Here is a 59408-nt window from a genome sequence, read left to right as displayed (position 1 = left end):
AACAAATTCCAGAAGAAATTGAAAACACCCAGACGCAGATTGAAAGCAAACGAGCGGCGATGGACGATGGCAAACAGAGAGACCTGCGAAAAGGCACGAACCTCGGAAAGCTGCAGCGGCGGCAGTCTGGGAAATACCGCCCGAGGGATTGGCCAAATGTCACGCAACTTTCTGCCATATCTCGGGATTCCCGCATCTCGATTCCCGTTTCCCAGCTCCAAACTACCGCCGAATGGCGTTCAAACGGAAAGGCAAACCAAACCCTGAGCCCCTACCAACAATTGATTTATAAATACGGGCACCAGAAAGGACGACCGGAAGTGGGCCAACAAAAGCCCTTTTGGCGGATTTGCTCAATTAGCCAGCTCAGACATGAAACCGAAACCGAGACTGAGATTGAGTTTCCCAACTGGAAGCTACACTCGGAAAATAGTCAAAAAAAAATTTAAATAGTAAGATTTATGGTTTATGTTTTATAAACATAAAACGTTTGAAATATCTATCCAAAAATATGACTTTCAAAATATTTAAGTTGGGTTTTAGAATTACACACTCGTAGAATTAGTCGCATTTATATTACATATCATTGTAAATTAATAAAAATATTTTTAGTGCCTTTTTCGGTATGCGTAATATTCGCCAATATCACAGCCTGTTTTTTTCCTTTTAATGTAGCTGCGCCTTCTTTTGTTTTCCACGTTCCCTTCAACCTGTGGCACACGCGGCGTATGAGTGACCAGATATCCTGTTTTCCAAAAAATCTCCGACGGCCCTTCCACTATGTAAAATATATGCAAATTGGTTTATTTTCATATGGCAGGCAAGCCTAAGGCTCATTGGTCCTGGGCACGTGTGTACCCAGCATCGGCTTCAGTCTGAAAAATAAAAACACAGGAAGGTAAAACAAAATATGCTGATGCATTGGACGGGGGGGAAGGGGAGGAGGTGTGTTGGCCATTGTCTAGACATAATTGGAAACCAGCTATAACAAAGGAGGTATTTACTTTCCAAAAATTCTTCGAAATTTTATGAAAATTACCGCCTTTTCATAAATTTTGAAAGCATTATTGCGAGTACCTAGTATTTTTTAGAAAATCAGATTTTAAGTTTGTATCAGTATTAAAGACTTTACTAAATTCATAAAGTTAACGCTTTAATTCGGTACCCGAATTTCCAAAAATTGTAATTAAACCTTTGAAAAAACACTGATTTGGAAAAAAAGGAAACATTTTACATTGCAACAAGATTTTAAAAAATATTACGAGTTCTTCCACTTTAAAGTCTTTTATATTCAGATCAAGTACATGTCCTGAATCTTTATTCGTTGAGGTCTTTAAACAGTAACATGATTTGTTTGAATAAATACTTCACCCCTTCCGCTTAGATATCCTTTATATTCACATCAAGTATACGCACTGATTTCCGATTTGGGGCATGATTCGCAGATTATTAAAGAATCATAAGCGAATTCACTTGAAATATGTAAGCGAAACACAAAAACCGAGTAAGAGAGGGTTATATCCTGACAGCGAACCAAACTCCTTTCCAAAATCCCCTGAATAATTAAAATGTCTAGGGCAACGCACATCGCCACATTTGAGGAGAGACACACATCCATGATGATCCGATTGAAATGCGGATGGGGCCAAGAAAGCTGCAAATCGAACACGCAGGTTTACATGCGCCTAATCCCGTTGTCAGCCGGATGCCCCAAGGCTGACTGAGTCAGCCCGCACATTCCACCCCCTTTTCCCACCTTGAAGGTCCTGCCGATAGGCCTCAAGCATGTCCGTTATTTTGTTTACAAGAAAACATAAATCTCGGCTCCTGCGGCCGGAGTATGTGGCGTTATGTCTGTGTGCGGTCGAAAGGATTGCCGCTGCCGTGTGAAATGGAACATATCATCACATCCCCGACCCACACACCCACATATGTGTGGCTGTTGGCCCGGGTTACGGGTTAGGCCGGGGTTCCTCCGGCTCTGGCCACCCGAAAAAGGAGAAAAAAGGACCCGGCATGAGTGCCTTGGGTCTGCAATTGGGTGGGTTGGTTGGGTTTGGTGGCAAAAGCTTTGGTTTGCACGCGTCAACTGTAAAATCCTTTTGACATGCAGCCGGCTACTCTTTGGTCCGAAACTGGCCATAAAAAATGGGCTTTGGAAGCTGGGAATCCAATTATAAAGAATTTTAAACTATGTAGCGTGAACAGGACACTTAAAGTGGGCAAAAAGGAAAGCCGAGCAGAAGCCAGGTTATTAGCGGATGTAGCCGTGTGTCCTGGAGTGGGCAAATGTGTGAGTGGTGTGTGGTGAGTGTGTGTGGGCAAGTTATTAAAAGGAAGCAAGTTCTGACAGGTTACAATCAGTCAAGGGCTCACCCAGCTGAGCTCCCCTACGCCCCACTGTATAAAAATTGACGTGAAATTTATACGCCATTCCCGGGTTTTCGGGTTGCCAGTTGAAGAAAAAATATAGCAACAATCCATAAAGTAAATGTAGCATTTAAACAAACAAACCGGGCGACATCAGAGTTAGATGGGGAGTTGTGGGACGGGGGAGGGGGGATCAGAATCCAAGCCAGGAACTGTGACAAAACACTGGAAGGGAAGCCAAAACTGACAGTGACAACTGGCTGGAGTGACGGGGAGCACAAGGAGCAGCGTTGATGATGCTGCCCCAAACTCCGAGTGGTAGGAAAAAATTGACATAAGCGGATATGTTACCCAGCGCCTTTCCGGAGCGTGTTGGGGCGGAGGGGCGAATGGGCGTGGCACTGGCCCACATAGGCGGCGGCTGCATGAGCAGTGAGCAGATAAATTAATGCGATTTTTCATGTTGCATGCTTGAGTTTGATTTATGCAATTATATGTCTCTATATGGGTGCCGGAGCATGTGTATCCGACTGCGTGAGTGCGGGTGACAGACAACTTTTGTCAAATACGTCTAAAAGCAGTCATTTTTTATATTTGATATAAAGCGGAAATGCTAAGAACATTTCCGGTTCGTTACCTACGCGCAATGAGAGCTTAGTAAAATAAGTTGCCGTATCGGGAATACCCTTAGCAAATTACAAATTGCTTGGGGAAATTGCTTAAAAGTAGTACAAAAGATTTAGATAAACAAAAAAAATTAGGAAAAATAATAAGAAATATGTAATTTAAAGGTTTTCTAGTCAATAATTAAATACGTTTTAAATTTGTTATAATATGTCTGTATATTACTATTACAAATTTTATTAAATTTACTAAGTAGATTAAAAAAAACAAACATTCAGAATGAAAGAACTTAAAAAACACCAAAAAATATCTTCCTTTTTATATATTCTATTTTAAAAAGAATACTTTTCATTAATTTCCTTAATTAAATAAATCAATCTTCACAAATTACAAAATTTTTAGTGAATTTTATGGAGGTTTATTTTTTTACACATTTTCCTTTAATGGAGCAACTGTCAGGGGAAGTGCATCAACAATCGAGCCCGGATTCCAGAGTACAGAATACAGCCGGCTGGCCCATGTTAATTTGTCATGATGCCACTTGCTTACTAGTTCTGCTTGTGGTCCACTCATCCGCCGGCCAGCCAGGAATACTCGTGCTGCATGCGGAAATTACACAACAAATGGACTTTCGAAGCTGGCTCCTCCTCGTTTTGCTGGAATCAGGAGAACAACCTGAAATCTGGCCAAATCCGATTAAATGCAAATGGCCCCGCAACCCCCGATGCACATATGACTGTATGTATGTGCACACATCCATAGCGCAGATTAGTTGCGTAAGTTATCAGTGTGGAGTTAAAGGAGTGCAGGTGGAGCAGGAGCAGGAGGAGGACGAGGCGGGTCAGGTGGCTCTGGTGGTTCGGGTGGCACCAGATTTGAGTGGTTGCACTGCAGCAATCGTCAGTCAGGCAAACACTGCAGCAATTCCCAGTGACCAAGCGGTTATACGACTAATTAATATTTCAATGGCCGATCCGGTTGCATGTCTCTGCGAGACTTTAAGCCACGGCCAGTAGAAGTTTGAAAACTGCTGCTGCCAAATAGCTGAATAGCTGAGCATGAAAACTCATTTCGGTCATTAATGGCCGATGGCTGGGCGGAGTAACAGGACGAGAGTCGGCAGTCGGGAGTCGTGAGTCGCCGTTTCAAAGGAAATGACAGCCATTTCCATTTTTAGCTTCGCTTGGGAAAGCCAGCAACTGGCGCGCCAGCGAGGACTCTTTAAACTGGAGCTACACAAATTGCTTGCTTAAAATATGCGCTAAAAAAAATTCCCAGCCAACATCCACGCATCCCCAGTATCTGAACATTGTCGCAAGGCATCAGCATCAGCATCAGGATTTTATGTAGCGCATATTCCTGCTCCTGCGCCACATCCCCCAATCCCGAAAAAATAAAAGGACACTAGACGACGGGGAAAATAAAAACGCCACTTCCGTTTTATTTGCGCAAAATTAAATAAACCGAAATATGGCTGACCATATTGGCGCATAATGGGCAAAAATATTTTTTTCATTAATGTCCCATTCCCCAACGGAGTAGATGGCAAAATAAATAAATAAGCGGAGCCAAAAAGGAAAGCCGAAAAGTAAAAGCTCCGCTCCGACTGCTACCGGCTTATTGTGTGTCAATATTTGGTTGACCGGGCCAACGGATCCAGTTTGGTGGCTAAGTGAGTGGCTGGCCGACATGCGGAGGTGGAATAATAAAATCATTTTAATAGTTTCACTGCCTGCAGTTTGATCGGGCTTTATGGGGCTCAATGAAATTAAAATGAAGAGTGGCTCCTTTAATGTTTTCCACAATTTTATTGCATCAAAAATGCATTTAAATTCCCTTGATCTGATGTGATACGTGTTTGTATAAAGCTTTTTACGAAAATTTTAAAATAAAATGTTGATTCTTTATATTTGTACTATTAACCTTTTAAAAATTTTAAACAAACTTAAATGCATTCATATGTACATTCACAAATAATTAAATTAAATTAAATGTAAAAATTTAATAAATAGTTTTAATTACAAATTATGGGGTTTTTTACATTTAAATCGATTTAAAATTTTTAATTTTAAAAGCTTAACGAATTTTAGATTTTTAGTTAAAGCTGTCTTTTAGTGTACGTCCAAAAATAAATGACGGATTTAATCTGAAAGTACCATTTTCTTACTATTAGGAATTTAAACAAACTTAAATGCATACATATGTAGATTCGCAAAGCCCAAAAGTCAAAAAACTTTAAATTAATTTTTTTGCGAGATTCCACATAATAATGATTATACACAAATTTATTGAATAGTTTTAATAACATATAATGGATATTTTTAGTAAAATAGTAGTAAAATGTTCGGAACTAACAAAATGCTAAAGTCATTGAATTTTTCACACCTTCCGTCACTTTTCCCTTCATTAACCGACAAGTGTTCCACTTAGAAGTCCCCCATAGACCGTCTATCGCCATCATTCCACGCCCCGAGACGTCCTCATCTCAAGGATAGTTAAGCTGCTTCAAAGCGATATTAGATGAAAATTTGTGTAAGCCGTAAAGAAAGAGTGTGAGACGATTGCCAATCGAATTTAATGCGCATTTCTTTTTAAAGTGCCAACAGCTGGGGACACACAATCCCCCCAGCCATCCGAGAAGGCTTCTTTTGTCAACGGCGGGGCATTAGGAGGAGAATCCAGCCAAAACCCAGCAACCACCCACTCGAGAGCTACCCAGCGAGCCGCACTAATCAACACAATTACGGAGCAGTCGAAGGAAAACTTTTCTAATTGGATATGAAGACGCGCACATGCGTTTCTTTAAAGGAATTTCACTCCATCAGCCGAGGGTCCAAATATTGTGACAAGAAAATGGCTCGAGACAAGCAGCCCGGCTCCGCGCTCCAAGTTCCAACTCCAATTCCCATTTTAGGCATCGCATCTCCGCCGGCTGAAATGCTTTGACAAATTATTTTTAAGCCAATTTACAACTTGGGAAAAAGTATCAGGAAAACATATCACACCACACACACAGGGCGTTAAGTTGGGTGGCGGTGTAGGTAAAGCAAATATAATGCGAGGGGATAAAAGTGTAAAGTTGACAACCCAGGCACATTACTCACCCGAGGTGCCAGCCATATCCAACCATCCGGGAGCGGGGGTAGCATTAAAATAACCAGCCAACCGATTCAACGTCAAGCCAGAGCCCAGAAATGAGCATGGCCAAGAGAAATGGTAATGCGGCTGGTCGAGAGGGCCCATCCTGCTGCTCCTTGCGACTCCTTCATTTCGCACTACTTTGGAGCATTTTCTCAATGTCTCTCACTCGACAAAATGTCGACAGCGTCGGCGGAAACCATTAATTTTGTCACTTTCGGAAGTGTGAAGTGGCGAGCATGTGGGAGTTGCAGGCCGGGCCATTGACCAGGTCACCAAACTGGCTGGGCAATAGTGAGAATCATGAAAGGGCAATTAAAGTGGGGCACCTGTGTCCACGAGTATATCTTGCCGCCTGACTTCCAAACCAGTTAATTGCACAGACCGCAGGCACACGACACCTGATAACCGCGAAACCACAACAGTCGTATGTCAACTTAATAATTACAAATGCATAATTTAATAGTAACGAATGATGGGGAATAGTCGAGTCCGGGACATATGCTTAGAAGTAACGAGTGTGTTTTTAGAGTTATAGTTATAAGTAGTCATAGCCAGGTATCCCGATTAGCGGCCAGCTCAGTCTTCGATGACGCACATAATGTTGATGCCGCTCTTGCCCAGATTGACGCACTCCAGCGCCGATTCCTGCTGCTGGCGCATGTAGATCAGGAACTGAATGATCACGTAGAACAGGTTGTTCCTGTCGTACACGCAATTGTGCAGCTCCTTGTCGCTGATAAAGTTGAACTTGGGGTTCAGCTGGTTGCTGGTGGTCAGAATGGCGCAGTGGGCCTTGTTGTGCACGGCGTTCACCACGTCCTTTGTGGAGCGCTTCTCGTCGCGGATCAGAACGTAGCGGGAATGGAAGGGTCGCCCGCCGCCCTGCGGCAACGGCATCAGTTGGCTATCCAAGTAGACGCAAAACAAGTGGAACAATATCTGGAAAAAAGGCATAAATGTAATCAGAAATTTGCATACTTTATCAAGAAGAACTTCTTACAGCTGCATCGGTGGGCAAGTGCTCGCCCCACTCCTGACCATTGTGCGTCTTGCCCGAGTTCCAGCGGTAGTCGGCTATGCAGGAGCCCTGCGACAGCTCCTTGATGCGCTGCACCAGGTACTCCTGATTATTAAAGGTGTCCAGGAAGGGCAAGAGCATAGGCAGCATGGGGGCACAGGTCTGCACAAATTGCTGGTTCTCCGCCGTCTTGCGTAGCCTCTCCAGACTCACAGCACCGATCTTTAGGTCAATCAGACCCCGCTGGCGGAACACATCGTCCACATAGTTGATCTCCTTGACCAAACGCTGCAGAATGGTGGTTGAAATCCACTGCAGAAAGTATAACATTTATTATTTTGCAGAGGAAACTCAAGCAGGCTGCTTACAAATCTCAGGTTGGCCACGTATTGCGACAGTTTGTCGGTGGAGATGCGCTTGATGACCTCCGAATTGCTGTCCCTGAACTGGAAGCCACCGAACTCCTCAATCGATGTTGGAGCATTCTCGGTGGAAACGGCAGGCGCGGGCGACAGCTGGTAAATGGTGGTTTTCAGCATGTAGGCCGCATTGTTGCAGTAGTTCCAGAACGAGTTGGCCGAGCCCATGTTCTGGACATTGGGAGCTTCAGAGCTGTCGACCATGCTGCGCTCGCGTTCCGCCTGCTTCATCAGAGCGGGCAACTTGCGGATGTCGGTGATGAAGTCATCCCGCCGGACCTCCGCATACGGCGACATGTAGTTGGACTCGTTGCTCAGGTTGCTGGCATTCAGCGAGTTGTTCTGCACCATCGATGAGTTGTAGGAGGCGTTCGTCTGGTTGGTCTGCTGGGGAGTTCTCGTGGGACTGGGACTGCGGCGCATGGACTGCGAGCCCCAGCAGGAGTCCTCGAACGATGAGTGCCAGTTGATAATGGGTATGTCGTCCTCCACATCGGTGTCGGGCTCATAGCTGCGGGGTTTCATCACGGCCCGGGCGCAGACGGTCCTAAAGGAGTTGTCTGTGGGAAGAGCATATATTAGATATGTTTAGGTTGAACTACCTCAGGCATCCTCACCTTCCTTGCCGTCCAGCAGGCACTTCTGGGTATCGGTTCCCATCACCTGGTCCCCGCCAAACCATAACCACAAATACTTGCCGAAACAGGCCAGCGCACTCAGGGCTATCAGGCTGGTGATGGTGCACTCGGCCAGGAACCAGTAGGTCCTGTACACTGATCGACATGCCTGCCAGATGTCGAAGAGGAGCAGCGACAGGAGCAGCACGTTTATGGAGCACCACTTGAGGTAATGCCGCGCCTGGGCGCCCCGCAATCGCAAGTCCAGGCTGCGCTGCACCACCGGATTTTTGCTCAGCGGCGAGCTGTGGGAGTTGCATGGTTAGTTTTATGAATTTCGGGTTTGTTTCGCCCACTCACCAATTACTCCTGGTGAAATTCATGGTCTGCTGGCGAGTGTACTATGAGAAAATGTCTGGAAATGGCGAAAATGCCGGGAAATTGGCGGTGGTTCTGTTGCTACTGCACAAAGCGCCCTGTGGAACCGTTTTGTGATTGCGGCCCGAACCACCCTGTGTCACAAGAAATACCGAAAATATACCAAACGGATTCTATCGATAATATCTCTGTTAACACTTCCCTGCTAATTTAATGTTAACTTTACCACAATAAATTAAATTAAATATCATGTTTGTAAAAAAGCTTAAAAATAGAAGAACAGCTACAAAGGCACTCCCTCCAACATGCAAACCATTAATTATTCAAAGCTCCTTACAAATTTAAAGCAAAAGTTTTTTTTGATATGCCTACTAAATTCTTAAATAATTGCCTATGTAAATATTACAGCGAATATAATGCACGTACTAGGAGTAGGAGTTAGTACTGTAATTTCCAAAGAAATGTCAAAACGCCAAATACATTTAAAATACTAAAATACCGCATTTAAGGTTAGGTTAACCTTTTCGCTAAAGCTAGTTCTATACGTCTCTTTCTAGCACATGTACTTCTTATGAGTACTGTATGCTGGAACTTAAAATACCACAAAATCGGCGTGCTTTTTCACAATCTGTTTTGTGATAGAAGCTGGACGATTGGAAGCCTAAACTTAAAAAAAGGATTTATTAATCCACTAAAAAAATAAAGTCGTAAAATGGCTGGTCCAAGATATTCCCCGAATTTTGAAGAGTACATTGTTTGTCCCTTCGATAGCGCTCACCGCATTATGCCGGTGAGGCTATCTTACCATCTCACACGGTGTGCTAAGAATTTCCAAGCATCAAAGATGGTTCGATGCCCATTTAATTCTTGCCATTTGCACTCTGTGGGCGACATGCAGGTGAGTATTTAACAAAACTATTATCGGAAGCTAACAAAGGTACTTAGTTACCCGATTTTGCAGACTCATGTCATCGACTGTCCCGATCGGTCTGCGCTAGAGCGCTATAAGCTGCCGGACAAGTTGCCCCCCGTGGAGCCGCAACCATGTAATTTTACTGTGGAATGCTCAGAGGACTGGGACTCTGAGCCGCCAGCTCCAACATATAATCCGAGCACATACTGCGAGAAGGCTTTCATAATTCGTAATCCTCAAGGTGCTCCGCCGGCAGCACGACGCGAATTTCGCGAAAGCGAAAAAAAGCGTTTTCAGGAAAACAAGGAGTTTTAACAAGAGTCATCCGTCCATCGTAATGTAATACAATCGATGATACAAATTAAAAAAAACAAAAAAAAAATTCTTTGTTTTTATTTGCACGTTTTGTTTTTTAATTTTCTTTGTTGTTGCTTTTTATTTATTTATTTTATTTAGCGGTCAAATATGAAGCTTAAGTGATAAACGAATACGAGATATTTCCGGCGAGTTCTGGAATGTTTTGGTAAAAGACTAGTAGATTTTCTTAGCATGTATTTCTTGCTAATGAAAACGCTGCACTGTCGGGCGCCTAAAACAAAAAGCTTGCCAAAATGGTTTTTTTTTTAAGATTTTCCAAAATGTTGCAATGCAACTTTAAAAACAATTGAATTCTCTATACAAATCAAAAGGAAAGAGTGATCTGTGATGAATGGTTCTCCCACTACAGATTTATAAAGTGGATTTTTCGAAACATAATTTTAGCCAATAAGAAAAAAAGGTATTTTTACACATCTTTGAAATTTTTCTGAAAGCGCCCAAGGGCCCAAGTTGTATATGTAACGATTGAAATTTTAAGAGCAACCAATTCTTAAAATATTAAAAAAAACAATAAAAATTTTAGATACATAATTACTATTTTTTTTTAATTTTTTAAAAGAGGTTTAAAAAAATTGGGATTTTTTGGATATTTTTGGACGCAAAGTAGTGTTACACCCTAGATCCCCGTTTAATTCTTTTTTTTTAATAAAAGTTTAGATATTTAACTACATTTTATGAAAAATTAGCCTGCCCTTTTGCGCCTCTTCTGAGAAAACCGCAGTTTAAGTTAGCAAGAAATGTTCATAATTTGAAATATCGTCAGCCAAGGTAAGCATAGAGCTAAAATGATAAATAATGCCTTAATCCCAATTTATATGAACCAATATTGAAATAGAACCGAGACATTCTCCTTTGTAATAAGCGTTTATATGGCAGCTATAAGTTATAGTTGACCGATTTGAATAATTTTTTTTTTCAAAAATCAAGTTAAATTTAAAAAAAATATTGGGAAACTTAGAACCCTATAACTAATTTGTTTATATTTATTTTCTTAAAAAAACTATTTTTTTTCTTAAACATTTTCTACAACAAAAAAATTGCACTAAAAAAATGCACCTTATGATGTTTTTTTACATATTTAATTGCCTTTAAGAATGTCCCATCAAAAATATTCGCTATAGGGCTCCGCTGATTTAAGGCAGACTTTTGGCTTTTTCGCCCCACTGTGCGCTGTCTGAACAGGCTATAATCAAATTCGTTAAATAGATGGCGCTATTCGGTGGCGTGTAGAGAAGTCGTGTAAAATGCACGACAAGTGGTGTAGATATTTAATTTGACCAGTGTTGCAGTTTTAGGTAGCTTTATGGCTATTTGTTGCGTTGCTGCAGTCAAAAATAGCTGTTTTCTAAATTGATTTGACAACCGAAAAATCCAAATAAATAAGACACTAATACTAGCAATCAAAATGCTAAATTTATAGACAATATTAGTAGATGAAAAAAACCATTAACTTCAGAGTTATTAAAAAAATTAATTTATATTGTTCATGTTAATGAAAATATAATTTTTGTTTACATTTTTATATAAGTTTAAACAAAAAAAAAATTTTTTTTTCACTTGGGCTCGTCCGGGAATTGAACCCGGGACCTCTCGCACCCGAAGCGAGAATCATACCTCTAGACCAACGAGCCGGGTTGAACCGCGGTCGACTAATCACTCACTGTAAGGTTATTGCAAAAACAACTCATCCCCCCATCCATTCAAACCAAGTTCCCCTCGAAAACTTCGCTTGCGTCCACTTATGATGGAATTGTAGTTGGATTGAAATATTTGAAAAAGAGATTGATATTAAACAAAAAACATTGAAATAATTCATGAACCGTCAGCGTTCTTTTGTATTGATCAATGATCATTAATCACCAAGAAAAACTTCCTCTCCCTGGCCTGGTCGTCACTGAGTAGATAGTTCGCATTTGGAGGTCAGTGCCCTAAGTTGCAGGGCTGTGTGTAAACTATCTGAGGTTTTCTATAAATTAACTGTTTTCCTAATTGATGGCTTTGTTTGACTTTGGACAAGAATTACATGCAATGATGATAATTATTAAGCGCTAAAGTAAAGGTGATATGCCATTGGTTCCCTGTATAGGTATATAAACAGTTTCGTTTCGTTTGCACATAAATCGTAATTTTAATAGTGTGTTAGTGGATTATCTTATTAAGTTAATAAAAAAAAATCATTATTTAATTATTTTTCGATTGTGTCATAAAAACCATTCTATCAATATATTGTTGCTGTCTCGGCAAAACATTTGCTGATGAAAGTAAAAGCTCGATAATAAATGAATTTTCTTTTACTATGTGAACTTGCTAAATAATACGTAATACTTATTTAAACCGTTCTGTAAGGAGTGAATAATTAATATTCATATTTTTACAATAATAATACAAAAACTGATATTAGATCGTTTGATAACATATTAGCTACAATGTTTTAATTTCACTTAACCAACAGCCTCGCAAATAAAATATTCGGTTTCAGTACACTCGCTATCGTACATTTCGCTATTATACATATCCACACAGTGATCATTGCCATTCAAGTTGTTGGGTTGTCCCCTCTTCCACCTGAAAAAGGTTGCGGGTTTGCCAGAGGCTACGGACACAAACTCCCCCTCCTTGGCGATGTCGGAGATGCCCAGCCAGTAGCTGGTACTCCTCTCCAGCTGTTCTCCGATAGCATTTAGCTCCAAACTGTCCTGGATGGTCGCTAGGTGACCGCCCATCTGAAGGCAGGTTTCTTCGGCGCCTTGCCAGCTTCGACGAATTCTTTTTTCGACGTAAATTAACCTTTGTCCTATCCGCACAAATAGGGGAGATACTTTAGTGTTGTTAGGTTTCGACAGTGTCTCCTGCAGGGCTGACAATTGTTGTTCAATGCGATCAAGTTTCGTCTCCAAGGAAGCCTCCTTTTGCTCTAGTCTTGATAGGTAATCCTTCAGCGCCTTTTGTTGATCCTTGATTGAGTCCAATTTTTCCAGAGTCTCATTAAGTTTCTGGGGACCGCAGGTGCTCCACTCCTTCTGGTGAAAAGCTATGTGATCGAGCATTGGCTTCAATGCCTCAAGGCAGAATTCTCCACACTGATTTGGCGGGTCGTGAAGTAGGCATACGGATCGGCCTTCTCCCTGACCTTTCGCGTAGGACCCGCAGAGATTAAACGAAAGGAATGTCAAGAGAATAAAACTCAAAGACTTGAACATATTGACAACGAACAGCCGAGACAAAGGCTTGTGATGCACTGATTCTGGATTTATTTTCCGATTCTTGAAGAGCCCTGTAGAACTGCTGATATTGCTGGAAGCTATATGTATCGCTTTTGCAAAATAACAAGTACAAGTACTATATTAGGGTGTTTCAACAATGAGGTACGCAATTAAATCTGTACTTACAAGTGCATTACATTAAATTTAAAAAACAAAACTTAGGAACGTGTTTACCGTTTGATGTTCGTGATGTTAAAGTTTGCAAATATCTTTAATATCATTAAATATCTATCTTTGATCTTAATTAATTAACTCGAGCACTTTTAAATAAAAACATGTTTAAAACTTTATTTAAATATTTCCTGATTTATAAACATTTAGGAATGAAAGAACTCGGCGATAAAGAGTTCAGTTCGGTACTTGGGTTTCCCCCGATCTCAGAACCCGCTTCCCAGCTTGTCTTCTCCTTCTCCGCTTGCCGACGACTGAAGGTCCGACTCCCACTCCCACTCCAATTCCGGGAACGGGAGCCAGTTGCAGCAGGAGAGGATTACTGATCAGGGCAGCGGCGATGCCCAGAACGGTGGCACTGGCCAGCGGGATGAGGAAGCTCTTGGCCAGCAGGGCTTTGGGCGAGAGCTCCGGCGATCCCTTGTGGGAGACGATCTCGTGAGAATCTATGGGATACGAGCTGTAGGAGTAGTCCACAGGTGGCCCAGGGTAGTGACCCGGCTCCGGTCGGGGTCTATAAACGTGGTAGGGCACTCCCGCCTCGCCGCTGGAGGAGTAACCATGTCCAGGAGCAGGTCCCTGGTCGTAGCCATGTCCGTTAGAGGATCCGTAGTCGTACGGATATGGATGACTTTCATAGCCGTAGCTCTTGCCACCACTTCCACTGCTGGCATAATGACCTGCATAAAGAATTTATTATAAAATAGAGATTACAATATATCAGTTCTACACAAAAAAAAAAAACATTTTTCAGTAAATTTCAGGTCATGGAAAACCCATATAGTTTTTACATTAAATACTCTTTTCGACCAGGTCAAATTTACCTGGCCACATATCAAACTAAAATTGATCTTAAATAATGTAAAATCGATCTAAGTTTCATATCGATTTTTTTTTGGGTGTACGTATTTTCTCATTAACTTGATATCGAGCTTTAGTCATAAATGTACTTGTGAACTCACCCACGCTGATCCGATCGTGAATATTTCCACCCAACCTCCATTTGTCGTAGGCCTCGCTGAGATTCTCATTTAGGCTGCTGGTTTGGGCACCACCATAACCTATATGACCTCCTCCTCCTGCTGGAGGCAGCGAACTAATCGGTTTTGATATAAAGCCAGCTGCTGTGCTGTCCAACTTGGAGGTCGATGAACCCGGTCCCCGGTAAAATTCCGGCGGAGGATCGTAGCTCTTGGCTGCTGCAGAGCCCAGGGGATCCAATTTCACGATAGCCTGCCGTTTCTGCGGTTGCATGGGCTTCCAGGATTCCGATTCCTTTGAGGAATTTTGTGCTTGAGCGGCTGTGAGGGTTATAAAAAGACCGAGGCAAAGGCCAAAGGCCGGGAGTAGCTTCCCTTTGATCGCGAACATTTCAACTGAGTGCGCCGCCTGCAGATCGGGCGGTTTTATAAGGGTCCCAGACCCAGACTTGTGTGTCGTCACCTGGAGTGGGTGGTATTACAAGTGGTGGCGACAAATTGCAGTCAGACAATTTCAAATTTCAAACCGCGATTGCCGTCGCCGCTTGGTTGCTGGCATTGAGACGTCTGCTGTGCGTTTCGGGAGCGATTAGTTTCGCCAGCTTGGGAGCTCTTCAATATATTTGCTCGCAGAGTTCTTTCCACACTCTTTCGTCAGGCATTTCATTTCATCAGGTGGATCAGCAGGCATGTAGTTGCCAATTTGTCCCTCTCTGGGCTTATTGAAATAAAGCGTGCGTACCCAAAAATTTGTAACCTCCGGCCAGGTGAGCAAACCGAAATTAGTGGAGTTATTCACGCCCCCGGGAAAAAAGACACAATCTGCGTTTAATTAAATCATTTATCGCTGCTTATTTCAGACGTGGGTGCGCTCAGCCAAGGGGAATGATCGGAGGTGAGGTGGTGAGGGTATGGAAAAGTTCACTTTGGTTTAAAAGAAAGTTCAGTCTAAGGAAAATGCTTTAAAGAACTGGTGGAATACTGGAATGACGCAATCTAACAGTATCTTGAAGATAATTTATTTTTATACCCTTGTAGAGGGTATTATAATTTCAGTCAGATGTTTGCAACGCAGTGAAGGAGACGTTTCCGACCACATAAAGTATATATATTCTTGATCAGCACCAATAGCCGAGTCCATCTAGCCATGTCCGTCTGTCCGTCTGTCCGTCTGTCCGTTTTTATGCGAACTAGTCTCTCAGTTTTAAAGCTATCGCGATGAAACTTTCCCGAAAGTCTTCTTTCTATTGCAGGTAGTACATGTGTCGGAGCGAGCCGGATCAGACCACTATATCTTAAGGCTCCCATAGGAATATTCAAACAAATATAAGAAAATTCATTGTAACTTTGTAGGAAGCAGGCGTTTTGATTCTTGACTACTTAAAAATAAAATTTAAATAAATAGAAACGCTGAATCTGGAATCTCTGGAACTGCACCGAGTGAGCATTACTTTATCTGCAAGGGTATATAAGCTTCGGCTGGCCGAAGGTACCTTCCTTTCTTGTTTTAAACAAATAAAGACTACTGGAAGCAGTGCTGCCATCACTCAGCTTGAAAAACAGGACAGATAAGCCAAAAAAAACAGGGAAAAAAAGGACAAAAAATTTTAAAAAAGGACAAAAAAAGGGACAAAAGTAAATGCGCCTCCATTTTTCTGTTTTACCAATGGGTTATATAATTACTTAACTTAAATGGATTTTATATTAAATTCAATTATGTAATGACCTACTGCGCCCGACTCACATCCTTCTTTGTTTGATCATTTTACCATGGTTAATTTTTGTGCGTATACGTAATAATCTAAAATTATTAAAATAATAAAAGCATTTCAAGTAACTATATTGGTAATACAAAAAAATGCCATATCTGCGTCAAACCCGAATAAGAGTCGTTAAAATCTGAAATTTTTTTCTGACAAAAAAGCAGAGAGTAAAAATTGAGAAATTTTTAAAGTGTTTTCCTCTTTATTTGCTACAGAAAAAATCGTACTATATAGAAAATCCATCGACTGCTTTACGTCTCTTTGATAATTTGTAAAAATAATTATTTTTTAAGTGCCGAGCTGTAAGATTGATGGTTAAAAAGGCGTTTTAGCATATAAAAACAGGTTTACACACTTTCGACTGGCAAAAATAACACTCAAGACCTTATTTTTGAAAAAAGGACAGATTTCCGGATAGGGGAAGTTTGAAATTTTTTCCGGATAAACCCGTTAAAAAAAGGACAGATCTGTCCGGAAAGAGGACAAAATGGCAGCACTGACTGGAAGAACACAGAAATATTTAAATCATCGTTTCTTGTTTTATGGATCTTATCTATAGGAATCTTTAACATAAGGTTCAACGACATATGTTGGATATTCCATAATTGAAAATTTCTTAACTAAAAATAAAACGTAAAATAAATAACAGTAATAAATCTAAATACATTTTCATTGTTACTGTATTTTGTTTGTTGCATAATTTGAAGAAAACTAGAAAAAACTGCAAAACAAGAAAATAATAATAGTACAAAGCTATTTCTTGAAAAAAGATCCGTTTAACTAGGTAACTATATGCTTGGCCTCAGTTTAACAGGTTGCTTGCGATACATTTCAGGCATATCCTCGGGATCAGAATCGGATACATCAGGTGAGGGCAGATTACCATCCGCATCGCCCAGCACCAAACGCTCCAGGATCTCCACCTGGACGTCCAGAATGGCCATGAGCTTGAACATTCGCTTGCCGCGTCTCAGGTAATCTCCATGCTTATCCTCTTCGGGGATGATGGGCTCTTGGAAATTGCGTTTTTGCAACCTAGCTTCCTCCTGTCTCGTGAGCTCCAGTTCCACATTCTGTGCAACTGTGCGACCATGCGGCCTGTATTTTTTTGTCATGCAACGGAAGTATCGGGCAAATCCTGCCGTGGAATCCGAGTACTCGACGCGTAGGAACTCCCAAAAGGAGATTTGCGACTTGCCCGCCTGCTCCTTCAAGTCGCGTCCCGTCTCATTAAAGTAGTCGTAAATAACGGATGCGAACACATTCATCAGGACGATCGCGAGCAGAAAGACTAGCACCATGTAAAGAAGAATCCCTAGTATGCGTCCTCCGTGGAAGAAATCGTTAGGCTTAATGCCCGCACTAAAGCCGACTGAGTACCTGGATTAAATATTTTAGATTTATTTACTTATTAAAGGTGATAGTGATGATTCGTATTTAGGTTTTTAATGAACAGAAAATAATATTAAATTATTATTTTAATCACAAAATAACTTTCAAGAATATATATGTTATCTACTTATTACTATATCGCTATTATCTACTTGTTTCTAATTTATCACCAATATTAAGGTATTCTTTTATGAAGTACTTTTTTTTTTAAAGAAAAGTCGATAAAGTTGCAGAAGATATTATTGATAAGTATATAAGAAAATAAATTTGATTGGGGATAAGTACTTCCGCCAACACTATTAGTTTTTAAGGTCTACAACTAATCGTAAGTTTCGGAGAGTATTAGTGCTGATTGGACCTTATGTTAGGACTTACCACAAACAGGTTACAACAGCCTGGATGATGTGATGGAAGACCTCAGCATTGTTGCCATTTGGCACGGCCAGTGCGATGCCCATGCCCATCAGGAGAACTAGGATGATCAGACCCAGACTGGCCACGGCTCGCCAGGCGGAGAAGAGGGTATGCGTGAAGTGCTGAAAAACGGCGGCAAACTGCAGTACCTTCCACAGTCGCAGGGTGGTGATGGCGACCAGGAAGCCCTTGACGATGGCCAACATTTGGTGGAGGCGCAACGGACGCTGGAAGTCGAGGTACTGGTCCCTGGTATTCGTCTCGATCATTTCTGATAGTTCGTCCGTCTCCAAGTCGCGTATTATCGTCAGGCTCAACAGGAGGAAATTCAGCGCGCAAATGATGAGGTCCACCATGGTCCAGACCGCACGGATGCTGGCCGGATCGTGCCAGAGCTTCGAAAAAACTCCGCGGACGAACTGGATGACTAGGATGGCGTACACGCCCAGGACGAGAAGCTCTAAATTGCTCCTGGTATCCACAGAGCCCAGCATCTGGACAGTGTCCACATGCACCCGGTGCATCTGGGTGCCAAACGGAGAGTTCTCCAGACGCAAAGTGATCACCGTAAACGCATTCACATCCGCATTGTACATCGCGAAGTCAATGAACAGAGCCGAGGTGTTTTTATTCAGCCAACTGTACGCGTTCAGGTAATCGACCTGCTTCAGGCAGTTTACCTAGTGGAAATTCCATTTTAAAATATTTATACTACATTTTAATATATTCCCTACCTTTGTACTCATCAGCATTACCACGTAACCAGCGGTTTCCGGGTAATGAAACATATAGCCCCAGTGATCAAAATTTAGCAGCAGGCCATTTAAAAAACTGACCTTGAAGTCGAACGGTCGGAAGGGGTCGTAGATGCGCCAGAACTTGTCCGTATAATGCAGGCGATGGTAGGGAAGGCGCCACTCGGGCGCATACGTAGCCGTGTCCCATTTGGGCCGACCCAGTCCGTAGTGGCAGTTCACTGGACGAACCTGCCGCAATCGTATCACCCCGATCTTCTGCCACTGCTCCATGGCCCACCAGCCCTCGTAACCGTAAAGGTTCGGCGAAAAAAAGGTCTCGATCATAGTAATCTTGAGATAATTGTGGATCTAATGGATAGATTACATTGAGGATTTTCTTGAAGAAGGCGAAAAAGCTTTAAGTATAGTTTGCAGCTCCTAACTTCAACTAATATAATATGGGTACATTTTGATTTTATGATTTGTATTATTATGTTACATCTACAATTACCTCGTTGGATGCGATAAATTTGAATTCGTTACGACATGTCAAAATAAACTGCCTTCTTCAAAAAATTCCCCGACGCAAGGATTTTGAGAAATGATAGAAATGGCTAGGTTTCCAGTGGCTAACATGCAATCGGATTCTCGGTTTGTTGTGGGGACACCATTTTAAAAGTTCAACTTTTTATCTTTGAAGTCCCATACTCAACATAGTTTTAAGATTTCTTTTAAGGGGGAAACATACAGTTGCGGTCAAAATAAAAGTAATTTTCCCGCCCTTTTTTTTAATTTTTTGTAATTTAGCTTCTTCTGGTAATATTTTATTGAATAGAAACTGTTCTATTGTACTTTTGGATAAGAAAAACTACAACAACAAACTTTTAAAAACGAAGGGCTTTTACTACTTTTTTTTTTTAAAGTGCCACTCCTTATCTTTCTAACCTTTCTAACCTAATCTTTCTAAAATTGGATGGGGTCAAAGTAGTAGTAGTGTTTTCGCCCTTCGTTTTTATTATCTTAAGAAGTTTTCGTAAACGTTCTGCAATGTTTTATGTTGACCGTTTTATTGTCATTAAATTTTCTTGCTAAGAGGTATTTTGGTTTGAAGGGTATTTAAAATAAAAATCCCAATATCCTACCTGGTATAAGAAATATACTTGCGACAGGCCGTAGGTGAACGAGGTATTTTCCATGAAGAGCCGCTGCATGTTGTTGGTATTGTAGTAAAGACACTGGTCCTCCTGCATCACCACCACAAACATGAGGGCCACGAAATACGTTCCGTAGAGCAAAAGGTCCCCGGTAATATGTTTGTATCTGCGATTCAGAGGCTCGTTTTGGTGTTCCTCGGTGATCAGAAGCTCGGAGCGCAGACTTCGTAGCCTGATCTTTAGATAGGCGATGCGGTTCGGCTTTTGCATTCCCGTCTCCGCTTTGTAGGGCTGATCCTCCTCCGGCCAAGTGGCATAATCGATGGCCATCACCAAGAACCGGATGGGTTCGTAGACGAGGTACTGGACAAAGAACACCAGGATGATGGTCACCATCATCGTCTTGTATCGCTTGGGCTCGTGCTCGAATCCCGAAAAGATTGAGATCAGGGTGAAGCACACCAACAGCACGAAAAAGGTCACGCCGAAACATGCCAAATCCTTGCGGCTGATAGTTTTGAAGATCATTTCAATTGGTTTTACTTTAGTCGTTTAATACGCCCTTGACTTTTCAAGCACCGGTGACTGCCGCTAAAGAATTACAATTTAATACAAATCATTGTTAATATATCTTCGTACAATTGAATAAGGGCTCTAAAAAAAAATATTTAATATATGAATAACTTGGTCTTTTAAAAATTTACCTTCACATCAATCTAATCTTTTGACAATTTGTTTTCTGTGTAGTTAATTTTAAACTTAATCCAAGGTTCTGGAACTTTTATCAAAAACTGTAAATATCATCTTTATTTCATTAAATTAATCCGACCCAACCCAATCAAACCGAAACTCACTTTTAATACTTTCAACGTATTTGTATTTAATATTGATAGTTGCCATTTCGTAGGTATTGATGTATATTTAAGTATAAAGGTATATGCACAATTCATTAACTTAGTTAACGTTTCTAAATTAAAGCGGAATTCCTCGGAAAGGTCCTCTTGTATACTTGGAAACTAGGTGCTAGGGGTGAATAGTTGACTAGACATACTGATATAATGCGTATAATACTGGCTGATCGAGACGGCGATCCGGATCGCTTGTCATCAGGATCCCTTCATCCTGGCGAGCGCTTTCATACATTTTCGGAATTGACTTTCAGTGGCTTTCGGGGGACCGGGAGAATTTCCGGGCAACCTAATGCGACATGGACACTGAGAACGGAACGCCTCCGGAGGAGGAAACACACATGCTAAATACGGTTAGATACAGGTGGATTATTAAGTCTGGTTAATTGTTCCTGTTCCGATTTTGATTCTGGTTCTGTGCGGGCTTAATTGCTGGGCAACTGGGAGCGTTTGCCCCATCCGCCGTGGAGCTTCTGCCACTGGTCGCGCTTGCCCCACATGCCCTTCAGGTTGTTCCAGGTGGGTTCGCGCTTGCCCCAGGCGCCCCTGAACTTGTTCCAGCCCTGCGCCTGCCTCCTCTTTCCCCAGGCCACGTTCATGCTCTTCCAGGCCCGCTTCTCCACATCCCGTTCGCCTCCAAGCTCGTCCAAATCCTCGCCAGACTGCGATTGCTGCTGGACCTGTTGCTGCTGCTGTTGCTGCGGTGATGTTTGTCCACTGGCCAGCCTCTCGAAAGTATCCCAATCGATGGTGTTGGTGCCATCGGTAATCACCAGTGGCACAAAGTGTCCGGTCATGTAGATGTCCGGATCCCCCGAATCTCCGCCGGACGACCGCTTGCCCCACGAACTCTGCAGCGACTGCCAGGCGCGCTTGTTGTTGCCGTACAGGTCGCTTTCGCTAAGTTGATCCAGTATTACCTGTTCGGAGAGGCCGCCGCCTCCTGGTTCATTGGAGGCTGCACTGGCGGCACTGCCACTGGCCACCAAACTGCCGCAGGCGCTGCCCAGGATCAGGAGCACCAGCAGAAATCCGTAGGTTCTACGCGTCTTCGTGTGAGCCATCACTGCGGAAGTAGGAAAATTAAAGGCGGAAAACTTGGTCAATAAAGGTCGAAATTAAGGCACACTCAAGAAAACTCAGAATGTTAAAAGAATTTGTACTTTTAATTTTATTTTTAAATTTCTTAATAAGGATTATAGTTCTATAGAACTCCTAATTTAAATGAAGTTCAGAACCTATCCCAATAAATTAACTTCCTTTGTTGGTTTGAATTTTTTACTGCTCTTATTACTGCCTAATAACAGTATTTCATATTATTTTACCTTCTATTTTCTATTGAAAATTGATATTTTGAATGCGAGAAATCAAAGTAAGATATATTAAAAAGGTTATTATACATGTATATAAAATATTGTAGTAAATGTAGTGTAATGTATAGTTTTCAAACATTATAAATCAAGAGAAATTTAATTCGAAACTTTATACAAACATTCAAATAAAAAGAAAATTGTTCAAAAACACGGAAAAAATTGCTTTCAGTGCAAAGGTGCAAATATGAATGAATAAACGCCCGACGAATGACTGATCCTGAGGAGGAAGCACAACCGCACTCGCGGAATGCTCAATTAAGCCGCTGCCGACGCCACTCGACTGCTCCCTGGGGGTCCTGGAGAGTCCTGCGGTCCTGCGGCAATCATTTCCGCCCGCGCCTCGGAATTACTGGAACACGCGCCAGAACAGCGGTGCGGGAAACAAGCGTAGCGATTTAGCTAAATAACCTCTCTAATTGAAAGCGGTGGGGGCCGCCGAGGGGGCGCGAATGGGTGGCCCACCTCCACGCGGAGAACTGAGGTCATGCCGTCTGTCGACCGCTGCGTTAAAAGGCAGCAGCGCATAACAGTTACAATTTATGGCCTATTAATGTCCCTTCTGGAGGTAGCAACCAGCGGGGTTGCCGGGCCGTAGGCATTCCAGGGGGCTCCGTGGAATGTGAGTAGGCCAAACCATGGGGAGTGGGGGCAAAAAGCCAACGCAGCGGATGATTGGCAACTAGAGCCGGAATCCCAGTCGATAATGATGCCTTAAAACGTTAATATGCTGCCCCACAGTCAAGATTATGGCTGTGTTTACGCATTGGCTTAAGTGCCTTGCGATTGCACTTGCGGCCACTCGAGAGACTAGACAAAAGCCGGAGGAAAATTCACTCAGTGTGGATGGTGAAGCATCCCTTGTTTGCATTTCCTGCCAAAGTAGTTTTTCCTATGCGTTCGCATGAGCATCCCAACCCATATTGATTTGCATACATACCAGCATTAGCTGTCAATAAAGCCACATCCTGCTTAAAGGACACTCCAAGGAAGCGGAAATTATGTTTTCATTATTGCCAATTTTCTTACAGACAACAGAGCGCTGAAAACCCACACGAATAATGCGATTATATAAGCATCGAATCAGTTATTACTAATCTTGGTATGGCCATGATGGTAACAGATAATTACTAATGAGTAAAAATGTAGCATCGGAAAATTACACTGTGCAGCATTTTTAGTGCTTTTTAAATTTACCTCGATGGATGCTATATTTTTGGATTCGTTACGAATTCCCAAGTTAAACTGCGTTTTCCAAAAAGTTCCCCGACGCAAGGATTCTTAGCAAAAGGACCTCAAAGTTCGAAAAATGCTGAAATTGGCCAACTTTGCGGAGCTCTCAGAGGCAAATGGATGCATGGTTTGATTCGATGTTAAAGTTTTTTAAAATATACACCCTTTATCTTTTAAACCCCATACTTAAAAAATTTTTAAGATATTTTTAAGGCAGAAACAAATTCTAGAAAACATAGTCAAAAAACATAAAAGTATACAGCTGCGGTCAAAATGGTAGTAGTGTTGCCGCCCTGTGTATTTAAAAGTTTGTTGTTGTAATTGATCTTTTCCTGGTAATATTGTATTGATTATAATTTTACTATTAGACTAATTTGATAAGAAAAAATTACATCAAACTTTTAAAAACACAAGGCGGCAACACTGCTACTATTTTGACCGCAGCTGTATGTTTTTCAGTTTTTTAACTATGTTTTTTGGAATTTATTTCTGCCTTAAAAAAAATCCTAAAATTATTTTATGTATGGGGTTTGTAAGATAAAGGGTGTATCTTTTAAAAAACTTTAACTTCGAACCAAGCCATGCATCCATATGCCTCTGAGAGCTCCGCAAAGTTGGTCAATTTCAGCATTTTTCGAACTTTGAGGTCCTTTTGCTAAGAATCCTTGCGTCGGGGAACTCTTTGGAAAACGCAGTTTAACTTGGGAATTCGTAACGAATCCAAAAATATAGCATTCATCGAGGTTAATTTTTGATGCTGCATAGTGTTATTAAACAAACGGTGAAAGCGTTGGCGGCCGTGTACTTTTTAGTGGACTTATTTGCAGCACTAACATATTTTAAATAACAACACTGATACAATACTCATCATTGCCGAGTAGTAATCGAGTATATTTTTTCTTACTCGTGCAGGTCTCTATTGCGCACACACAAAATTTGATGGGTAAAATTTACCTATACGGATAGTTACCTAACTGTAAAAAAGGTATTAATAGTAAAAATTCTGTTAAATGGTCAGTTGTGTGCATTTTGTTGTTGTTAGAGTAACTATTTGATTGGTAAAATAAACAATTCAATGGTTGGGAATCGTTTTATTATTATATTGGTTAGATTTACCAATCGATTTTTTGTGTGTTGGTAATAATTATAAATAATTTATTATGTAAAACATTATTTTTTAGAAAAATTAAACTAATTTTATGTTTATTTATTTATTCTGTAGTAAATGACAAAGATAACACACTTTTCAGACAAAGCCAAGTTTTTATAAAACTTTAACTGTTTTTATTGAATAAGTAGGCATATATGTATTTAGCTAACTTAATACAGTTAAACTGCCTATTAACTGCCTCACTTCCATTTGAATTAGCACATTTGGGTAATCCCAGTCAGATTTTTCGGCATTGCAAATCAGCAGCAGCTGGTAGGCGCCGCCAACATGGAAAGTCATCAGCCGGCAATAAAGTATTCAAAGCCCAGCAAAATCTCAAAATGGTATCTTATCTGCTAGGTCGCCTGATTAAATGATGTTGCTGGCCGCCCGCTTGGATTGGCCGACTAATTGAGAGGCGTCGGCGGCGGTGGCTTCGGATCCAACCCGTTTCTGGATACGGAAATGTCCCCTAACTCCTGCTGACTCCTGACTGATTGTCCGAGTGCGGAATTGGCCGCTTCTCGGCCGGCTTAGCTTGGACTTAATTTGTGCGCTTGTCGTTGATTGATTGACACCGCCCAGATGAAAGTTTTAGCGGCTTTGCGCCAAATTATAATATATAGCCACCGCGATGATAGAGCACGCATCGAATTTTATGACCCCCGCGTGGAGAGGATGGAGAGAGCGGGACAAAGGCCAGGCAAACGTGCCGGGTCAAGTTGTAATTGAAATTAACTGAAAATATTTATGGCCCTTGTGGCTGACATTCCTTCGAATTTGTTACTTGACTCGCCATGCTCCATTATTAATTTGCCAGCCAGTTGCAGAATAATTCATGTGGTGTCAGGACAGCACATCCGGCGTCCTTGTAGCGGCTCCCTCAAGTGTGGCAAACAAATTTTCGCGCCAAAATTAAACAGCTCACTGCAAATCGAATTTGCCTGCTCTCCTATTTTTTGCTATGTCTCGATAAATAGCTTAGGCAAATATTTGCCAAAGGATGGCATTTGCCAATAAGTATTTTGTTTAAATAGGTTTCCTGCCGGCACCCACGCTCGAGGACTCGTCGCCGGTTGCCGCTGAGTGTGAATCGAAATCTTCCCGGGGACATGGACATTAACGAAAATTCGTAAATAAACAAAATATCCGCAAAAGTGTAAATATACTGCTCGTCTCAAGCAGGTTAGCCGTGGGTCTCGCCTCTCTCTTACTTAAATATTGTGGGTTTGTTTGGCAAAGGAGTTGTGCATAATTTGGCCATGGCAAATAAATTTACGCTGATGAACCATCTCAATTTTTTACCAGCAGACTATTTTTAAAAATTTTGTTTTTCATATAAAGGGAAAAATGTTCGCTATTCCTGGCAGAAACCGCGTCGTTGGGTTTTAATGAATAGTTAAAATGGTCTAGTTGAATTTTTCCACAAAAACGAAGTTTAGCATTGTGTGTGGACATATTTGTATGCACAAAATAATTAGCTCATTAATGAACTTTGATTCATAGAATTAAATTTAGGCTAATCCATTTACATCCTTCTCTTACTCTCAGTAGTTTTGAAAGAAAACTTGGTTATTATAAATAATTTAAGCCTTATGAAAAAAATTAATAAAAGAAAAATAATGAAAAAATACAAAATTTGGTCACCAAAAAGTGGACTCACAGATTTTTTTATCGTCTAATTATCCTTTCTTATTGGTCTAAAAAATTGTATTTTATTTTTTAGTTTAAATGTACTTATCAACTACTTGAGATAATTTTATTAAAAAATGTAATAACTAAAAAGTTAAGAATTCCAAGGAAAAAATTGTGTGCTACCAACCTTCAAATTCAGATGTCTTTTTAGTTAATTTCAATTTTACAAATTATGTGCACACTTAAGTAATAAGGGTAAACTCTTACAAAGATTACTGAAAAATATACTTTGAGTTAAATAACCTACAGACCAGCGGAATTTATAGCGTTTGAAAAGCGATGGTATTTTAGTTCACCACAATTGACTTTGGAAATTCATATCCTATGGCACATAATCAAATTACGAGCTTATTGAATATTGAACCGACCACTAACCTGCCAATATTTCTGCGCGATTTTTTGGTGTATGTTTTTTTGCGGCAAGCGAAAACTGTGGCCAAGGTTTTTGAATTTTATTGCGGTCACTCTTTTATGCAATTTTTTTCCACATGAAATAGCGCTTGTAATTAAATTTATGGGCACGATTGGAATTCAATTAGCGCCTTTACTTGGCCCGTGTGAAACTGGTTTCGTGGAGCGAGTTGCTGGTCGTCCTGGTTGTGCGCAAACCTGTTGATCGAATGCTAATGATACGCAGACCGGCGCGGCGGTCGCTTATAAATCAAAACGGAAACGAACCGCCGCCCGAACGGGAATCCATGTGTCCACGAACGGTACTTCGTGTGTGTGTGTGAGTGAGTTTGTGTGAACAGGACTGCCCAGCGGGAACATTCCTCTGGAAAATAACATATTTTCAAGAGGTTTCTCCATACAAGCGGAAGGGACAAAACCTCATTCACCCCTTACATTTCTTCCGTCTCTGGTTTCAAAATACACGGGGGTGACACAAAAAGTAAGGGGGAAATGAGGTTTCTATGTGGTTTTCCTAGGGAATTTACATTTTCCCTACACCGTCGCCTGCTGAAAGAAACAGGATTTCCAACACTTTCTGCTAAAAGGAACAGGATTTTCAGCACACAAAGAACCACCTTCTCACTTTCCCGGTGGGTGCCGGCTGCGCACGCACACAATGGCAGGGGGGATATGGATATCCGCTTGTCGCCGTTTGTGCAACGGAAGTGGCCGAAAAGTGTGTTGCCTACTTAGCGGGGCGAGCTTGTGTGTGCGTGTGAGTGTGGTAGAGTGTGGGTGAGTGGGGGGAAGCCCCCGAGCTTAGGGCACACATGCGCGATTGTTTATTTTAGCGCCCACCGAATCGTCCTTCCCCCAATCCCCGACTAGCCATTGTCGATCCCCTGGGAATAGCGAGCCTTGGACTCATTCAAATTCAGGTACACGCTCTCCTTGGGGCATTTAAAATTAAACACTCCACACTTACAGTGGAGCAAATGGAACGACCGACGACAGCATATTGCATATTGCATTTCTATGTCGCCGGGTGGCAATTGACCAAACACAAATACGATTCCCGCCACTTACCATCCACTTACCTTCACATGCTCAATGCTCGATGCTCAATGCGACACCCCAGCAGGACCTAAGCATCCGGACGAGAACCCTTTTAGTGCTTCATGAATATTTATGGCGACACAGCGCCTCCTCTGTTTTGTTGCTCCTCTAAAAAATGAAGGAAAAAAGAGCTTCTTCAATTACAAGAGTCGCCAAGAAGATGCCAACTGGCAGTGGAAGTGGGTGAGGGCTGTATGTGTATCGCCTTCTGTGGGGGACATCAACAGGTTTTCATTTGCGGCCATTTGATGGCGAGCCGAATAAACGATGATGGGAATATTTATGACACTCCTCTGCCGGTGCGTATAATGAATGGGCTATGAGACCCCCTTGCATTTTGCAGCCCTCACCCAACAACATGGCGATAAGCTACGTAGTTACTAATTGATTTGGCCACTGATAAATCGCTGTCGACTCTCAACGCCGATGACAGCTACATGTGTCCGTTCCTCCGCAACACGGAAAAAAGGTTTGATCGATTATGGAATTCCTAATATTAATATTTTATTAATACAAAGTGGAATAAAATACAAAACTTCACTTTTTAAGGTAAGTAATGCAATTTTGTCCTCCATATAATTTGTACATACATTTTTTAATTAAATGCTAAGTATTCAAAATTTATGCTAAACATTTTTTATTATTCCAACGAATATTCATATTTTTAATAAAAATCTATTTTATAAACGGAAATACTAAACTAATAAACAAATAATTTTTCTCAGTGCACTTTAATGGCCGAGGACTGCAGCAGCAGCAGCAAACAGTAGCAGCAAACGATTGTAAATCATTTCCATTTACGTGTCTGGCCTAATTGCAGGCATCCGACGGAGACCTTTGAGCGATCCATTTGGGTACGTCACCACTAATGTTTCATTTGCATGGTGACAAAGTGAATTAAATGGGTCTTAAAGGCGGAACAATGCTGCCGGCCAATGGAAAAATGCACCGAAGCCCCGCCTTGGCCAAATGCCTTCTGCTTTCTACTGAAGGCCACATTTGTATGGGAATCCCTTGGCGCTTTCATTGTGAAGATGATGTAGCTGGCACTGTTGGCAGCTAATAATAATTTGTTTGCACTTTGCATATGCCATCTGGCCAACAAAGGGCAGCCGCAGGATGTACGAAAGTCATGGGGTACACAATATCCTGGGGGTCAAGGCAAATCGTTCTAGAACTTTAATATCCAGGAAATCTTTGTTTGTAAGGTAATACATTTGCAATGTGTTTAGAATCGGCATTACTAATTTATTATACCATTGCAGGGTATTATGATTTCAGTCAGAAGTTTGCAACGCAGTGAAGGAGATGTTTCCGACCCCATAAAGTATATATATTCTTGATCAGCACCAATAGCCGAGTCTATCTAGCCATGTCCGTCTGTCCGTCTGTCTGTCTGTTTCTACGCAAACTAGTCTCTTAGTTTTTGAGCTGTCGGGATGAAACTTTCCCAAAAGTCTTCTTTCTATTGCAGGTAGTATATATGTCGGAATGACCGGATCGGACAACTATATCTTATAGCTCCCATAGGAAAGATAAAAAAAAACAAGAAAGGAAGCTAGCTTCGGCAAGCCGAAGCTTATATACCCTTGCAGATTATTCCTATTAATTTACAAATCGCAAAAATGTTAAATTTCCTATTATTTTATATTAATTTTTCGATCGTTTCTATGGCAGTTATATGATATAGTAGTTCGATCTTTTTAAAATTAAAATCGAAATTCGGAAATATTTAAAAATAGTCGTATCCCAGAGTAGAAGAGAATGTAATAAAAATCAACAAAGATATAATTTGTTTTCCTATTAATTTCCATTTAATTTTTCGACCGTTCCTATGGCAGCTATATGATATAGTGATCCGATTTTTAAAATATTTAATTCGAAATTCAGAAATATATAAAAAATAATATTCCCAAGAGTAGAAGGTAATACTTGAAAAAACACCGAAGCTAGAATTTTTTAAAGTTTTTTTTCCGATCGTTCCTATGGGAGCTATAAGATATAATTGTCCGATCCGGTCGGTTCCGACATATATACTACCTGCAATAGAAAGAAGATATTTGGGAAAGTTTCATCCCGATAGCTCAAAAACTGAGAGACTAGTTTGCGTAGAAACAGACAGACGGACAGACGGACGGACAGACGGACAGACGGACATGGCTAGATCGACTCGTCTTGTGATGCTGATCAAGAATATATATACTTTATGGGGTCGGAAACGTCTCCTTCACTGCGTTGCAAACTTCTGACTGAAATCATAATACCCTCTGCAAGGGTATAAAAATGGATGGGTAGAAAAAGTCGCTTGAAAATGCAATTTTTGTATGTAATTAAGCAGCAAAACGCTTCTTCTGAGCGACTTTGTTTTTCTACCCATCAATTTTTTTGGCAGAATGATAGGATTGTGCTGAAACGGATGTCTAGTGGTACACTCATAGAAATTTTTACCCTAAATCGCCCTAAAAAACTGACTTTTCGCCCGTGGATTTAGAAAATCGCCCATAAATCGTATCCGCTGGCGATTCGCCCGTGTATTTAGAAAAATTTTCTAAAAAATCCCGATGGAAATTTGGTTTAATTTAGGGTGATTTTTCTTGAAATAAGAAATATTTTCCTGTTTTTAGGGTGATTTGCCCTAATTTTAAGGTGTATTTTTCTAAAATTAAGGGCGAATTTTCTGTTTTTATAGGCAAATGCCCTAAAAAATTAGACAAATTAAAAAAAAATCGTGTTTGAGCATGCTTAACTGAATTTGGGAAGCATGTTTTTTTTTAATCGTCTATATTCTGGGAACTGGGACTGCTTTAATTAAACAACACCGGCGGAGGACACCGTTTCATATTATTGTATTGGTGTGTAGTTTATATGGGAGCCGGGTTAAGAGGGGGGCCCGATCTATACAGCACAGCCGTTAGAACTGAAAAATCATGTTTGTAAATGAATTAGGGAAATAAATATGAGGAGAAAAAACAACTTACTTTTTTTGGCCATGGCGAGAATCGAACCCACGACATCTCGGTTTAGAGTCTAACGTCCTACCGCTGCACCACAGACCCATCGCGCAAGACGACGAACAAACTCTGCACACATCTTATTTTCTTGAGGTCTACGTTATAATATGACTAAAGGCAACTAAACCGTATATTTTTTTCCTGACGACTGTGACAATTAGTCCCGTTTTCTTGCCCGCAAACACAAAGTATGCTTTTAACTCAGAACTCCCATACGTTTTTAAGGTTTAAAGACTACTTTAATTTAAAATTCGGACGAAAAAATGTCCTCAGTATTATAATGTTTACAAAAAAAAAAAAAAACATAAAAATCAAGTTGAATCACACAGGGTTCGAACCCACAACCCCACGACCTTAGTCCTCATAAAGCTAAGTTGAAAGCGCAAGTGATTAGACCGCTGGGCTACCGAATTTCACACTTTTGGAGTGATTTTTAAGGCGAATCGCCCTTGTATTTAGAAAAATTTTAGAAAAAAAATTAGGGCAATTCGCCGTTGGATTTAGAAAAGGTCAAAACGAAGCAAATCGAAAAAAATCGCCCTAAATATTAGAAAAATAGAAAAATTAACCCTAAAAATATTTTTTTATGGTATCCTGCCTTAAATTTATGGCAAATTTGTCGTGAAAATAGAAAATTTTTCTCAGTTCAAAGGCGAAAAATTTTTTAGGGCGATTTTCTAAAATGTAGAAAATTATTTTTATGAGTGTAGGCTAAGGGTTTAGCCGTCCATTCTACAAAAAATTAGAGAATTTTTTGTACCCTTGCTAATTTTTATACCCTTGCAGAGGGTATTATGATTTCAGTCAGAAGTTTGCAACGCAGTGAAGGAGACGTTTCCGACCCCATAAAGTATATATATTCTTGATCAGCATCACAAGACGAGTCGATCTAGCCATGTCCGTCTTTCCGTCTGTCCGTCCGTCTGTCCGTCCGTTTCTACGCAAACTAGTCTCTCAGTTTTCAAGCTATCGGGATGAAACTTTCCCAAAAGTCTTCTTTCTATTGCAGGTAGTATATATGTCGGAACCGACCGGATCGGACAATTATATCTTATAGCTCCCATAGAAACGATCGGAAAAAAAAACTTTAAAAAATTCTAGCTTCGGTGTTTTTTCAAGTATTACCTTCTACTCTTGGGAATATTATTTTTTATATATTTCTGAATTTCGAATTAAATATTTTAAAAATCGGATCACTATATCATATAGCTGCCATAGGAACGGTCGAAAAATTAAATGGAAATTAATAGGAAAACAAATTATATCTTTGTTGATTTTTATTACATTCCCTTCTACTCTGGGATATGACTATTTTTAAATATTTCCGAATTTCGATTTTAATTTTAAAAAGATCGAACTACTATATCATATAACTGCCATAGAAACGATCGAAAAATTAATATAAAATAATAGAAAATTTAACATTTTTGCGATTTGTAAATTAATAGGAATAATCTGCAAGGGTATATAAGCTTCGGCTTGCCGAAGCTAGCTTCCTTTCTTGTTTTTTAAATATTTATGAATTTCGAATTAAATTGGAAAAAATCGGGACACTATATCATATAGTTGCCATAGGAACGGTCGGAAAATTAAATGCAAATTAATAGGAAAAAAATTATTGCTTCGTTGGTTTTTATTGTATTCCTTCAACTCTGGGATATGGCTCTTTTTAAAAATTTCCGAATTTCGGTTTTAATTTTATTAAAATTGAACTACTATATCATATAGCTGCCATAGGAACGATCGGAAAATTAATGAGAAATAACAGGAAATTTAACAATTTTGCGATTTGTAAATTAATAGGAATGATCTGCAAGGGTATATAAGCTTCGGCTGGCCGAAGCTAGCTTCCTTTCTTGTTTATTTATTTATTTATAATTTAATTTAATTTTCTTATTTAATTTTTAATTTTGTAGTCATTGAAATTTAAAAGCTGCACAGTTGCAGGGGGTCGTTGGTTACACAAGTTTACAAAATACAATTTACAACATCCTCATCGAAGACAACCTTGGTTTTACGGTAAAGTACATCTCCCTGATTAAGAAATCACATCGTTGAGTTCCAGTCGTTAGTTTAAAGCTACACCTCGTCAAAGTTTTAAAATTTTAATTATTAATTATATTTTAGTTATTATTCCGGAATGTTGGGCATGAAAGGAAAAGATGTAACGAGTATTTGAAAAGTCCATTTGAAATACTGGCTCCCCTCACTTTACGGTATTTCCCTATCCCGATTCGTAGAAAGTGTTTCACAAAGCACTCCAGAACTAGGAACACTTGGCCACGACATGAACCTTTTGTGTCCGAGACAACAACCGACACCGACACTAATTTTAAAATATTTATTACGTCTTTAAAGCGGTATCTGAAAGTATTGACAATTGAATGAAGTCTTTTTAAAACAAGTTCTCGAGATAATCGCATAACAGTGAAATTGATTTAAAAATGCCATTGAACTACAGCGCTAGTCGATAATGTGTATAATGTAAAAATGTTAAGTAGACAATGTGTAAACATTGATGTTTTTACGTCTAACCAAAATTGTTCCATTAACTGGAAAATACATCTCCGCCGGCATCAACATCTCCAGTTTTCTAAAATCGCATTACTTATATATTTAATTCAAACCTTTTTATACCCGTTACTCGTAGAGTAAAAGGGTATATTGTATTCGTGCAAAAGTATGTAACAGGTAGAAGGAAGCGTTTCCGACCCCATAAAGTATATATATTCTTGATCAGGATCACTAGCCGAGTCGATCTAGCCATGTCCGTCTGTCCGTCTGTCCGTCTGTCTGTCTGTCTGTCTGTCTGTCTGTCTGTCTGTCTGTCTGTCCGTCTGTCCGTATGAACGCTGAGATCTCGGAAACTATAGAAGCTAGAAGATTGGCATTTTGCATGCAGATTCTAGGAATTCCTACGCAGCGCAAGTTTGTTTCAAAATGGTGCCACGCCCCCTCTAACGCCCACCATCGCTTATATACGATTTTAAAAATTTTAATATTTTGGAAAAGTAAAAATGCAGTTTTATTGTGTTTATCAATACCTATCGAAATGTAGAAGAAATTTTTCAAATCGGACCATTCGTTAAAAAGTTATGCGTGATCAACGTTTTCTATCTCTATCTCCATCTCCCTCGCACTCCCTTTACCTGAGTAACGGGTATCTGATAGTCGGGGCATCCGACTATAACGTTCCCTCTTGTTTATATTATTAAGTACCATTTTTATCGATTTTAATTTTAATTATGAAGCCTAAGTTTTACAATGAGGTGGTGATAATGGGAAATATATCCATATGCCAACCCAGAAATGTACTGATCTTTTATTTTAATTCAGTTATTTCTATTCAATGAATTGCACGAGGCCCATTCAATGGGTTGCGCGTGATTTTAAACAATAACAGGGCTTATGAATTTTGTAAATAAAAGCTATATTATATTTATTTTTTATGGTTATCATGTATTCGTATAATAATTTGCAGATGTATTGATCGGTGAACTCTTGCTTGTTATACAAAAGGCAACTGTCATTAAAAAAAATATTTTTTTTTATAAAGTCATGAATTAAGGGTTAAATATTTGTAACGCAGTGTTGCTAAAAAAAATAATCTTGTTGTATAATCTACATTGCATTATTTATAAGCTTTACTTCAAAAATAACAAGTATTCCAAACAATTTTTCTATTAAAATAAATAAATTATAAAATTCAAAAAAAAAATTCTTGTATATTTAGGTTTTGGAATAGAAGATAAATTTAGATCCGCAATTAAGCAAACTACTGCTTTGTATTTACCTATTTTCATCATATAAGAGTTTAAGTTTGATCTACTAAGTAGGTATCAACAAAAAAAAGTGATGTCAGTTTTTTTTAGCTTAATAGCATGATTTTATTTTATTTATTTATGTCAGATGGCAGGGTTTATTTGGGTTCATAGTTTTAGTTTCGAGGAGGGCATTTTGCTTCACAGCTTTGCAATGTGCAATAACGATTTCTGTTGCCGTAGCACCCTTTATAACTCATCTTGAGGCATTTATTAGTTCTCTCGTTGTAGTACCACATGTTGTTATTTGGCTGTGGAGTACAAGCTGGTCCACCTCTGGCTCGAGTTGGTGATCCTTCGTCTTTACCGCCGCGGCAGTTTGGCTCGCCAACTACAGGTTAAATTTATTACTTCATGAAACTATTGTTAATGTTTTTTTGTTTATACTTACTAACACGTCCTTGGCAATTCTGGGCAGCGGCAAGGCCCATATAGACAATTAAGCTGGCCAAGATCAAAAGGAATTTCATTTTTGATAGTTTATTATCGACTGATCGATTTGAACTGATTACTCTAGCAATGATTTAAGGCTTATATAGAAGAAATTCGGCCTTATTACCAAGCTTATTTCAGTAACGTAATTCGTTGAAACAAAGCCATTTATTTAAAAGAAAAACGCCATATCGATCCATATTTTTAAATACAGTTGTTTTCTATTGTTTCTGAGCTGTTCCGTGAAGCCCATTCAATTTCATATAGCGATATATACATTTTTATTGTACTTTTTCAAAATATAATTTTTTCTAAAGAAATTATCATTTTATTAATAATATTAGGAAAGGCTGTACAAATAAATAACAACAGAGAGCATTAAAAAGTGCATTTCATAAGGTCACCAAATTTCTAGATAAATAACTATTTTTTTTAATTATTTTTTTTATTGCGACTAAGCCATTTTTATAGAAGCTTTGAAACCACCGTAATCTGAAATAAACTACTTAAGCTTTTGAATACATGTCTATATTATATGGGTATATTATATACATTGTATAACGCACATGAGAATTTAGTTTGTATTTTTAGTAGGTACCTCGCTACGTAATGTATCATGTACTTTCAGCAAAACGAACTTGAAACTTGCCAAAAACAAGAAAGGAAGCTAGCTTCGGCCAGCCGAAGCTTATATACCCTTGCAGATTATTCCTATTAATTAACAAATCGCAAAAATGTTCAATTTTTTAATATTTCTCATTAATTTTCCGATCGTTCCTATATGAGCTATATGATATAGTCGTCCGATTTTGATCAAATTAAAATTGAAATTCGGAAATATTTAAAAAGAGTCATATCCTAGAGTAGAAGATAATCAAATAAAAACACCTCTTAACGAGGTAAAAAACTAGTGACGACCGCACCTTCAACATACAAAAGTTCTGATATCAACATTTGTGACGAAAAATTATTACACTCGTCATTAAATAGACTTTCTAATATTTTCTCATTCGGCCCGCCCTAGCAAACTATTCCAACCTTTTTCCCTTCACAGGCATTTTCTATTGCAGCGTGCCCAATGAGAAAATATTAGAAAGTCTATTTAATGACGAGTGTAATAATTTTTCGTCACAAATGTTGATATCAGAACTTTTGTATGTTGAAGGTGCGGTCGTCACTAGTTTTTTACCTCGTTAAGAGGTGTTTTTATTTGATATCAGAAGTTTTTGTTTGTTTACTTTTGCTCTCATAGGAGCTAATATATACATTTAAATTTAAATTGGTCAATCATAATTTTTAAACTATTGTATTTTAACAAATTGAGTTAAAAAGGCGTTGAAGTATTTCAAAATACCTTTTAAACGAGGTATAGCACATGTCTGTACCTTTAGTAGTGTAGAACTTACAAACTAACGAAATTTAGCTATTTTTAGCTCTTTCCCGCTAAAGTAGCGGCTTTTTCCAAAAGTCGTAGAACAAAAGATTCCTATATGGAACTCTTAAGTGCAAATTTACTGATTCCATGACCCTAAAATACAGTTCGGATACCCTCCCACAAAATTCAATACTCAGGGAGCGTTAATTGTTCGAGCTGGCAACAGTGGCTATTTTCGTATAAAAATAACTATTAAACGTGACTTTTTACAGTAATGTGTTATATACCAAAATTTAAGGAATCTCAAGGGCTATACAGTTTAAGGTTTTAAAAAAAATCGTTAGAGCCGTTTTTGAGAAAAATAAAAAAAAGCTAAAAAAAAAGTTTTAAAAAATTGTCTTTTGTTCATATTTCTTTAACTATTACATTTACACAAATTGCATATAGAAGGCGTTTATAGCATTTCAAAATACCTTTCAAACGAGATGCAGCACAAGTCTGTAGCTTTAGTAGTATAGAAGTTACGGCTTTCCGAATTTTAGCTATTTATAGCTGTTTTCCCGCTAAACTAGCGAGTTTTTCCAAAAGTGGTAGAACAAAAGTTTTTTATATCGATGTGATGAACGTCATATCAAATTTTCAGAACTTAAAAAACATGTTTTGGACAAGTGGACAAGTGGACAAGTGGACAAGTGGACAAACTGACAAACAGAATTAAATTTTCATTTTGGGAAGAAGAAGAAAATCTTATTTTGGCTATAACTTTTGAACGGAGCGTCGGATTTTGACAAATGACCCCTCATTCGACGGGTATTTTCAAAAGGAATACAAGTAAATCATTGCGAGGGGGCATTTATCCCCACCGGCCCCAACAGCTCCAAATTTCTAAATTTTTACTTTTTCACTTTCACCGCTCTCTCTCCCAATCCAATTGATTTTCTTAAAGTCTTGGTATGCAATCCTTTAAGTTTTTGCAATACCTTTCGATTGGTGTATTACTCATTACGATCTGACTATCACAGCAGATTTTCATTTCTTCGTGTATATATAGTAGTCGCCTTCGCACACTCTCCTGGTGCGCTTCGTCACTACATGGACTGCCGTCCATAGTGATACCATAAAAATCAAAGAAACTAGAATTTATTTCCTATTACTTTTCCATTAATTTTCCGATCGTTCCTATGGCAGCTATATGATATAGTAGTCCGATTTTTTAAATAATTAATTCGAAATTCAGAAATATTTAAAAAATAACATCCCCAAAAGTAGAAGGTAATATTTCAAAAAACACCAAAGCTAGATTTTTTTAAAGTTTTTTTTTCCGATCCTTCCTATGGGAGCTATTAGATATAGTTGTCCGATCCGGTCGGCTCCGACATATATACTACCTGCAATAGAAAGAAGACTTTTGCGAAAGTTTCGTCCCGATAGCTCAAAAACTGAGAGACTAGTTTGCGTAGAAACAGACAGACGGACAGACGGACGGACAGACGGACATGGCTAGATCGACTCGTCTTGTGATGCTGATCAAGAATATATATACTTTATGGGGTCGGAAACGTCTCCTTCACTGCGTTGCAAACTTCTGACTGAAATCTTAATACCGGCTGGCCGAAGCTAGCTTTCTTTCTTGTTTTGACTTTATCCTGCCCATCCTTTTTTAAGTAGGTAAAACTGGGTCAGAATATGCAAAAAAAAATTTTTTTAAAAGTAATAAAACAAGCTTTAACCCTGCATCATTAAATATTTTGATTTTATTAGTTTCATACCTTTTATTCACGTTTAAAGTTGCAAAAAAAAAACGGAATATTAATGGGACTCACTGTATTTACTTTATCCACATGGGTATATAAGCTAGCTTCCTTTCTTGTTTTAAACTAGTATAGCCGCGGTTGCCACTTCAAAAATTTTGTATGAGCCAAAAAAAGATTAAAAATGAGCCAATTTGAATAAAAAAGAGCCAACTTTTTACCATATACCAAATTACCATACCAGTGGAACAATTTAGTTTCGATCTGGCACTTTTGGATTTCAGACATTAATCACTTTTAAAATTGCAAAAAAAATGCATAATTAAAAATATGAATTTGTTTTTCCAACTTTAAAATATTTTATATCGCTATCAGCAAAAAAGAGCCAAATTCAATAAAAATGGGCCAAAGAGACAACGCGAAAAAAAGATCCAGATTTGGCTCAAAAGAGCCTGGGGTAATGACAGTACGAAACTTACTTTCGCTGTTAACAGTAAAGGGTAAAAGAGATAATTTTTATAAAATTTTTTTGAACTTTTTGGCCATTAATCTTTTAATATAAAATGGAATAGAATTTGTTTTAACCCCTTTCCATGATATAAAAATGTGGTTATAGCTCTTTGACGCGGAGGTCCACATTTTTGTAAGTTTATTATTTTTATTCCTTGATTTCTACAATTCCATCATTCCTTAAAAATTTCTCGATGTCAATTTTTGTTTTGCCGCCCTTAACCGCGACTTGGGCCATTTTCCTCAGTTTGACTGCAATCTTAATAAATTTTGCGATACCACGAAGATTGAAGTCCAACAAATTATTTGGTAAGAGAAACGCATTGGGCATGAGATTTCCCTTCAGAAAATAAGCGACCAATTGACATTGACGGAAATTGATTCGTAATTTTTTCAACTGATGGCGCATAAAGCTCAATTTTTTAATGCAGCCCTCTGGTGTCCTAAGGAACCTTCAGTAAACACGGCGCGCAATTTAAACGAGCCGTTTCATTGCACCCTCTGCAAGGGTATATGTATACAAACATTGTCAGGGGTTCCACAGAATCAGAATCAACAGTTTAATTATTCTGAATTTCGAATTTTATTTTATAAAAAGCGGACGATTATATCATATAGCTGCCATAGGAACGATCAAACAATTAATAGGAAACGAATTAAGCATCGATAGTTTTTATTGTACTCTCTTCTAAATTTGACAATAAAGATGCCATAGGAAGGAACGAAGAAATTAACATTTTGCAATTTAATAAAAATTATCTGCAAGGGCATATAAGCTTTGGCTGGCCGAAGCTAGCTTCCTTTATTGTTTGGTGTGGAATTCAGCGCCTGCACTTTTCAATACAATCTGACAAGCTGCAGTAGCGATTGTTATTGCCCCCACAGCCGCGATACCTCATCTTTTCACACTTTCTACCCCTGGAATTATAGAACCACATTTCGTTTTGGGAGGCAGCGCCGCAAAAACGTCCATTGCTGTTTCCTTCATCCCGACCGCCAGTGCATATCTGAAAAACTGAAATTTTGTTGGTCAAGTCTTTCGTGCCTCGTACATTTTATCCTTCTGCACTTACCAGGTCGTCCTTGACAAAAGCGCTGGGCATCGATACAGACGATATACAGAGTGAAAATAGCCAGGATCATAAGAAACTTCATTTTGAATATCTTACTGTTCGGCATTAACTGATTGATCGTTCGATTTGCAGAGCTTTTATAGGAATGTGTACAAAAAAACCATCGAAATTCATGTTGTAAATTTCTTTAAAACAATGCATATTTTAAACTTGTCCTAGATTTTAAACAATACCTATAAAAAAAATTGTCCCACTTTTATGAACACTTGTGTGCTGGACGTTCAAGTCTCACCTACGGCCTTGGGATTTTTGAATTTCATTACTTGCTGCTTAGCACGGACAACAAGATAATAATATATTTAGATTACAGAAAAAAAATCCAAAGTAAATAACCATTGACTTTTTTATACCCCTGCAGAGGGTATAATGATTTCAGTCAGAAGTTTGCAACGTAGTGAAGGACCCTAAAAAGTATATATATTTTTGATCAGCATTACTAGACGATTCGATATAGCCATGTCCGTCTGTCTAGTCTCTCAGTTTTTAAGCTATCGGGTAAAAACTTTCTCAACAGTCTTCTTTCGTTTTCAGGTACACCCAGAAAAAAAAATTACCTTGATTAAAGTCCACGTTACTTAAATTAAGGAACGATGGACTAAAAATGGCTAAATAAGGCTATACATGGACTTAAATTACAATTTATATGGAATGCAAATTTTTAAGTCCACGTATAGACTTGTTAGCCATTTTAAAGCCATTATTCCTTAAATCAAGACTTAAATTAAGGAACTTTTTTTCTGAGTGTAGTATGTAAGTCGGAATGAACTAGATCGGACAACTATATCATATAGCCTATAGGAATGATCGGTTAAATAAATTTAAACAAATTACAGCTTCGGTATTTTTTGATATATGGGTTATATGCGCTTGGAAATAACATTTTTGTAATAATTCTGAATTTTGAATTTAATTTAATCAAAATTTGGACAACAATCAACAACAGAAATCTCTTCCAACCGAAGAAGGTTGGATTTTGCATTGATGAACGTAAGAACTTTAACGGATTTCGGTTGGAAATAATTTCTGTGACACCCCCGAATAATTTGAAAATGTGTAAATTTATTTTAACGGCCAAGTCGTGGAACACAAAGGAGACGACACGCTAGAAGGTTGCAAAATCGGTTGGTATTTCCTCCACATCCGCTGTACGACATCTTTAGACATTGACGGGCAGCGCTGTTATAGTACCACATTTCAGACGTGGCTCTACTCGCACATCCCACTCCAAGCGCCAGTCCTTCATTTTTAATGCCAACACATGTCGGAAAGGCTGAAAAATGATTTAAATTTATTTGGAATTGGCAAAATAAAAATGTTTCTCACTTACGGGGTCGTCCGCGGCAGAGAAATTGGCCCGTGGCAAAGGCCGCAAATAAAGTTAAAAAGACAAGAGCTAAATTCAGACTCATTTTGATCATCTGTGTGATATTTTCATGACTGATTTAAAAACTTTATATAGGTTGCAAAGGTTATAAAAGCTCAGTTAAAAAGCACAAATGGATATTGAGTGCATTGGCACAAAGTACCTTTTGCAATTATACCCACGCGTAATACAAACAAATTAGAAGTCATTTAATTATTATAACACTCCAAGACAGGCTCGAAAAGCAAACAATACTTGTTTAGCCCTATATCTGACAATCTAAAGATATTTTTAGAATCTCGCACAAAAATACTTGACAAGGAAAAATATAATGAATTGTGTTTAATTATACCTTTTATTCAGTTTAAGGCACGTGTTTTTTCAATTCGATTCTCCAGCAGACATTAATAAGTTTATATATACCAAAAATAGAGCGTAAAAAAATTAAAGAAGAAAACAATGTGACTAAAGTAGGCTTTATAAAGACCCTGACATCTGAGTTAAGACCTTATTCCTATATCACCATAGACTGAACAAAGTTTCCTACTAAAATGCGGAATTCCACCTTGATTTTTATTACTGCCGTAATGGTCTTGTACCTTTGGGTGGATGTTAGTGGAGTGGTAAGATGCAAGGGAAAACCTGGTAAGTAGGGATAAACACCAAAATGTATGACGATATTTTCATGTTAAACTTTCATAGGAGCGCCAAAGTGCAATGGGACTTTTGATAGCGGTAATAATCGCAGAAGAAAGTGCAAAGACTCGGCTAATAAAAATATGTGGCATTATAATACAATGACTAGAAACTGCACCAAAATAAATTACCTTGGATGTGGCGGCAATGATAATCGCTGGTGCACAAAGGTATTATGTGAGGGCTGCCGTCCGAGAGTATAAATATATAATAAATAGACCCCATTTAGAATAAAACAATGTGTGATTAAATTATTTTGTCTGGTTTATTTGATTGGTTTCCTTCTTCAAAGATTGGTCGATTTCATCTTTTTAAAATGATAACCAGTTCATTTGAACAACGCTAACAAAAGCTAATAAGCTTGGAAATTGCATTACGTGTATGATTATTAACTAAGTTTAAGTACAACAATGCTTAGGGCTAAACTTCAACCAGTTCTGTACAGGCTTAAAATAAGTTACTAGTTTTAAATAGTTTATTTTTGTGCGATTTTTCTCGTTTATCTAGAAATTCTTTACAAAACATTGCTACATTTACTTATTCGATTTGTTCACTTCGCTTCTGGTTTGCTATTTTCGCATTTGTTTGTTGTGCTGTATTCTTAATTTACCTTCTTTTTTAACGGAATGCGGGCGGTATTAAGTTAAGTATTAAGTATTTGATTTTCGTTGCACAGGTACGCAATGATATGTAAAGGCAGCTGTTTATCAATTTCATTCTTACTGATCTGAGGTAGGCATAAAACAATGTATAAAAAAAAAAAATAATACAAATAAAAATAAAACACTTGCGTGGGGCAATTGAAACAGTCTAGATTCCACACAAAAGTACCATCCTATACGGGCCATAAATTATCAAATAAATTACATAAACATTTACGATTATTTAGCCATATCTATGTAAACTATGCTACTTTATCAATATAATATATGTAAAAAAAACATAAAAACAGTCTTGTGGTTGCATTTGTGTTTAGTTTCTCGTTAAGCAGATTTCATTTCTTTGATTGTGATTGCAGAATGCGAATGAATAAAATAAGACGTATGTGGTGTGGCGTGCGAATGTGTGAATGTGAATACAAATACGAGTTGCAGTTCGAGTAGGACGATATAAATAAATTCTGCTTAATTACTGGGTTACTATGCGCATGTCTTTTTCTTGGTGTGATCTAGGAATTGGAGCTATCTCTCCGCTTAAGTGAGTGTGTGTTTGTTTTTGGGGTGGTATTAGGCAATATTTACAGAGCGGCCCCACCTACAAACTATATATACAGGCCACTTATTTACAGTACAGGGTGGGTCGAGTTCTATAGACCTCCGAAAGGCCAACCAATCGTAGGGAACAATGGCTTAACCCTAAGTTAGGATCCCCCCAAAAATTTACAGGGTATTTGGTGAGCCTAGTTGGCCTGCTGCGTCAGCAGATTGACCAACTCGGTGCGCTCCATGTTGTTCAGCGTATGCATATCGACTCCCAAGGCAGCTGCCACCGCCTCGATGTCCAAGCCGAAGGCGGTGAGGAGCTCCAGGAAGCGCATCTCCTCGCCGGTCATGGGATTCGTGAGCGTGGGACAGGAGTGGTTGCACTGCGGCCAACTGCACCGCTCCAGGAGTCGCAGACCGCACTTCTCCGGGACTCGGGGCACTCGCTGCCGCTTCTTGGACTTTGTGCCCGCGGAGGCGTTGTTCGAGGAGCGCGTCTTCAGAGGGGGTTCACCCACCTCTGGGATAACTCCCGGCTGCTCCTGCTGTTCCCGCTCCTGCTGTTCCCGCTGAGCCTTTCGGCGCCTCTTTCGCTGCTCCTGCCTTTGTTCCGGTGTCAATTGCTGACGACGCCGCTGCTGCTGCTGCTGCTTCCGCTGATCATTGCCATTACTCGACTTGGGGCTATTATTCTTCTTGTTCCGATTGTCCTGCGCCGCATTGGCCTTCTTGTGCTGCTGCTGCTGCTGTCGACGCCGCTGCTTTCGCCTCTGCCGCTGCTCCTGGCGCAAACGCTTCCGCTCCTCCCGCTCCTCCTTGCTCAAGTGATTGTGCTTCCGCTGCTGCTGCTGCGGCTGGCCACCGTTTTGGGCCACGTTGTTCTGCTTCTGGCGGTGCTGCCGCTGACGGTGCCGCTGGTGTCTTTGGTTATTGGCATGTGGCAGCTGAGAAACCGCCGTCGAAGGTTCCGTCGAGCGTTTCAGCTTGTCATGGCGCTTGCGACGCGTCGAGTGCTCCCAACAGCGCAGCGCCGAGGGCAGGGATATATCATCGATCTTGATGTTGACCCAATCCCTCTTGGACAACACCGCATGGCCTATGCAACTGGGTGCAAACACAGCGGTCACATTGTCTAGGGAGGATCGCAGAGCTCCGCCCATCTCGTGGATATAGTTCCATTGCTGGGGCGTCACGGGTGCACCAACATTGTCCGCTCGCATTTGGGCCTCGTCGAAGAGCCATTGGAAGACGAAAAGGGGAGCTATTTTGGAAAAAATACTTGTTAAATATAATCCAATAATTTACTAAACTTAAAGTCCACTTACTTTTCAATGTGGGATATAGCCTGTAGCCGAAATAACACCGCCAGGGCTCCGTGGGATGAGCCTTGGTGCACTCCTCGGGCAGCAGGCCCTGCCACAACTTCCAGCCCTGACGCACTGCCTCACTGGAGGCCACCGCCGCCGGCGTGTATGGTTCTCGGTCCAGGAACCAACCAGAGTCACTCACTCCCCGCACCGTCACCTGCAGCTTCTTTTCGTTGACCAGGAAATCCCGAATGCGATCCAAATTAAGCATTACACCAAGACCACCGGCCGAGGAGCCGACGAGGAGCAGCTCGCCACCCGGCACACGACCCAGGCCCACGGGAATCAGTTCGGCGATCACCTGGCGCAGGATCAGAGCTCCCATGAAGCGCCACTTGTTCTCCCTGTCGCTGGTATCCGGCTCCATTCGCGTTCCCGACCACGAATCACTGCTGCAGTACGGGATCAGCACGTGGTTGGCATTGTGCCAGTAGGGATTCTCCTCGGGATGGGGCGATAGGATGCCTCCGACTGAAAAAAGATAATAAAATAAAATTATTAGAAATATTTTCTTGTTTGATTAGAAAAAAAATTTTTTTTAATGTATTTATTGGATTTTATTTTTTATTAATTAATGAATTTACGTATTCAACATTTAATATTTGTTGTGTTGAAAGATAATATTATTTAATTCTGTAAAAAATTTTTTAAAATGTTTATATTAACCTCGTTGGTTTCCAAATATTAAACTAATCATAAAAATCTTAAAAAATTTGCTTAAATAAAAGGGATTGTGAACATAAATTTCTAAAGTTTTTTTGGTTATATTAAAAAAGTGATGTTTGCTTTAAGATTATTTTACTATGGTTTATAGTTTTTAAGTTAGGTAAATTTATAAGGAACTGAATTTTTGGAAAACGAATGAAATAATATCCAAATTAATATATTTTAATATTAAATATTTTTAGTGGCATCCTCACCATCTCTCGTTTCCGGCCACTGCGAGGAGGTCATGAGGTGGCGCAGTCGCATCCACCGGGCGCGACAGGACCTCACATCGAAGCAGTGCCAGCCGCCCTCGAGAAAGACGATCCACTTCTTGGAGCTGGGCTGCTTCCTCAAGTAGAAGCCGGCGTGGGTGCCGTCGTTGCAGGTGATGCTCGAGTTGGCCAGGTTGGCGCGCTTCAGGGAGCGACTGTGGTCCCCGGAGCCGCTGGCCGAGTGCATCACCATGTAGTTGCGCTGGATCATGTTCATGCTGGTCTCCCGCAGGGGATCCTTGTCCTGAAGGCTGGAGGAGGCATCCAAGATGCTGCTGCTGCTGCGCACAGTTGGCAGCTGACTAAACGTGGCCAAGAGCAGAAGCGTTAGCAGTGGCGTTGCTATCTGGAGAAGAGAAGAAAAACGAAAAGAGTTGCTGTAGTTTTGATTCTCAATTGCGTTACAATATAATAACAGAGATGCTGCTCTCTTTGGGCCAAAGAAACTCTCGATTCTCTCGTGACCAGTTGAGGTTGGTGTGTTTTTGGCGGAAAAACTCGCTTTGATCAAAATGCGAGCAAGAAGCTTTGCGATAAGATCAAAGAAATTTTTGCCGCTTGCCGTTTCGTTGTGTTACTTTACCCCCATTCCCTTTCCCTTTATTTTTTTTTTTTTTACATAGAGAGAAACACAACAGAGACAGCCTCAAAGTATTTAGTCAAACATGGCAAGAAATTGTTGTTAATCATACGCCCCGTGGGCCAGTCCCACTGCCAGTCAAACAAATTTCAATTTCACATTGTCATGGCCGCTGACGCGTGGTAATCAGCAGTTCTTGGCTTTGAACTTAAGGTCGCTTTGTTGTTGGTTTGTTTTTTTTAACTCTTTTTTTTTTGCTTTACACACATCATCACACACATCAATCAAATGAGCTATCTGGCGATTTGTTTTGTTGTTTCGCTGATTCTCAACTTGAGCTGTCTGCTTTTTTTGTTTAGCTATTTTCCAGCAATTTGTAAGTAAAAAAAAATGACAATAACAATAAGAAGAACAACAACCAAAACAACAAAAAACATTTGCCGACAACATCGGCAACGATTTTAGTGTCTCAGTGTGTCAGTCTGTCAATTCTGTCTACGGTCTTGCCTCCGCATAAATAACCATTCAGAAATCGTAAAGAAATCTTCAATCAATGTTTATACAGGCCTTTGAAGTCCGCCGATTCCTGCCGCTGCCGCCGCCGCCAGCAACGACAATTTGCAGACAGCAAAATGCAAATGACACAAACACGAAACGAAACGAAAACACTCTGGCAATTATATTGGCCAAAGGCCTACAAAGTATAATTTGGCCTGGCCAAGCTGAAATGTGTTCGAAGTGGTCTAACGGTAGCCGTCCAGCCAGCAGTCATTATATGCCCCGATATCGGTGGCTCAGCTATTTATAAACTCCCCAATCTGGTTCCCAGATTCGGATGAAATATGCATTATGCAGGAAGACCTAATCTGAATTCAGATAAATTAGGTTTAACAAAATCATTGACAAATACCTTAGTTGATAACATTTTAATAATAGTGAATTGATTTTATTTGACAGTATGCTATATAAATTCGAATTAAGTTGCAGAGAAGCTTGATTTACGAAAGCAATAAATTTATTTCGTATTCGATTAAAAATATATTTAGTAAAACCGTGTAATACAATTTCCTTTCGTAAGTGTTTCGTAAATAAAATAAAAAATGTTTCGTTTTTTAATAACTTAAAACTTTTTAACTATATTTTTATTTACAAACAAAGTTAAATTCAGTTTATTTGTCAATATATTAAAATTCGAAAAGTTCCCTTTGATTTAGCTTTTTTATGGGCATACATATTTCGCTCCATTCTTCTAGTTCTCACCCCATCCCCCCCTTTCAGACCGCTCTGCACGTCTCTTACAACAGGTTTAGGTATTTTAGACGCTCGTTGTCTGATGTTTGCCGCCAAAAAAATTAGATGAGTAGTTTCCATTGTTGATTAGTTCAACTGCGCCAACGACTGAGCTGCGACCACAAAATGAAACTCCCAAAAAAAAAAGTAAAATAAATACAAATAAAAAGATTTCACGTGTGCGTGCGCAGATTTACGTTTGAGCAAACACCGAATACAAATACAGACACACATACACCGAGAGATACGGGTGAGCGTACGTTGCACTTGTTGTTTACCTGTTGGGGAAAAAAAAACAAAAAAAACGGCAGCGCCGACGAACAAAAAACAAAAACAGAGGCGGCGTGGCCAAAGGAAAAATGTTCACAAGCGCCGCTTAATTACCCTATATAGAGTCTTAAGTTGCGCTATTAATTGCGGGCAGTGCTTATTAATATTTTGCCTTATTTTCTTTTTTCCTACTCACTCCCCTCCCAAAGTGGCGATGCCGACAAAGGAGCGCTATTCTGCTCGATCCGATTCGATTCGAATCGAATGTCTGGGGGCTGGCTGGCAGCCAACTACTTGTCGCGCCGATTATATTGTCAGTTTTTATTAATTGCTGCAAATACTCGGTCGCGTTTGCGACGCGATGGCGCTAAGCGTTCTTTATTTTTTTTTGCTTTTTTCATTTATTAAAAAAAATTGAGTATACGCCCCGTTGTGACTGGAATTGATTTGATTCCATTTGATTCGATTGCGGTGGCAATTGACTGAAACTGTGCGCCCCTCTAAGTGTTTTTAATCGAATTGCAATTTGCATTAGGTTAGAGATTGCAAGTTAAACCATTCTCTGAATTTTGATTTAGTTAAGAAAATATCTTAAAATGTGTGATTAAAAAAATAAAGATAACAAAGGCTACAAAAATATTTTCAACAATGAATTATGAGAGTATTCATTTTTTATAAAATGTGGTATTAAAAAAAGAAAGATAACGAAGGCTACATAAATATTTTGAGCAATGAATTGTGAGTGAAATAATAAATTTACTAAATAAATGCCATAGAGTGAATATAGAATAAAAATAAACAAAGTAATCTGGAAAATGAATACAAATCGAACTTTAAAAAATGGTTGTTAAATTTTCATTGGCAATATTATGTAAAAAAATAAATGTAAAAACGTTCTATAGCGGTTTGACTTATTGAGGTTCCACTGTATGTAGAATTAACTAAGCACAATCCATAACGACCTTGTCCAAATCAAAGGGAGGCCGTCGACGCATGGATCTTAAAAGTGGAGGAAGCTTCACTCCAGTGCTGTTGTTGTTCTTGGCGCACTTGCAGCAGCAACAACAACAGAGACCACAACAACACCAACCGTAATAACAACAACTACAAACGGACGAGCGCTTTTTCAGTCACTCGCAGCTTATCGCAATACGCTTAAATAAACAGCGGGGTCTGGGGCATAAATAAACTTCCGTTGCCGTTCTCATGGCACTTGTTGTTGTTATTATTATTGTTGTTTTAGCCTTTGTAATTGTTGTTGTTGTTGTTCCTGCTGCCAGTTTGTTTGATTTGCGTTTCTCCGTCCCTTTCACCATACCCCATATCTCTGTCTCAGTCCCGGTTTCTCTGTTGTTTGCCGGCTTCAATGGCTTCAGTTTGCGCGCGTAACCAAAATCGTTATGAAAGAGAGCGCGTTCTTAGCAAATAATACAAAAAAAAGTTTAAACAAAATATCAATATATGTACAGACATACATCAAGAAATGTACACGATTGTATTAGCGCAACCAGGAGAATAAGTTGAAGCAATGATTATCGGAATCAGAAATCTAACCAGCAAATTAACCGTTCCTCAAATCATCAAAAATATATAGTCAAAAAAATATAAATAGTGATTTAGCTAAAATTAAAAAAAGTAAATTTAAATTAACTTTTTAAGTAACAAACTCTATTAACAAAATAAATTAAGTTTAACATAATAATTTAATTTCACGTTTGTTCAAATCAGGAGCATTTTTATATTGTTAGAAAGTTTAATGCTAAAAAAAATATACTTTGAGGAGAAGTAATATTTAAGAGGACCCTGTCATAAATAATTTCCCATTATAATTTTCTGCCTCTCTTACCTGCCTATTTCTGGACATCTGGCTAAGATGGATTTGTTCACCGGGTCTGACCTGAATTGCGCTTTTATTTTTTCATAGGCAGGCCTGCCTGTGGCAAAGTTTTAGAATACTTAAAGCCATGGCCTAGGCGCGCATAATTGCAGTTCCCGAAAAGAAAACCTGAACGATCCGCCTTATGGTTTCTGTTTTCTGCCTGCCGGGCATAAAAATACACCTGTTTGCGACAATTTAATACTTTTTATGGCAGGGTTTTGCTGTTGTTGTTGCTGTTGCCTTGCTGCTGCTGCTGTTGCTGTTGCTGCTGCGTTGCTACTGCATTGCTGGCATGGCAAAAGGCGCAGGTAATTCGGAAGCAGCCTCAAATGAAGCCGCAGGCCAGCGGGAATGGGAATTGGAATGGGAATGGGAATGAAGCGGTAGAGCGGCAACAACAAAAGCGAAGCCGCCGAAACGTGTAGCCAGTGCCAACAGCAGCGTTATTAGACCGACCGGCCAGATCTGAGTTTCTGAGTATCTGTGTCTCTGCCGTATTTGTATCTGTATCTGTGGATGTGGCCGTATCTGTATCTGTAGATGTGCGCACGTCTGCCGCTGCGGCTGCTGCCCGCTGATCGCTTTTTACTCCGAGCGCGCTAAACCCGTGCCGTTTTCGGCTTTGTACTTTGCCGCCCATGGACTCGTGTATGTTTGCGGCATGTTGCAAAGCAGATCGAAGCTGGCCAGCAAGACACCGAAAAAAATCGGATCCTCTTCACCTGGATTATGAAAATTCAAGTCCCTATTCGACTTTGTTCTTCATTTATACCTTTTTAAAGTATTTAATATTTATATGCATTTCAAAATATGTTTGATAAAAAAATACAAATATTTAAGACAGTAATTTGCGGTACTCTTAATTAATTGATTACAATAGTTAATTCTCTTAAATAAAATATGGAAGAGCAACGTAAAATCCAAGTATTGCGTTTATGAAGAAATTTGATTTGAAAAATTTACATTTACAAAAAAAAACATTAACCAGATTGGAATAATATTATATCTCTCTACTAAGTTGATATTGAAAAACTAAGAAAATTATTCTCCGTGCCGTTCGGGCCAACTACAAAAAGCCGGGGCATCGTCGTCGTCGTCGCACTCATTGATCTTAACTTTGAAAACAGTAGCTACTACGACTGAGGAGTGGAGTGGATGTGGATGTGGCTGGGGATATGGGGTCTCGACTTCGAGCGAAGTGGGGCGCACGAAGGCGGCCTGCACTTTGTTGTTGCTGCTGCTGATGAGGGTTTTTGGTTAGCTACACTTAAAGTCCCATTCCCCGCTCATTTCTGTCGGCCTTTTTGTTTTCTTCCCATTTCAGTGCCCCAATCCCCCGATCCCCTTGCCGCACTGCTTATTTTTCTTCTGCTGTTTTTGTTTTCCGTCTTTTCTGTGGCTTTTTGCGCACGCAGGCAAATTTAATCTCGTTTTTTATGCCCTTGCAAAGGATTTTCAAATTGATTTCACCCGACTATGCTAATGTCGTAAATAAAGCTGTAGAGGGTTTTCGATTTCGGATTCGGTTTCGGATTCGGCTTCGGTTTTTTTGGGTTCTCGGCCGAGTTCTCACAACTTGGCCAGCGGCTTAAGTCGGAAGCTATTAATTTTAATTGACGTGCTACTGTATTTTTTGGTTTTCTGCTTAAGCGGCAACTTTTGATATCCCCCCTTCGATTATATTCGTATTCGTTTTCTTTGTATAATATTTCGCCGATGCCGCAGCATCTCCATAATTCATCTCTGAGCTACCGTATTTCGGTGTTCGACTTTCGCGTTGAAAACTCACCTGCTGGGGCTTAATCCATTTATTTGTAGCTTCTCCGGCTTTAGCTGCCATTTTAGCGATTTGTTCGGCTGCCATTTTCGATTCGATTACACATAGGATATAGTATTATAGTATGGATTAAATATAGATTTTCTGCTGTTTGTTTTGTTGTTGTTGTTGTTCAGCACAGTTCTGAGCACTTTTTGGGGCGCTGCATTGTATGCGATCGGTATTGACTTTTGTTTTGGCACTTATCAACTTGTTGTGATTTGAATTCGTTTTGTTTGGCGGGGTCTGGGGGTATTTCAATCAATTTGGCTTTTGTCGTTTAACTGTGAAATAATGTATTTGATTCGTTTTCGATTTTAGTTTGATGTTTTTTTGTTGTTCCTGGTGATAGCACTGCGATGTCTCGTTATCTGCGGCACGGCACACGCGTTCAAAACGTCCGCTCACGTCGAATGCTCGCCACGGAATGAAATTTTACCTTGCGCCGTGGATGTGGATGTGGATGCCGAAGTTGCTGCTGCCGCCGCAGTCGCAGTCGCTGCCTCTGTCGACGTCGGCGCTCTCTCACGTGTTACCGCTCACTCTCGTGTCTCTTTCGCTCTTTTTCGTTTCCTCTCGGCGGCATTTGTCCGCCTGCGTTTTTGTTTAGAATACGCAAAATAATAACAAAACTAATAATAAAATGCAGGGCAATGCAGTTTGAGAGAATCGCGGAAAGCAGAAAGCGCTGCAACTGCGACGTCGACTGAGGCAGCAGCAGCAGCAGAGGCAGCAGCTACTTGTTAATAACCGTATTAAGGTTCCCTTTGATCTGCTTAATCGAAAGCCGAAATGAAATTCGCTTCTGGTCTTCCCGCTCGAGTTCGAGTTCGTTGCCTAAGTCTTTTGTTTTCTGCATTCGCCTTTTCCGTTCGTTTAATGCTAATTTAGTGTAATTGCAATTATAATGCAAGCTCTCATAATTCGCTCATCGCACATACACACATATATTTATATTGTTTTCGGTTTTTATTTTTTCGGCTGGCCCATTTTGTGTTTTATGGCATATATGTCGGCATTTCGTGGAAACGGAGCAATTTTGATATGGCCCTGGACATTCGGCTGCTCGGATGCGGCTTAAAGACATAAAATCTCAATAAAGTAGCCAGCGACTTTTATCTAATTGTAAATCTAAAGGCAAATCCCCCCTGATTTTGCGGACCCTGACCACGCTTTTCTATATATGCGTATGCGAAACTCAATTAATGACAGATCATTAAAAATTCTTTTTTTTCGGGGCCTTTTGATTTTCGCCGTTTTGGCCCCGAAATCGAAATACTTTTACGATTTTTCCCCACACCACGACACCCCGGACCAGCTATAAAATTGATTCGCTTTTGCAAAAATTTTATCACTGACCAAATTGATTTTAGCTGTTCGCCGCCGCAGCGCTGCTCCAATAGAAATTGTAGGCCTAAAGAAAGAAGGCAAAGAGCGGAAAAAAATGAAAAAAACAGCGTCTGAAAAAATGATGTCCAACTGGCGGCGACGGCGGCGGCAAACTTAAAAGTGGCAAATAGAAAGGAGCCGACTTGGCCGACCAGTCCGATTCAGTGCAATATTTATGCATTAAGTACACGCAATTATTATGCGACAACGGCGGCGGCAGCATCTCAGGAGATTATTGATGCTCGCATTGCTCATACGCAGCGTGGCCACTAGCCACTATTCATCCACTAGGCGCTTGTGCCGTTCGGGCAATTAAAACGCCGCCAGCACGCGATGAATGCCATAAACATTTGACGCGCAATCAGCAGCAGCAGCAGTTGCAACTCCTTCGGCCGTTCAGCAGCAATTACAGCAGCACAAATTCAAAGACACTCCATGATGATAATGCCATCGGGATGATCATCTGGCTGTGATGATGAGTGCTACTTTTACTGCACCGTGAAATATTAAGTTTGACCTGTTGAACTTTTCGTGTTTAAGATTTAATTTTCAGTTTTGAAAATTATTCATTTGATCAATTTTGACTCGTGTAATTACAACAAAATTTTACAAGCAAGTTATCTTTCTCGAAAAATATTAACTATTGTGTGCATACTAAAGTGAATTTTTCCTGTCCGCTGATATTATTTATTCCACATTTATTATCCTACTACGAGGAAAAATATTCTACTTTGCAGATTACTAAAAAAAAGTTCTGGTCACCAATTCATCTTTAACTAAAAAAGGTATTAGATAATTCGATTAATTGAAAATAAAAATTATATATAAGTTACAGTTATTTGACTAGTTGGAAAAAAAAATTATATTAAATAAAGGAAACCACTAACTAGATAGTTATTAACTACAAAAACAAAAACAATTAACGTAGTATTACGAGTTGCCTTGATATTTATTTTTTTTAATAGCAATTTTAAGTCTGTAAATTTGTACCTAAAAAACTGTTATTTGCGATACTTAACTTTAAATGTTAATTTACTTTAGCATGGCATTCCTATTGTACTTTTACCACACTGAAAAAAAACGTTGACCAAAATGTAGACATTTAATATAACTCAGAAAGAATCAACTTTGTTAAAAACCCAGGTGAACTGAAAATAGAAACCATCCCTTTAAAAGAAACGCTTTGCGATGCATTGTTTTTCAAACGAATTGATTTCTTAAATGTAATCATGATTTTTTTGCGGTGTGGGGCAGGAAAACAGATCACGGGCGGACGGACATGGACATTCATTTCGCTTAAGCGCACTAACCGGGTAAACTGGTCGGTGTCTTTGATCCTGGCATTCTATTGTTCCGTTTCAAAGGCCACTATTATGTAAACAATCGGCGGCTTTGATCTTGGCCGCATCAAAGTGTTGCCGCCGCGTTTCATCTTTTGCCGCATGCAGCAAATAGCAAGCAGCAAGCGGCAAGCAGCAGCGCCAGCTGTTGCGATGCCCCAGCCAAAGAAGATGATGTTGATGATGATGATGGCGAGGATGAGGATGAGGACGAGGACGCCGAAGAAGCAACTGCCACTGCGTAGTTAAAGCTGCTACATCGCTACCACTGAGCTATATAATTTCGCATAGGCCGATCTCATCACCCCGAGCACCTGGAAAACGGAGCCTCAGACCCAGTCGCTCAGCCTCATAACTTTGGGCATAATCTTCAAAGCGCCGACATCGCTTGACATCAATCGAGTCGGCCATTCGGCCGCTCTAATCCCAACAGATGGGCTCCCGGATCGCTGGTCGCCGATAAGCAATTAAAATTTCATTTAATGCACAACTTTATTATCGTTTTCGGCCCAGTCACGGTCACGTCCTTTGATCCTTACCTTTCCTTTCCATTCCAGATTCCAGGATCCGCCGCGCAACTGTTCCCGTTTTTGCGAAAAGCAAAGCGGCATCGCCGCACTGTGGGAAACGCAACAGGTGCGCCGAGGATCCAGCATCCAATCTCCAGTCTGCAGCTGAATTACTCATCGCCTGGCAGAGCGGGCATCTCTAATTTCATCGGCCAGCGATCATAATTGCATTGCTCTCGATTGATGGAGGTCAGTGATGTTGGCTGTTCACCAGGAGTTCAAGGAAATTTGAGGGAATTTTATTATCTGCTTTAATAGATTATTTTCTAATTTATTTAAAACGAAAATTTTTCATTTGATTCGTTTTAAAAAAAGAAAAATTGAACTACTCGTTTAATAATTAAGAAAATATATAATTTAACACTAAAAGCGATAAGATAGAAACTAAGGATAGAAACTTAAAAGATTAAAATAGGATACACAGAGAGAATTCTGACGTTCTGAAATTGAGTATTTGTATTCTCATTTTCAGGATGTACTGATTATGAGTACAAATTTTGGGAAACAACTTATATTGAGTACGAATTGAACTCACTTTTAGAAAAAGAACTTGAATTGATCATAAAAATCTTAATTTTACACCCAGAAAAAAAAGAAAGAAAAAAATCAAGAACATTTTTCATGATTTGCGAACAATCCGTTCTCCTTTTTTTGTTCTCACATTTTGAACGTTTGTTCCCAAATCTTCCTAATTCAACACCAATATGTTCTAAAAGTGACCCCATTCGTTCAAAGCATGCCAGTATTTCGGTGAAATTTTATGAACAAGCGTTCATGAACTGACAACAAACGGGCTTACGCACTTTTTGACCCCGTTTGGGCTTGATTTTTGAACGTTTCGAACGGATTTTTTTCTGGGTGTAGGAAACATGTTCTTTAATTTCCAACTTGAGTACAAATATTTTCCTAATGAGTATGACACTACTCGCAAGAACCTTCTAAAAGGCTAGCCTAGGGAGTAAATGACTCTTGCCATTAAATATTTGATAGCTAATGTCGTCCGGGTCGTGATTTCAATCCCCATTCCGGTAAACACAAATATTTTCTGTTATTCTGCGTTTTTTCTATTTTAAATAATTTTATTGGATTTTAAACATTAAATGGAATTGGGCTGATTATAGCTTGAGGTTACCGGTGATGTCAGAGCAATTTTTTGTTGCATACTTTTTGAATACCAAAATTCTTTAATCACCCATATCACCCCCGTGGATCCGTGGATTTTGTAATATCTGACAGCGCAGTCAAGTGCTCAACTCTATGTGACTCCCAAAGGCCGCCAGAGATGGCTGAAATGGTTTTTACACTTGGCCAAGGGGCAACAACTTTCTGGTGGCACTCTCTCGGATCGCACGCTCCAATGTTCCAATGCTGCTGCGGTCCACTTGGCGGCAAATTGCTGTTGCATGGCGTTGATGTTACTGTTGTTGGCCGGCAACAACGAAGACGTAGACAAAGTCGGCGAAAGAACAAAGCGAAAATCTCTGCATTGGGGCACACGCCATTCCGAACATCAAAGCGTGCCGCCAGCACAGATTTTCTGAGGTTACCATCGCCACCGTTGGGGCAGCAGCAACATCGGCAGCAGCAGCAGCAACATCAGCAACAGCAACATCAGCAACGCATGCGCAGAACTCTGCTCATTTGTGTTTTGAGGCGCATTTTGCGACGCGCGTGTTAAGTGGACTGTGAATATGAAAGGAAAGTTCCCAAAGAAGCCAAATAAAAAAAAGCAGAAGAACAATATGCCACGACTATGAGATACCCACTATTTACTCTCTTGTTAGAAATTATGGGTTATTCTTTATAAACAATGCTAAGTTATTTGGGTGAATTTTCTTTTAACTATTGGAAAACAGGATTGTAATGACTAGAGAACTATACAGATTTTTAAATGCCGCAACAGTTAATTTATTTAATTTTGAAACTTACAATATACCCTTCCACTCGACCAGTAACAGGTATAAGAAATTTCTTGCCGCCAAATAAATGCAAGTCCAGTTCTTGGACCTCCTTCCCCCTTCTCCTGCTCCTTTTCCAGCATCCCCTCCGTTCTTAATCAAGAAACGCATCGGCGGCGTATCACGGTAGCACTTTAAACGTAAATTGCTTTTAACATGGTTATTACAATCTTAACGTTTGTCTGGGCCACGAAGCACTTGAGGCAGCGGCAACCTGTTGTTGACGTTGTTAGTGCTGCCGCTGCCGCTGCTGTTGGTTGGCATAAAGGCAGCAACAGCAATAGAATTCCGGCTAAGATCGGTTGATCTTTGTTTGTGTCTCTGGACCTGCGATTGGGATTGGGACTGGGACTGGGAACTCGAACTGAAACTGGGTCTGGATTATTCTTTCGGTAGATTCTTGTAATTATGATTGTGCGATTATGATTGGATTGAATTAGTTGTCGGTGGATTTTGCTTTAATCGAAATTGTTTTCTTCTTATATCCACCGCTCGCTTACTGTTTCTGTTGCTTTCATTGCTAATTAGTTGAGCGCACGGCAAGATCAAAAGCACCAAAGAATCGTACACACAAAAAAATATAAAATAGATACAATTATAAAAAACAATTTATCCATTATTTGTTGAAGCTTTAGATGAAATCAATCATCAAAAATGGAAAGAACAATTAAAATTACTAATTTATCGACCTTTCTTCAAAATACTGTATTAAATAGGATCTAAAATCAGATATAATAAAAAATTTGTAAATATATTTTGTGTTTTATTGCAGATTAAGATAAATTTAGAATAGTAAGCCTAATTAAAATGATTAATCCATTCCTTCCATCAAAATATTTTGATTAAATAGGCTCAAAAATCATAAACAAAATGTTGCGTTAAAAAAAGTATGCTACAAAAAAAGAGTTTTCATTTTGAAAAACTCTGACTACAATTTCCTTGCGGTCATTTTTCTTTGTGTACTTCGGCGAGCCAGTTGAAATGAGAGAACCAGCAAAAGCGGCAGGATTAAGTGCGGCGAGCGAGCCTTTTTGGGCGATAATCTTGCATTTTAAATATTTCGCAAGAAGCAACACGCAAATCCGCTGACTTGTCACACCTTCGACCGCAGGTACATATACCTATAGGTGGGCAGCCAGGGAGGGACCTAAACGTAGCACCTTGTCAGGTGGTGCTGAGGCAATGGCGAGGCCGATCCCGAGATCCCGAGATGGTGATCAAAGCAACAGCCGCTGATTAAAGACAAAAAATGAAAACACGACACACATGGCAAAAGGGGGAATTTGTCGCCTTTTGTGTAGCTGCATTGCAGCGCCGTCAAACGAAAGTATTTAATTTCAGGTAAATTTGTAAGATAAATAATTGTCGCTTACCTGAAAGAAATACGACAACAACAGCGACGACGACGCGATGCGATGCGCTTCAAAGAACTTCATTGTGTTTTGCATATGTTGGCGGCGTGTGTGTTCGTTCGCCTTCAGAACGGCAGAACTTTGGCCGAAAGGACCTTCAAAAGGTCCGCCGATGGTGTAGATTATGGGACAACGATGCCATTGTTGTAATGGGCCCGTCTTTTACCGCCTGCTGCGACCGGATCACAACAGCGGGACACGGACGATCAATAATGCCCGGATCAGCTTCAGCTTCATCTTCAGAATCACCAGCAGCCCTGCTCGGCAGATCGACGGATCACTTTTGATGATTCGAACTTGGGTTGGAAAAACGGCAAAAGAACACCAAGATTCGAGTTCCGGGCGCCCTGAAATGTCAAAACACCCGCCACACACATCGAGCCATCATAACTCCGATTGAATCCTCAAGAATCTCACAGCTGGGGGCGATGATGACGAATCGGAAATGGAACTGGATGCGCCGATACGTCGGTCGTAATCAATAAGCCGAGAAATTTAGGACCACTTACAGGGCAGCACCGTGGGTTGGATGTGTTAGGAAAATCTGAAAAATATTTAAGAGGTTTCTATTCCGAAAAATAGGATGTTTTGTGTATTAGGGGAGAGTGGGGGAATTTCGTCACAGGGGCAATTTCGTCACCTGCAATATCTCGGAATCCATAAGTCGTAAAAATATATAATTTTTTTGTTTTAGTCCTTCAAGACGGCCAGACACAACCAATGCATTTGTTTTGCACAGAAGGCCAAGATAATTAAGCTATAATATTAAATGTGTTTTAACAGTTCAAAAGCTACATTTAGTTCTCGACGAAATTTTTTCTGTATGCCACAATTCAAAAGGAATAAGATACACGATTTTTTATATAATACACAGTGCTATAATGTGCATTTCTGCGTCAGTTTTTTTTAACTTCGCGCCTAATTTCGGAAGAAAAAAAATTATTTATAAAAAAGTACCGTCTGGGGAAATTTCGCCACCCTATGCTTAGGTTAAATTCGGACCTATTTTCAATACATATTTTTTTATTTGACGAGCTGGCTAACGAACAGACTACCGGCAGCAGCAACAAATATAGGACGTCAACAAAAATGGTACGCTTGATCAGTGTAGCATACTTACAGGCGTAAAGTTCCCTACATTTTTCAGGTGACGAAATTTCCCCAGTTGTGTGGCGATTTTACCCCCCTATGTGGCGAGATTGCCCCAGTATATTGGTTTTACTTTTTATTTTTTTATAAATCACCAAGGTAATTAAAAAAATAGGGGAATGTCACATTTTAAAGCTTGGTCCTAACCGCATTCAACAATAAAAATAGAAATATGATAACGTGTCTCAAGATGGACAAAAAATAGCTTTGAAAAAATGCTGACGAAATTCCCCCACTCTCCCCTACTATTCAGAAGGCAGCAGCCGGTCTCTAGAAAGATCTTATTAACATGACACCAGGGGTGGAGCCAGGATGTTATTGAAGGGAGTTTTCAGAAAAGTTTTTTAATGTATACATAATTTTTTAAAGATTTTTTGTATTATCAGTTGAGCGCTCCCAAGCCATCAAGTACAAGTTAAAATACTTAAAATATTTAAATTATCTATTTAAAAATATTTGAAAAATTTAGTAGTTCCTTGAACTCTAAATGAAAACAACTTAGCAAATAAACATGAAAT

The 59408-nt window shown here is 39.7% G+C and overlaps 9 protein-coding genes and 1 non-coding gene across 10 annotated transcripts; 2 read left to right on the top strand and 8 right to left on the bottom strand.

The window, feature by feature from the left end:
- Nucleotides 1-6564: 6564 nt before the first annotated feature.
- LOC108066755 (transmembrane protein 209) lies at nucleotides 6565-8709 on the bottom strand. The gene is made up of 5 exons (XM_017155399.3): nucleotides 8550-8709; nucleotides 8190-8494; nucleotides 7522-8132; nucleotides 7136-7465; nucleotides 6565-7074 (listed from the first exon to the last, which is right to left on the bottom strand). Exons 1-5 carry the CDS (start codon nucleotides 8570-8572, stop codon nucleotides 6712-6714), a joined length of 1632 nt encoding a protein of 543 aa, XP_017010888.1. The 5' UTR covers nucleotides 8573-8709; the 3' UTR covers nucleotides 6565-6711.
- A 458-nt stretch (nucleotides 8710-9167) lies between these two features.
- Nucleotides 9168-9848, top strand: LOC108066720 (gametocyte-specific factor 1 homolog). Its single transcript, XM_017155342.3, has 2 exons — nucleotides 9168-9465; nucleotides 9529-9848. The coding sequence occupies exons 1-2, from the start codon at nucleotides 9280-9282 to the stop codon at nucleotides 9793-9795; spliced, it is 453 nt and encodes a 150-aa protein (XP_017010831.2). The 5' UTR covers nucleotides 9168-9279; the 3' UTR covers nucleotides 9796-9848.
- Nucleotides 9849-11417: 1569 nt separating this feature from the next.
- TRNAP-CGG (transfer RNA proline (anticodon CGG)) lies at nucleotides 11418-11489 on the bottom strand. Its single transcript has one exon. It is a non-coding gene; the product is annotated as a tRNA-Pro (tRNA).
- A 770-nt stretch (nucleotides 11490-12259) lies between these two features.
- On the bottom strand, nucleotides 12260-13079 carry LOC108066713 (accessory gland protein Acp29AB-like). Its single transcript, XM_017155332.3, has one exon. The coding sequence runs from the start codon at nucleotides 13056-13058 to the stop codon at nucleotides 12300-12302; it is 759 nt and encodes a 252-aa protein (XP_017010821.2). The 5' UTR covers nucleotides 13059-13079; the 3' UTR covers nucleotides 12260-12299.
- A 305-nt stretch (nucleotides 13080-13384) lies between these two features.
- On the bottom strand, nucleotides 13385-14663 carry LOC108066717 (uncharacterized). The gene is made up of 2 exons (XM_017155338.3): nucleotides 14255-14663; nucleotides 13385-13972 (listed from the first exon to the last, which is right to left on the bottom strand). Exons 1-2 carry the CDS (start codon nucleotides 14661-14663, stop codon nucleotides 13470-13472), a joined length of 912 nt encoding a protein of 303 aa, XP_017010827.2. The 3' UTR covers nucleotides 13385-13469.
- A 2015-nt stretch (nucleotides 14664-16678) lies between these two features.
- brv2 (brivido-2) lies at nucleotides 16679-20310 on the bottom strand. The gene is made up of 4 exons (XM_017155319.3): nucleotides 19721-20310; nucleotides 18576-18947; nucleotides 17803-18521; nucleotides 16679-17415 (listed from the first exon to the last, which is right to left on the bottom strand). Exons 1-4 carry the CDS (start codon nucleotides 20258-20260, stop codon nucleotides 16824-16826), a joined length of 2223 nt encoding a protein of 740 aa, XP_017010808.2. The 5' UTR covers nucleotides 20261-20310; the 3' UTR covers nucleotides 16679-16823.
- Nucleotides 20311-20586: 276 nt separating this feature from the next.
- Mip (Myoinhibiting peptide precursor) lies at nucleotides 20587-26700 on the bottom strand. Its single transcript, XM_017155327.3, has 2 exons — nucleotides 26464-26700; nucleotides 20587-21706 (listed from the first exon to the last, which is right to left on the bottom strand). The coding sequence occupies exon 2, from the start codon at nucleotides 21702-21704 to the stop codon at nucleotides 21066-21068; it is 639 nt and encodes a 212-aa protein (XP_017010816.2). The 5' UTR covers nucleotides 21705-21706; nucleotides 26464-26700; the 3' UTR covers nucleotides 20587-21065.
- A 12618-nt stretch (nucleotides 26701-39318) lies between these two features.
- Nucleotides 39319-39652, bottom strand: LOC108066726 (PI-actitoxin-Axm2b-like). Its single transcript, XM_017155345.1, has 2 exons — nucleotides 39571-39652; nucleotides 39319-39512 (listed from the first exon to the last, which is right to left on the bottom strand). Exons 1-2 carry the CDS (start codon nucleotides 39650-39652, stop codon nucleotides 39319-39321), a joined length of 276 nt encoding a protein of 91 aa, XP_017010834.1.
- A 1809-nt stretch (nucleotides 39653-41461) lies between these two features.
- Nucleotides 41462-41926, top strand: LOC108066699 (tissue factor pathway inhibitor). Its single transcript, XM_017155317.3, has 2 exons — nucleotides 41462-41638; nucleotides 41696-41926. Exons 1-2 carry the CDS (start codon nucleotides 41545-41547, stop codon nucleotides 41890-41892), a joined length of 291 nt encoding a protein of 96 aa, XP_017010806.1. The 5' UTR covers nucleotides 41462-41544; the 3' UTR covers nucleotides 41893-41926.
- A 9-nt stretch (nucleotides 41927-41935) lies between these two features.
- On the bottom strand, nucleotides 41936-51487 carry Notum (palmitoleoyl-protein carboxylesterase notum). Its single transcript, XM_017155398.3, has 4 exons — nucleotides 51047-51487; nucleotides 45179-45584; nucleotides 44217-44729; nucleotides 41936-44152 (listed from the first exon to the last, which is right to left on the bottom strand). The coding sequence occupies exons 1-4, from the start codon at nucleotides 51119-51121 to the stop codon at nucleotides 43089-43091; spliced, it is 2058 nt and encodes a 685-aa protein (XP_017010887.2). The 5' UTR covers nucleotides 51122-51487; the 3' UTR covers nucleotides 41936-43088.
- Between the last annotated feature and the right edge of the window lie 7921 nt (nucleotides 51488-59408).

This window comes from Drosophila takahashii, chromosome 3L, assembly GCF_030179915.1.
Source record: "Drosophila takahashii strain IR98-3 E-12201 chromosome 3L, DtakHiC1v2, whole genome shotgun sequence".
NCBI classification, from domain to species: domain Eukaryota; kingdom Metazoa; phylum Arthropoda; class Insecta; order Diptera; family Drosophilidae; genus Drosophila; species Drosophila takahashii.
This window is presented reverse-complemented; position numbering and strand designations above follow the sequence as displayed.

What these genes read in the sequence shown, in the direction of transcription:
- LOC108066713 (XM_017155332.3), bottom strand. Translation starts at nt 13,058, where the DNA reads ATGTTCAAGTCTTTGAGTTTTATTCTCTTGACATTCCTTTCGTTTAAT.
- LOC108066717 (XM_017155338.3), bottom strand. Translation starts at nt 14,663, where the DNA reads ATGTTCGCGATCAAAGGGAAGCTACTCCCGGCCTTTGGCCTTTGCCTC. An exon ending in TCACGATCGGATCAGCGTGG is followed by an intron (nt 13,973 to 14,254) that starts GTGAGTTCACAA and finishes TTCTTTATGCAG; the next exon opens with GTCATTATGCCAGCAGTGGA.
- LOC108066699 (XM_017155317.3), top strand. Translation starts at nt 41,545, where the DNA reads ATGCGGAATTCCACCTTGATTTTTATTACTGCCGTAATGGTCTTGTAC. An exon ending in AAGATGCAAGGGAAAACCTG is followed by an intron (nt 41,639 to 41,695) that starts GTAAGTAGGGAT and finishes AAACTTTCATAG; the next exon opens with GAGCGCCAAAGTGCAATGGG.
- LOC108066720 (XM_017155342.3), top strand. Translation starts at nt 9,280, where the DNA reads ATGGCTGGTCCAAGATATTCCCCGAATTTTGAAGAGTACATTGTTTGT. An exon ending in ACTCTGTGGGCGACATGCAG is followed by an intron (nt 9,466 to 9,528) that starts GTGAGTATTTAA and finishes CCGATTTTGCAG; the next exon opens with ACTCATGTCATCGACTGTCC.
- brv2 (XM_017155319.3), bottom strand. Translation starts at nt 20,260, where the DNA reads ATGATCTTCAAAACTATCAGCCGCAAGGATTTGGCATGTTTCGGCGTG. An exon ending in AAGTATATTTCTTATACCAG is followed by an intron (nt 18,948 to 19,720) that starts GTAGGATATTGG and finishes TCTATCCATTAG; the next exon opens with ATCCACAATTATCTCAAGAT. An exon ending in TAATGCTGATGAGTACAAAG is followed by an intron (nt 18,522 to 18,575) that starts GTAGGGAATATA and finishes AATTTCCACTAG; the next exon opens with GTAAACTGCCTGAAGCAGGT.
- LOC108066755 (XM_017155399.3), bottom strand. Translation starts at nt 8,572, where the DNA reads ATGAATTTCACCAGGAGTAATTG. An exon ending in ACGTGGCCAACCTGAGATTT is followed by an intron (nt 7,466 to 7,521) that starts GTAAGCAGCCTG and finishes TACTTTCTGCAG; the next exon opens with TGGATTTCAACCACCATTCT. An exon ending in ACTTGCCCACCGATGCAGCT is followed by an intron (nt 7,075 to 7,135) that starts GTAAGAAGTTCT and finishes CCTTTTTTCCAG; the next exon opens with ATATTGTTCCACTTGTTTTG.
- Notum (XM_017155398.3), bottom strand. Translation starts at nt 51,121, where the DNA reads ATGGCAGCCGAACAAATCGCTAAAATGGCAGCTAAAGCCGGAGAAGCT. An exon ending in GTGGCCGGAAACGAGAGATG is followed by an intron (nt 44,730 to 45,178) that starts GTGAGGATGCCA and finishes ATCTTTTTTCAG; the next exon opens with TCGGAGGCATCCTATCGCCC. An exon ending in GCTATATCCCACATTGAAAA is followed by an intron (nt 44,153 to 44,216) that starts GTAAGTGGACTT and finishes TTTCCAAAATAG; the next exon opens with CTCCCCTTTTCGTCTTCCAA.
- Mip (XM_017155327.3), bottom strand. Translation starts at nt 21,704, where the DNA reads ATGGCTCACACGAAGACGCGTAGAACCTACGGATTTCTGCTGGTGCTC.
- LOC108066726 (XM_017155345.1), bottom strand. Translation starts at nt 39,652, where the DNA reads ATGAAGTTTCTTATGATCCTGGCTATTTTCACTCTGTATATCGTCTGT. An exon ending in CTTTTGTCAAGGACGACCTG is followed by an intron (nt 39,513 to 39,570) that starts GTAAGTGCAGAA and finishes ACAAAATTTCAG; the next exon opens with TTTTTCAGATATGCACTGGC.